The sequence below is a fragment of the Nelumbo nucifera genome, chromosome 1 (genome assembly GCF_055504915.1).
Source record: "Nelumbo nucifera cultivar China Antique chromosome 1, China Antique-T2T, whole genome shotgun sequence".
Lineage (NCBI taxonomy): Eukaryota > Viridiplantae > Streptophyta > Magnoliopsida > Proteales > Nelumbonaceae > Nelumbo > Nelumbo nucifera.
In genome coordinates this window covers 73,617,678-73,689,766 of record NC_142649.1, presented here as the reverse complement: position 1 = coordinate 73,689,766, position 72,089 = coordinate 73,617,678, and the positions used below count along the sequence as shown (strand labels likewise).

General features: G+C 37.1%; 3 protein-coding genes and 1 long non-coding RNA gene across 4 annotated transcripts; 1 reads left to right on the top strand and 3 right to left on the bottom strand.

Moving 5' to 3' along the window:
• Window positions 1-12,379: 12,379 nt before the first annotated feature.
• On the bottom strand, window positions 12,380-17,024 carry LOC148803434 (uncharacterized). The gene is made up of 2 exons (XR_016085679.1): window positions 16,515-17,024; window positions 12,380-13,264 (listed from the first exon to the last, which is right to left on the bottom strand). It is a non-coding gene; the product is annotated as an uncharacterized LOC148803434 (long non-coding RNA).
• Window positions 17,025-24,371: 7,347 nt separating this feature from the next.
• LOC148803433 (2S sulfur-rich seed storage protein 2-like) lies at window positions 24,372-24,821 on the bottom strand. The gene has a single exon (XM_088895759.1). It carries the CDS (start codon window positions 24,819-24,821, stop codon window positions 24,372-24,374), a length of 450 nt encoding a protein of 149 aa, XP_088751885.1.
• Window positions 24,822-39,415: 14,594 nt separating this feature from the next.
• LOC148803432 (2S seed storage albumin protein-like) lies at window positions 39,416-42,632 on the bottom strand. The gene is made up of 2 exons (XM_088895746.1): window positions 42,224-42,632; window positions 39,416-39,558 (listed from the first exon to the last, which is right to left on the bottom strand). Exons 1-2 carry the CDS (start codon window positions 42,630-42,632, stop codon window positions 39,416-39,418), a joined length of 552 nt encoding a protein of 183 aa, XP_088751872.1.
• A 26,180-nt stretch (window positions 42,633-68,812) lies between these two features.
• On the top strand, window positions 68,813-69,454 carry LOC148803431 (uncharacterized). The gene has a single exon (XM_088895743.1). It carries the CDS (start codon window positions 68,813-68,815, stop codon window positions 69,452-69,454), a length of 642 nt encoding a protein of 213 aa, XP_088751869.1.
• The last annotated feature ends 2,635 nt before the right edge of the window (window positions 69,455-72,089 follow it).

Below are 72,089 nucleotides of genomic sequence, written 5' to 3'. Positions count from 1 at the left end.
ATTGTGGTACCGTGCCGGTGGTGGGGACGAATTAGTAGAAGGAGATGATGATGATGAAGCTGAGACAGTTGGTGATGGTTCACAGTGGGAGGGAACCGAAGGGAGAGGGGATGGCAATGCAAAAGTGGATGACGGTTGCGGCTATAATGTCTTAAAGATCGAGACATTTGGCTAGATTGTTATTAAAACATAAACCCTAATGGATGACTATGATTCAGTTGATGATGTTGTGGGAATACTAGGAAATATTTCATCAAATACAACATTCCGAGCAATAAAAATTCTGCCACTTGGGACATGGAGACATTTGTAGCCTTTGTGCATGTTGTTGTAGCCAATAAATATGCAATGGGAAAAATAGAATATGAGCTTGTTCTTGTTGTAAGGTTGAAGCAATGGGTAACAAGCACTTTCAAAAGAACGGAGCATGGAGTAGTTGGGAACCCTATGAAATAGTTTCTCATGGGGCGATAAACCATGTAGAATTGGAGTTGGAAGTTGATTAATTAAAAATACTATAGTTTCAACAGCCTTAGTCTAGAAGGATAGGAGAGATTCAAGCTGGCCATTAGAGATAAACTAATTCAATAACGTTCCTATGCTTCTGCTCAATGGAACCATTTTGTTTATGTGTGTGAGGGCATGCTAGTTGATGAATAATGCCTTGAGAGTCCAAGTAGCGTGAGAGATTCTTGTACTCTCTTCCCCAATTAGATTGAAAGCAACGGATTTTGGTGTTAAAGAGAACTTCAACATGTCTCTTAAATTTAAGAAAAATATCAAACACTTCCGATTTTCATGTCATAGGGTATATATCCAAGAAAATTTTGAAAAATTATCCATAAATAAAACATAATAAAAATGACCACTATTTGATTTAAATGGGGGTGGACCCTAAACATCAAAATAAATTAAATCCAAAGGACCCTTTGACTATAAAGAAGAAGATGATAACGATAGTCTATGACTCTTACCCATTTGACACAACTCACAAACTAACTGGCTAAACTTATCGAAAGTATAGGGGAGACCATAATGAGAGAGATCTTGTTGCATAGTGCGAAATGCTGCATGACCAAGATGCGGATGCCAGCCATTAATAGGTGTCCATTCACCAACAAGAGCTTCTGGGATTGAAGATACTGAAGCCAAAGATGGGAAGCAATACGTGCCATCTCTACTAACCCCTAGTAGAACTATTCTCCTTAAATAATCCTTCACAAAACAACAATCACAATGGAATTCAAAAAACACATCATTATCACGTGTAAAATGACTAATTGATAATAAATTCTTGCAAGTAGATGGTATGTGAGAGATATCCTTTAATGTAAAACTTTGCTGATTAAATAAAAGAGAAGATAAACCAATATGATGTATGCACAAACCTTGCCCATTACCAACTTTGACTTGATCCAGTCCCATGTACTCAGATTGATTTTGTAAATTATCCAACTCTGGAGTCATAGGATGAGTAGCACCCAAATCCAAATACTAAAGGGATGAGAGATTCATCATATGGATGGCCAAACCCTGCAGGAAGGTTGGGTGAAATTTCAAAAATTTTTCTCTCTCCCATCTGGGAATTACATTTCCATTTTAGAAAACTACATTTTCAAGGATCAATCTTGAACCAAATCGGACCAGATCTAAAACTAAAAGGGAGGAGAGGGATATACTTGATACGAAGTAGCAGTAACTTCCAATGAAGGTGTTCATGCCCAAGGAGATAATCAAAAACCCGCTTCCACTGAAGATGACACAGTGTGTGGCAAAACAGGATCATCATGATGACTTTTCAGCAAGAATGGAGTAGAGGGCTGGTGAACACGACTTCAGGTTGCTTCTTCTACCAATAAGCAATATCAAGAACAATTCTTGTTCACTCCCATAACTGGAGATCGAACTGGGTAGGGGTGGCAAGAACAAGGAAGAACTCTATAGATTGTTGTCTTGTATCTGGTGTGTTTTTCATGTCCACCCTACTCTCTTATTTATAACTTTAAAGAGACAACCTCCTAATCTGATTAGGAGTTTTCTAATCCAAATCTTTTTTTGGATCTGGACTCTTTAAGTGATAAGGATAATCCCTTATCTTATCTGCAATTCAAAATCAGTTTAATCCTAATCAAATTAGGAGTTTCCTGATCCAAATGATTATTTGGATCTGGACTCTTTAAGTGGATACGACTTATCTGAAGGGATGAGAGATCCATCAAATGGATAGCCGAACCCTGCAGGTAGGTGGGGCGAAATTTCAACATTTTCTCTCTCTCCCATCTGAGAATCACATTCCCTATTTTAGAAAACTGCATTTTCAAAGATCAATCTTGAACCCTAAGCCAAACCAGATATGAAACCAAAAAGGTAGGAGAGGGATATACCTGACACAGAGTAGTAGTAACTCCCAATGAAGGTGTTCACGCCCAAGGAAATCTCCAAAGACTGCTCCCACTGAAGATGACACAGTGTAGGGTGGAGTAGAATCAGTAGGGTGGTCCTTCAGCAAGAACCTGATTCTTCACCAAGAATCTGATGGAGGGCAAATGAGCACGACTTCATATCAGTTTTTCTCTAAAAACTGATATCAAGAACCTTTCTTTCGCTCCTACAGGTGGAGATCGAACTGGCTATGGCGGCAACAGTAGGAGAAGGCAAAGAGCAAAAGATGACGTCAGTCCAATTAGTGTTGTCTTCTCTCTTTTATCAGTAATCTGATTGGGGGAATTGGGGTTCGCCCTCTTCCTCTGTTTATAGCCTTAAAGAGAAGTTCACCTAATCCCATTAGGAGTTTCCTAATCCAAATCTTGTATTTGGATCTGGACTCTCTTTAAGAGATAAGGATAATCCCTTATCTTATCTGCAGATAAAGATCAACCCTCCTAATCTTATTATGAATTTCCTAATCCAAATCTTTATTTGGATCTGGACTCTGAGTGGATAGGGATAACTCCTTATCCTATCTGTTGATCTAAATCCCAGAACCGCCCCTCTTTAAATAATCATATTAAACCAGTTCGAATTGGGCTTTAAGCCCATTAAGTCCATGTGCTCACTTATCCTCCAAACTGCTGCCCAGTTGGGTATCCTTGTATGGCGTGGGACCCAAACATTGATCTACACATCAGCCACATGGTTTCAGCCCAGCCTTTGTTACAAGGCCTGACCGAATTCACTGTAGGTGACAGTGAACCCTTGAGCCCATCACCATGGGCTCTTAATGGGTCCAACATTTACACTAAATGGTCCCTGGGTCAAGCCACCTTATAAAAACCCAAGGACTATGGGCAGATGCAAGATTAGCCCATTAGGTATTACCCTCAATGGTCTTACACTTAGCCTCTCAGCCCATAATGATCAAACACTGCCCGACAAGAAAGGACCTCTCCCTCAACTACAAGGTACAGTGCTGCACTCTCTACTCACATATATCCCGACAAGAGATATATATGTATATCTCTATATAAATATATTTTGCAAAATAAATTTCAATGGTTGAAATCGGTTGCCGACAGCTTTCGTTTCCATAAGAGAGAGTGCAACCCTGATCATTCACTTTGTCCGACAAAGTGGGCTGATCCTGTCACTATGATCAACCACTCAGATGAATTCTCGGACTATCCCAACATACCCAGGTTTTGACCCCCTCTAAGGATCTCACTGATTGGCATATCAAAGACAACCCAATCCGACACCTAGTGTAGTATCATAATCGAGTCTAGGGGTCAGGTGTAACATTCCAGTTTTGCCCATCTACCTCCAAGGTCCAAGGCAATACTGGAATTCTGGTCCGGTTCAGGGTTTCAAGAAAACCCACACTGCATGTACCTCAGGTCTCAACCTGGTAGTTGAGACAAGCCACCCCAACCAACTTGGCGGTACATCAGTGTCAGCTTTGGCAGGATAAATCTCCTTAGATCTATCCAACGACTGTGAAGATTCTAAACTAACACGAGTCTCATATGTGTCCAATTTAAGGGTATTACACAGAAACACACCACAATAACATTAATCAAATATGTACTTTATTCATTTACATTAAATGTCATAAGGTACATCATTCTGATTGGAGCTAAGGGCATACACTGTCTAACATTAACCTCTTATCCTTATCTATTGATCCAAACCCAGATCCGCCCCTATTTAATTAATCTAATTAACCCAGTTCAAAATTGGGCTTTAGATCCATTAAGTTTATGTGCTCACTTAACCTCTTAACCTGCTGCCCAGTTGGCTCTCTTTGTGTGGGGTGGGACCCAAACATTGATCTACACATCAGCCAGATGGGTTCAGCCCAGCCTTTGTTACAAGGCCTGGCCGAATTCACTGTAAGAGACATTAAACCCCTGAGCCCATCGCCATGGGCTCTTAACAGGCCCAACATTTACCCTAAATGGTCATTGGTTCCAGCCCCCTTATAAAAACCCAAAGCCTGCGGGCAAATGCAATATTAGCCCATTAGGTATTACCCTCAATGGTCTTACACTTAACCTCTCAGCCCATAATGATCAAACATTGCCCGACAAGAGAGAGGACATCTCCTCCGACTGCAAGGAATAGTGTTGCACTCTCTACTCACATGGATCCTGGGAATTAAAACCTTTTTACAAACATTTTGAAACTATAATATATATATATATACATATCTCTATATAAATATATTTTGCAAAAAACAAATTTCAATGGTTGAAATCAACTGCCAACAGTTTAGGTTTCCATCAGAGAGAGTGCATTCCCCGATTATTCACTTTGTCTAACAAAGGGGTTGATCCTGTCACTATAATCACCCACTCATGTGAATTATTATACTGTCCCAACATACTCAGGTTTTGACCCCCTCTAAGGATCTCACTCATTGGAATATCAAAAATAGCCCAATTCGACACCTAGTGCAGTACCACAATCGAGTCTAGGGATCAGGTGTAACATTTTAGTTTTTCCCATCTATCTCCAAGGTCCAGGGCAATACTGGAATTTTGGTCCGGTTTAGGGTTTCAAGAAAACCCACACTGCATGTACCTCAGGTCTCACCCTAGCAGCTGAGACAAGCCACCCTAACCAACTTGGCGGCACATTAGTGTCAGCCTTAGCAGGATAAATCTCCCCAGATCTATCCAATGGCTGTGAAGATTCTAAACTAACACGAGTCTCATAAGTGTCCAGTTTAAGGGTATTACACAGAAACACACCACAATGACATGAATCAATTATGTACTTTATTCATTTACAATAAATGTCAAAAGATACATCAATCTGATTGGAGCTAAGGGCATAACTGTCTAACTGCTCCCACTTGCACTTAGGTCCAATCGGGTAAAAGCCGGAGTCCCAGACTTTCCACGTATTTCTCAAACACTTTCTGTGTCAGTGGCTTATTCAATGGGTCTGCCACATTCTCCGTTGATGCTACCTTTTAACATCAATCTCCCGTAGTTCCAGTGTTGTCACACAACAGTGGAATGGGTGATGTGCTGAATTCCAAATTTCATAATGAACACCTTCATTCATTATGCAACCTCACTTACGGTAATGTGTTCGTCTTGGGTTGTGGACTGTTATTCTTACTACTCAGGACCCCGTCGTGAAGATGTAACGAGATGTAGACATTCTACCATTTAGACATGATTGGTATTCGGTATCAGTATACCCTACAATCTGTAGTGAATTACCATCGAATATCAGACAAAACTTTTGTCCTTCAGAGGCATTTTAGTATGTTTTCACAGCAGTCCAATGCTCTTGTCCTAGGTTAGATTGATATTTGCTTACCACACTCACTGCTTGAGAAATGTCAGGACGTGTACACAGTATGGCATACATGATGCTCGCTACGGCTGAGGCATAGGGAATCTCTTTCATGCCCTCAATCTCTTTGGGAGTCTTGGAAGACATACCCCTGAAGAGAGTGACCCCGTGTCTGAAAAGAACATTTCATTTCTTGGAGTTCTCTATACTGTATCTTTTGACAATCTTGTCAATATAAGCAGATTGGGATAATCCTATTATCCTCTTAGATCTATCTCTATAGAGTCGAAGACCCAATATGTAGGAGGTTTCTCTAAGATCTTTCATGGAGAATTGCTATGAAAGCCACACTTTTACCTTAGTTAACATTCCTACATCATTCCCAATGAGTAGAATGTCATCTACATACAGAACCAAGAACGTAACCTTATCCCCACTGGTCTTTCTGTAAACACAGGGCTCATCCAGATTCTGCTCAAAGTCAAACTGTTTGACGGTAGAGCCAAACTGGATGTTCCAACTTCTAGAAGCTTGTTTAAGTCCATATATGGATCGGTGGAGTTTACATACTATGTGTTCCTGACCTGTAATTATGAAACCTTGTGGTTGTTGCATGAAGATATCTTCAGTAAGATCTCCATTCAGGAATGCGATTTTGACATCCATTTGCCAAATCTGGTAGTCATTGTACGCTGCTACAGCTAGTAGGATCCTAATGGATTTAAGCATGGCCATTGACGAAAAGGTTTTCTCATAATTGATTCCCTCTTTCTAAGTGTACCCTTTCGCCACAAGACGAGCCTTGTAGGTCTCAACTTTACCATCGGGGCCCTTCTTCCTCTTATAGATCCATTTGCAACCAATTGCCTTTACCCCATGGGGCGGATCTATTAGAGTCCAGATTCCATTGGTCTCTATCGAGTCCATCTCAGCTCTTATGGCATCTACCCACTTCAAGGAATCTATGCCCAACATAGCTTCTGAATAAATCACGGGATCCTCCTCATTTGTCGTGGCTTCCACCAAGTAACTTTCTTGGTTATAGCCATAATGAACTGGAGGTCTGGAAACCCGGGTAGATCTTCTAGGTTGGTTATTTTTTGGAGCTGGTGAGACATCTCCTATTACCCCTGGGCTCTCCTCATCAAGAACAATTTCCTGATGATGATTATATAGGATGAGATCTTCTTCTACGAAGTGGGCATTTTGATTGCAAAACACATTTTGCTCTTTTGGATCATAGAATAAGTAACCTACAAAGCCTTTAGGGTAACCTACAAATAGGCAACGGCTAGTCTTGGATTCCAATTTGTCAACAGTAGTTCTTTTAACATGTACCGGACAACACCAAATCTTCAACTGTCTTACACTTGGTTTCTTACCGGTTCATAGCTCATATGGAGTCTTAGGAACGAATTTGGTTGGAACCCGGTTCAACACATAAATCGCAGTCTCTAATGTGAAACCCCAAAAGAGTGTAGGTAAGTCTGAGTGGACGAGAAATGATTAGCCATATCTAATAGAGTATGATTTCTCCTTTCGGACACACCGTTTAATTATGGTATAGCAGAAGGAGCTAGTTATGATACAATCCCATTTTCCTTTAAGTTGTCTCTGAATTCGTTAGAGAGATACTTGCTGCCTCGATCTGATAGAAGGGTCTTAATTTCTTTTCCTCATTATTTCTCAACTTCTTGTCTGAATTCTTTGAACTTTTCAAAAGATTCAAACTTATGTCTCATTAGATACACGTAACCATACCGTGAGTGATCATCGGTAAAGGTTATAAAATAAACGTGCTGGTTACGTGTCCTAACATTCAGGGGACCACATACATCAGTATGTATAAGGTCAAGTGTGCTTGTAGATCATTCAGGCTTACTAGTAAATGGCCGCTTCGTCATCTTACCATGAAGGCAAGGTTCACAGATTGGAAGATCTTCGACAATTACAAAATCTAAAGAACCATCATTTACCAACCTTGTGATACGATCTATATTAATGTAGCCAAGTCGGTAATGCCACAGGCACGTGGGATTAAGTACAACTGTTCCTTCTCTGAAAACTAGTTTTACAGTTCCTATGGTTGTAACTACAACTATTGCAAAAGTCCCCAAGTAGAGTGTCCTTTCTCTATCACTCAATCTTCTGCTTATCTTGAACCCCTACAGTGAATTACACGCATTAGTTGAATCCTTGGAGTCAATACACCAGGAAGCAGAAGTGACTAATAAATTGGTCTCTATGGTAAAAGATTCGAAGTTACCTTGCTTCTTAGTCTTCAAATATTGAGGACAATTCCTCTTCTAGTGGCTAGTCTGTTTGCAGAAGTGACAGACATCTGATGCCTTATCTTTCTTTTGCTTTTTAGTTTTGCTATCCTTTTTCTGAGCCTTCCTCTTATCCTTCCACTTTTTCTTACCTAATTTGCCACTTTCAACAAGCATGGCTATCGGCTTATCCTTCTTAATCAGTTCTACAACCATCTAAAACATATTGCTAAGTTCCTGAAGGCTAACGTTTAGCTTATTCATGTTGTAATTCATGATAAATTGATTGAAGGACGGAAGTAAGGAATTGAGGACAACATCAATTTTGGTGTCATGATCTAGCCTTGACCCGAGAGCCTCCAATTCATTGGTATAACCCATCATCTTTAGACAATGGTCATGAACCTGTTGGTTCTCAGTCATCTGTGCGGTCATAAACACTTTTAAGACCTTTTGTCGAGTAGAGCGATTATGCTCTTCATACATAATCTTTAGACTATCTAATATATCCTTGGACACTTCGATCTTATCGAATTGTTGCTGTAACGGATTGTCTAAAGAGGCTATAATATAACACCGAGCAAGAGAATTTTTTTCTTCCCATTCTTGATACTCTCTTCTTCAGGCCAAAGAAACCTTGTCACTCGGACGATTTGGAGTAGGTTTCTTAGCAATTTTGTCCAATTTCTCGGACGTCAGAACCAGCATAAGGTTTTGGAACTAATCAGCATAATTAGGGACCTTGAATTTGTTATCATCCAACAGCTTGGTGAAATTTCCATTTGCCATTTCTGGTAAAGGCAAGGCAGATTTGTAAGTCCACAACCTAATTGATTCATGTCATCACATAGAAATGGCTTTTAATCTATGTTCCATTTTCATTTTAGGCATCTCTGAGATTCCCTCCAATCTCAGTGACGGAGACAGTTGTGTCTCTAGAAATGTGGGAAACCACATGGGATGCATGGAGCCAATTGTTTCGGCTGTAAAACCCCACTACCTTCTGTGAAGGATCTCATACACTCATTTTATGAGTTTTCCCTTTGGCCTCTGTCAGACAAGGTTCATAGCCATTTTAGGTTAAACCTTTCTGTCCAATAAGTGCTCACCCATCATGTTCATGAATGCCAAGGTACCGTGAGAGTTTTCCATTTTAGGACAGGCCCCTCCTACATCGATCTATGACACCCCTATCATCTTATGAAGCAATCCAACCGATTGTATTAGCAGATGGACAACCTAATTTTATGGTGCATCTCCACCCACCAATACAACCAACCTTCATACTAATGATGGAAGGCTTTTAGAAAGTTTCATCATATGAATCTCTCTATCACATGCAGTTATATTTTCATGAGGGAATGAATAATTACGCTCTACTTTAATTTATGTCAAACCAAAGTGGCTCCCATTGACTTTCACAAAGCCAGATTTAGATGGGCCCTAAATAGCTAGGGTTCTACATGGTTCCTCTTGGGGAGGAAGCTAGTGTGAAGCCCACTACACAGGGTGATCATCCAATGATCTTAATGACACCATGGCAATGATGTGCATTCAGCCATGGTGTGCAAAAAAGCCACTATCGAATCAGCATGGGCCAAGTGTTTATGGCCCGTGAACGTAGCACAACACGTACATCACATGCATGAAATCCATAATTGATCCAATCAATTAAATAACTGTAAAACCCATAAATAAAGCCCATTTAATTCCATAATATTACCAATTAATATCATCTAGGTATATGGGTTAAACTGCAAAGAGCAATTCGGCCCATATAGCATTTATGCTAAATTGGGCTAAAGTAGTTATAACAGATTAAAACTGGGTTTTACAGATATGGGTCGAATTGCATCGTGCAACTAACCATCAATCCCTTGGCCCATGAAGGAAATTTTAGAGTTGAGAACAACCCCCATCGAACCATAGATTCAATCTAACCAGTTTGGTCCAATTTGGTTCGAATGGGTTTAGGGTTTAATGTTTAATTCAAGATTCAATTCAAGAAGGTGATCTGAAATTAAACAGTTGATACATGACAATCAAGAATCAGTAAGAGGGTTGTTCGCAAGACTTGTACCCTACAAAACAAAGATTAGTTCGTAGTATGCAGTTTTCCAAAATTGCAAATCGTAGATCGCTGAACCCGAATCTACAAAATTCTCCCTTTCGCTTTCTACTTCGTCTTCGAATGAAATAAAAATAGAAAACCTAATTTTTCCGTTATTATTACATTAGATTTGAATTCCTATACATTCCGTCTAAAAATAAAAAATAAAATAAAATTAATTACAGACCAAGAATGAATAGAACAAATCAGCAAGTGCGTAGATTTCTTGCGCCAGTAAAAGAATTCGATCTCCACCATGCAAACCACACAAAATCCAAAAAAAATATATAAAACAATTCTAAATATAAATCAGATTAATAAACATTTAATTTCAAATCATTCGCCCAAAAATTGAGAACTGATTTCCTAGAAAAACGCTAACTGTACAAATTGGGTAAAACGTCTTCTGCCCATTTGCACAAATTCAAACCCTACAGGAAGGTTGGGCGAAATTTCTGATACCACTGAAGGGATGAGAGATCTATCATATGGATGGCCAAACCCTACAAGAAGGTTGGGCGAAATTTCAAAAATTTTTCTTTTTCCCATATGGGAATCGCATTCCCTATTTTAGAAAACTACATTTTCAATTATCAATCTTGAACCAAACCGGACCAGATCTGAAACCAAAAGGGAAGAGAGGGTTATACCTGATATGAAGTAGTAGTAACTCCCAATGAATGTGTTCACGCCCAAGGAGATAACCAAAACCCTCTTCCACTGAAAATGACAAAGTGTGTGGTGAAGCATGATCAATAGGACGACTCTTCAGCAAGAACCAAATTCTTCAGCAAGAATGGTGTAGAAGGCTAGTGAGCACGACTTCAAATTGCTTCTTCTCTCAAGAACAATTCTTAACACTCCCACAAGTGGAGATCGAACTGGATAGGAGCGGCAAGAATAATGAAGAACTCTACAGATTGTTGTCTTGTATCTTGTGTGTTTTTCATGTCCGCCCTGCTCTCTTATTTATTACCTTAAAGAGACAACCTCCCAATTTGATTAGGAGTTTCCAGATCCAAAACTTTATTTAGATCTAGACTCTTTAAGTGATAAGGATAATCCCTTATCTTATCTGCAATTCAAGATTACCTTAATCCTAATCAAATTAGGAGGTTATGATCTAAATTTTTATTTGGATCTGGACTCTTAAAACGGATACGATTTATCCTCTTATCCTTATCTGCTGATCTAAATTCAGATCCGCCCCTATTTAATTAATCTAATTAACCCAATTTGAAATTGAGATTTAGGCCTATTAAGTTTATGTGCTCACTTAACTTCTTAACCTATTGCCCAGTTGGCTCTCTTTGTATGGCGTGCGACCCAAACATTGATCTGCACATCAGCCACATTGGTTCAGCCCAACCTTTGTTACAAGGCTTGGCCGAATTCATTGTAGGAGACAGTAAACCCTTGAATCCATCACCATGGGCTCTTAACAAGCCCAACATTTACCCTAAATGGTCATTGGGTCTAGCCACTTTATGAAAATCCAAGGACTGCGGACAAATGCAAGATTAGCCCATTAGGTATTACCCTCAATGGTCTTACATTTAATCTCTAAGCCCATAATGATCAAACACTACCCAACAAGAGAGAGGATATATCCTTCAGCTGCAAGGAAAAGTGTTGCACTCTCTACTCACATGGATCACGAGAATTAAAACATTTTTACAAACATTTTGAAACCATAATATATATATATGTATATAAATATATTTTGCAAAAAAACAAATTTCAATGGTTGAAATCAACTGCTGATAGTTTAGGTTTCCATAAGAGAGTGCAGTTCCCAATCATTCACTTTGTCAAACAAAAAGGCTGATCCGATCATTATAATCATCCACTCAGGTGAATTATCAGACTGTCTCAACATACCCAAGTTTTGACCTATTTTAAAGATCTCACTGATTGGAATATCAAAAACAGCCAAATCTGACACATAGTGCAGTACAACAATCGAGTCTAGGGGTTAGGTGTAACATTTTTAATTTTTCCCATCTATCTCCAAAGTCCAGGGCAATACTGAAATTTTGGTCCGATTTAAGGTTTCAAGAAAACCCACCTTGCATCTATCTTAAGTCTCACCCTGGCAACTGAGACATGCCACTCCAACCAATTTGGTGGCACATTAGTGTCAGCTTTGACAGGATAAATCTCCTTAGATCTATCCAACAGCTATGAAGATTCTAAACTAACACAAATCTCATATGTGTCCAATTTAAGGGTATTACATAGAAATACACCACAATGACATGAATCAATTATGTATTTTATTCATTTACAATAAATGCCAAAAGATACATCAATCTTATTGGGGTTAAGGGCATAATTATCTAACAAATACCATGTTCAATCAAACGGGTGAGCAAATTGGACGACATTGAAGTGTACTATGTCTTACGTTGTTGCAAATTGGACAAATAATTATAGAATTCTTACCTCCACAACCACCTCTGTACTATGTCTTACGTTGTTGCAAATTGTACTAAAAGTTGCCACGTCCATGGCCACAACTACGACCACCTCCATTAAACATAGGGTAAAGCTTTTGCTGTTGTTGTTTATTCTCTTGAGAGTTGTTATTTCCTTTACCTTGGACTCCAACAATATTGGCATTAGAAAATTTAGAGAATCGGGCCTGATCTTCGAGCCAAGATTCATGATTAAGGAGACGAGTACCTCTAAGATGCTGAGATTTACTGCATCTGGACGATTGGTGAGGTCAGTCACTACTGATTTTTACTCGCTTCCCAAACTAGCAAGAATGTAGAGAACAAGTTCAAACTTCGAAACCGGTTCTAAAATATTGTAGAGGCTATCAGCAATTGACTTGGCGTGTTGGACGTACTCTTCAGTTGGAGCACCCTTGACTGAAAGTGTTGAATAACTCTAAGCCAGGGCACTTCAGACTTCGGCTGAGGATGTCAGATCCACGATCTGTCTCAATTGCACTCTTCATAGAAAATAATTTTCTGCATTCAACTTGATCGGCAGGTAGTGCATCACGTTCTTTATGGAGTTCTGTATGGAGGGTACATAACTTCTAGTAGCTGATGATCAGTTGAGTTCGCCACCTTGTGCATTTGAGGACATGGGGCAGTGCTATTGTTATCTGAACTAGTCTGACATGGCTCTGATAAATTTGAACAAGAGAAATTGAAGATAAACTGAGGTTTATGAGAAGATAAAAATAATTTTGAAGCCGCTGATAATCTACCAAACTTGAGCTCAACTAATACTATTTATAGAAAGTATAAGAATTAGAGTCATAGTAACTTACAAAGAGAGTTACAGATAAACAAGAAAGCTACTGGGATGGACTACAGAGGGATGAATTTATTAAGAGGAGCTTTTATCTTGCTCTATCACGTATATTATGAGTAATCACCATACATTTAAATATTGTTTCTCCGAAGAACAGAGCAACTCCTTTTTGGTTCTAAAGTGTTCGTGGTACAATGCAAGCAAAAAATTTTCAAAAGACCTATTTTAACCCATGTGTGATTTATGTGGATAGACGTACTCATTTTAATGTACTTTGTTACAATTTTATCATATTTTAATTAACTAGATTGAAAATTTGAAATCGTTGGTTGTTTGCAAGAAATTAAAGACAGAGAGATGAAATCATAAAAACTGCACCCACGTTTTATTATAAAAACCCCAGCGGCCAGATCAAAACACAGGCAAACTCTTTTTTCTCGCCTACTAAACAAACAGCAAATTAACCAAACCCACACACGATTGTGTGTGTAAGAGCCTTTCTATGGAAGGGAGAGGGCAGCTAGCTAGTAGGGTAAGTGCATTTATTATTATTATTCCCTCGTAGTCGTAGAGGCCACTGCTCCTTCTTCTCTAGTTGCTGCTGCTTTCGCTGAACTGACAGGTCTGTGACAAATCACAGATGGAGGGAAGCTTCTCCGCCTTCTTCATCAGTCTCTCCATCTCTTCTCCTTGTAATCTACTTTGCTGCTGCTGCTGCTGAACCGTCCACTGGATCGCCTCACACGTGCACTCGTCCCTCACGTTCTGTAGCTCTTCACAGCATCCTTGTGTATCATCCCTCTGACTTCCCCTTATGAGGTTCCCCGTCTGCCAGGACCTCATCAATTGCCGGCACTCGTTCAACTGCTGCTTCTGGATCTCTTTCCGGCACTCACCAGACTGGCTTTGGCTTTGGCTTTTGTCATCATCTTGTACGACAGTGGTAATGGTGGTCCGGTAGATGGTGGCCTCAGCCATGGCCACCAACCCCACTAGGAAGATTGCCATGACAAGGAGTCTCGCCATTCTCGTTTCTGATGGAAGCTAAGCTGTTACTTTCTTCTTTACACAAGGAGAAGGAATTAATAGGTATTGAGACAGTTGAGAGTTGGAATGAGTGGAAGCGTGGATTTCATAGTGTGTATAAGTGGGGGTATTTGTAGGTGGCTTTGATAGCTTGCATGCTTGGAATGTGGAAGAAAGGTTATGGACACGTTGATTGGTTGGATTTGGATGCAGGAGGGTACATTGTCATATGCAACGGTGTCGAGTTTTTCAGATTGTACCTCTGCATGCCGCAACTTATAAGGAATATATTAACGCGTTTATAGATCAGACTCAAAACTTTGGATGGGTGCTTAGAGTTTGGTCCCACATCGGTACACGTCGTTTGGTTCCACGTAATTAAGGGTCCCTTTTGTTCATGGGGATGGGGATAGGATTTGGAATCGGGTCATTTTGATTTGGGCTGTTCGTAAGAAGATTCAAACCGATCAAATCGATCAACTTGGTCTGATCCAACCCGAGTTGGCCCGTTTTTTTTCAGAATCGGTTGGTTTCGGGTTACAAAAAACACAAACCAATAGTTCGATTTGGTTTTCACACATGAAAACCGAAATCAAATCAACCCGAACCGACTTATATATATATATCTGATATATTTCGGTTTTACTATATATATATTTCAGTTTTAATATATATTATATTTCAAATATATATTTGTGGTATATATATATATATATATTTCAGCTTTATTTCAGAAATATACATATTATATATAAAATATCTAATATATAAAATATCAGTTTGAATCCATCAAATCATTTTTAATTTCCAAACATCCAATCTTTGCTTTCTGAGACTTGAATCCTTTACCATTCACATCGAGAGAATCATTCATAAAAACGATTCAAATCGATCTAAATCGATTCAAACCGACCAAATCATTTTTACTTAGTATTGGATCGGTTTCTATTTCATTTCTAAGTAAACCGACTAGGTCGGGTCGGTTGGAAAAACGCCAATAAACCGATCCAACCCGACCTATGAACAGACCTAATTTTGATTCCAATTATTTGAAGCCATGTGTAGTTCAACTCTCATTTTTTTATTCTTATGAATTTGTAAAATGGATTGATTGAAAAAATATTGTTAGGAGCTAAATATTTTTTCTTTTTTGTTTTGATAAATGAATTCTTATTAAACTCACAAATGCCTTATGTTATTCATCATTTTCATCGCGTTTGTTTTTGGTGTAAATAATAACCGGGGTAAACTTTATACTTCTGTTCAAATTTCCCTACATTTGTTTTAGGAGTTGTTTTACACTAGTGGAAATTTCCCACCAATAAAATCGATGAAAATCTCCATTGTCTTTTGGTGTAAAACTCTGCAACGGTCAAATAACCTCTGCTGTCTGCTCCATCATTATTTTTTCCGGGCAATCATTTCTCCGGAAAATGGTATAAAACTCTCCGATCGTTTTTTCCGATCACAGGGGGCGACGGCCTCATCTCCACTTCCCCATCTTCACTTGCGGCTTCTGCTGCTGTGTCGTTGGTATGGGGACTCACGGAAAAGCGACGATGAGAAGCACGATGGGACAGTGGGACCTCACGGAGCCGGAGACGGTGAGGGGTTTGGGGGGGTAGATGGGCTAACGGGGTGGGGTTTGGAAGCCCAGAACCAAATAATCCATTTAAAATAGAGAGTTTCCCCTCGGTAATGGAGACGAAGTGCAGGTTGTCGGTTGAGGGGAGGAGGAAGCACATAATCAACAAAGAAAATTACCCATAATGATATTTGAACATATATTCACTATGAGATGAATAAAACCCAACACCCAGCATTAACAAAAATTAATAATAGTAATTAAAATTAAAAAATAATTATAAATATTAACAGTTGCAATGAAATATCAAGTTAAATTAATCAGAAAGCTGCATACAAGTCCAACATTACATAGAAATTTGATTCCAAATAAGATGTTAAAAAGAAAGAATTCAAGCATAATATAGGAATTGCTTTGAAATATAGAACGACTATTGTACCAAACATTGCAGAAATTTCTAAGTTGCAAGAAAAAAAAAAAAATCTATCGGTTGAGTCGAGTTGCATACCTGAACCATGAGACTGCATTAGGGATATAGCAAAAAGAGAGGCTGGCATTCTAGGAGGAGAATCTGCGAGGGCAAGAGGGACGGAAACCCAACAAAGATCTGCACTTCTGTTTCTCATAGAGAGAGAGTGTGTGAAAAATGGGGAGGGGGGAACAGAGAAATAGAGCCAATAGTAGATGGAGTTTCTCGTAGAGCTATGGTTTCACTCAGAGCTCAGGAAGAGAGTGAGAGAAGCGAGGAGGGAGGAAGAGAGGAAACGTGCTTACTGGACGCTTATAGGGCTTATCACTGAGACGGGACGGAGACCGAGCAATGACCAACTGAGAAAGAACCCAAGCGGGACGGAGACGGAAAGAAACTAGGACAAAGGGTTTGATTGAAAATCAAGGTTCAAATGGATTTGGGGAGAGGGTAGGAAGGCGTGCGCGGGACCCTATTTTTTTCATTTTTTTTTGATTTTTGATATTTAGAAATAAACCTACTCACGGACTGGGTCGGGGTTTAACTCTTTATAAATAGAAAATGGTCCAGCTTTAGATTTTGAGTCTAGTCGGCCTATATAAAACTGTAAGCTCGATTTTGATAGGTACTAGTGGGACCCGTGTGATGTACAGGATTTGTTAAAGAAAGCTAAACAATAAAAAACATAAGAGTATACAATTGTTTTATATTTCTAATTTTTAAAAAAATAATTAATTATTTATATTGTATAATAATTTTAACAACTTTTTACAATACAAAAGTAACAATAATCTATTTTAGTTAAGCTTGTTCATCGAACTGATGAAACCAACCAATTCGACCTGAATTACTTAGTTTCTAATATTTCTAGTTGAAATTGGGATCAATTTCGTTGTAGCCATTTGTAAATTGACCAAAATCGAATGACTCAATCATAGATATATATTAATATTTTTATATTTTAAATAAAATCTTTTAATACAGGAAGGTGGGGAAATTCCCATATTTCTTAGTCTCAAATATTTTATATTACAAATTTAATTTTTAATAATATTAATATAATTTTTAAAATTTAAAATTAAGTTTTCAATATAATCTTTTATAACAATTGAGCAAACCGAAAATTAACCAAAACTAATACAACCCGATTTAGTTGGTTTTCACTAATGGTCAGTAGGGGTAACCAACTAACTTGACCATGTCAATTTGGTTGGCCAAATAGCCAACCTACAACCAAACTAAACCAGGCTGTGATCAACACTCCTAATTTCATCTAAATTAATATTTTAATTTCTAATAAATAAAAGTAGTTTAATATCCAATAATTATTAAAATTTTATAGTGAAAATGCACAATAATTGAAAATATATTGATAATAAAAATAAAATAATTACAATAATCACAAAAAAACTAAAAATAGTAAAAAAATATATTAAGTCAGTGAACAAATATTGTAATCTCAAATAATATTTTAATCTCTAATAAATATCAATGAATAAAGTACAACAAAAATACAGTAAATACAATAAGTATAATAAATTTAATTTAAAGGTTAAATAACAATAGTTTAATATCCAATAGTTATTAATTTTTTTTTTGTTAAATAACAAAACAAATATAGATTTATACATAATTAATGAAAATATATTTATCAAAAAATTATAAATAATTTATGAAAAACAATAAATATTAATTTTAGTATATTAAATATATAATAAATATAGATTAAGATTTTAAAATCATTATTAATCAAAATTATTTTTTTTGAAAATCATTTTTCTAGAATTATTAATTGATATAAGTGAAATTAGTTATTGAAAATATTATTTAGTTATTTAAATAATCTATAAAATTATAATTTATTCTATTATTACATAATTTCATCATTAATTTTGTAAAATTTTAACTTATTATTAATTTTAATGTTAGGTAATGATTTTTTTATTTTAAAATTTTTAATTTATTTGATAATTTCGTTACTTTAACTATTTAAAATATATTTATGTTAAATATTTTTTTACTTAAAATATTTAGCTATTAATATTTTAATAGTATATAAAATATTTAAAAATACTCATTATTTGAGTTTAAGATATTAAGTTATTGAAATATTTAAATAATATATTATTTTTTAATGTTAAGTTTCTGTTATTTGAATAACATTTAATTTGAATAATCTGAAAAATCGTAATTTATATTGTTAGTACATAATCTCGTGATGAATTTTGTAAAAATGTAAAACCATTAATAATATAAATATTATTAAATCTATTTTAATTATTTTTTGTGTTTTTAATAGATATTTTAAAGTTTATACTATTATTACATAATTTCATTATTAATTTTGTAAAAATATTAAATTATTATTAATTTGAATATTATGTTATGAATTTTTTATTTTATTGCATAATTTCGTTATTTTAACTATTTAAAATATAGTTATGTTAAATATTACATTATTTAAAATACTTAGTTATTTAAATATTTAAATAATATATAAAAATACTCATTATTTGAATTTAAGATATTTAGTTATTAAAATATTTAAATAATTAAACATTTTTCTATGTAATTATTTAGCTACTTTAAGTATTTTATTATTTGAGATATTTAGTTATTGAAATATTGAAATAATATTTTATTTTTTTAATGTTAAATTTCTATTATTTGAATAACATCTAATTTGAATAATCTGGAAAATCATAATTTATATTGTTAGTACATAATTTCGTGATGAATTTTTTAAAAATATAAACTATTAATAATATGAATATTATTAAATCTATTATAATTATTTTTTGTGCTTTTAATAATTATTTTAAAGTGTATACTACTCTTACATAATTTCATTATTAATTCTGTAAGAATATTAAATCATTACTAATTTGAATATTGTGTTATGCTTTTTTTATTTTATTGCATAATTTATTTATTTTAACTATTTAAAATATAGTTATTTTAAATATTTCGTTATTTAAAATATTTACCTATTTAAATATTTAAGTAATATATAAAATATTTAGAAATACTCATTATTTGAATTTATGATATTTAGTTATTGAAATATTGGAATAATATTTTATTTTTTTAATGTTAAATTTATATTATTTGAATAACATTTCATTTGAATAATCTGGAAAATCATAATATATATTGTTAGTACACAATTTCCTTATGAATTTTGTAAAAGTTTAAAACTATTAATAATATGAATATTATTAAATCTATTATAATTATTTTGGTGTTTTTAATAATTATTTTAAAGTTTATACTATTATTACATAATTTTGTGAAAACATTAAATTATTATTTATTTGAATATTATGTTATGATTTTTTTATTTTATTGCATAATTTCGTTATTTTAACTATTTAAAATATTTAGTTATTTAAGTATTTAAATAATATTTAAAATATTGAAAAATACTCGTTATTTGAATTTAAGATATTTAGTTATTGAAATATTTAAATGATTAAATATTTTTTGTATAATTATTTAGCTAGTTTTAATATTTTATTATTTAAGATATTTAGTTATTGAAATATTGAAATAATATTTGATTTTTTAATGTTAAATTTCTATTATTTGAATAATCTGGAAAATCGTAATTTATATTGTTTGTACATAACTTCGTGATGAATTTTGTATAAATTTAAAACTATTAATAATATGAATATTATTAAATATATTATAATTATTTTTTGTGTTTTTATTAAATAATTTAATGTTATTATATAATTTGTTAAAATATTTAAATAATTTTGAAATTTTTAATTTAAACTTTCTTTAGATAGATGTAGATAAAAAATGGCAAATGGGATAAATAGGAATTAGAGATAATTTGGAGAGAAATTATCTAGTAAATTAGAGATAAGTTAGGAGATAAATAGGAATTGGAGATTATTTAGGAGAAAGTGGGGGAGATAGTTTAGGATAAATTTTAGGAGAAGAGATGGTTGGGGAAGGAGAGCATCTCATTGGTTCTTTAAAAAAAATGACATGGATTAAAAAAATAAAAAATTCAAAAAAAGGAGAAAATTTCTTGACCACTTTGTTTTAATAAATATATATATATAGATTTTATAATATTTTAATTATGTATTTATAATATTCTATATATTATAATATATAATACTTTTTAATGTATTTATAATATTCTATATAGATTTAATAATATTTTAATGTATTTATAATAAAAAAATCAATTTAATGTATTTATAATATTCTATATAGATTTTATAATATTTTAATTTTATTATTATTTAATATGTATTATATATAATATGGTCGACCGGGCTTGGGATGGGCTTATTTGAAAAAGGTTGGGGTCGGGCACGGGTACCCAACCCATGAATAGGTATATTTGGTAAGAGAGTAGGAAGAAGTGTGCAAGTAGGGTTGTCAATGGATCAAGTCTACACAATGCAATTTAAACTTAAATTGATTATTTTATTAAATATATAATATTTTCTTAACTTTCTTATAATTTTTATCATATTTTTATCTTTGGAATGATAAATTGGGTATACAATAAATAAGATAATATTAGTAAAGAAGAAGTGATGACAACATGTGCAGCCGATAACAGGAGTTCCCCTATCGAGGTGGGTGGGGCTGAGACCACATGTACAACAAAACATCACGAGCATGTTAGTACGCAATGCAAAAGAAGAAGTGAAGACGACATGTACAACCAACAGTAGGAGTTCCCTTACCGAGGTGGGCGGGGCTAAGACCAGCCCACACCAAAGCTTCCTCTGCCACCAAGGGCTCGACGCGTTAGTGTCTAAAAGGTCGGGGAGCTCATAGCACTCGGGATCAGAATCAAAGAAGAAGACTAAGGGTTTGGCTAGAAGGTGGTTGAGGTCTCTGAAGACTTGAGAAGAAACAAACAAATGGTAACGAATGCGATCAACTGATCCAATGCCCGTCCTATGTACGGATCTATGACAACACCCATGAGGAACACAGCCGAATAATGCAGACACCTCACGCCCACACAAGACACGGATCTACACCCTCGGCCCTCCACGATTCTCCTAAGAGGCGGAGTCAGGAATGAAGCAGCTGCCACTGGATGACCAAGGGGAGATCTCTACAACCGAACCTAACGCCTTCGCACTTTTGAACGACGCTTTCTTTGACCAAGCCGAAGCCTTTGCCTGACATGCCATCCACCGCCTTATAGCGACATCGTTGCACTCTCTTCGGAAGTTGAGGTCTCCTCTTAGTCCTCATTGGACCTCGTCCATTATGGCCTTAAGAGTGGGTGGCAAATGATATAGGTGCATGTGGCAAGGCCTAGAATGATGCCACGTGGCATCGGCTGGATGCAATCCTAGCCGCCCATCACCAACCACCTTCAACCACTCCTAAGGCAAGGTCAAGTATAAATAGGGGTCCTCCTTTCTTGGTAAGGCATGTTGCTCCTCATTGCTCTCTAGGTCTCTTGCTCTCGAGTGACCTCGCTTGAGTCCTCTCCCCAGACCTCGTCCAACCCCTCTCGTACACTTAGCTAACTTGATCGTCGAAGTCTCCGCCCTTGGGATAACTCTTGGGGCCTCTGTCTTGTTCTCTTATCTTTAGGTCGAACACATCAACCCTCGGACACGTCAGCCCCTCGGGTAAGGAAGCAGATTTACCTTGTTGTTCTTAGCCCATCCTTGGTAGCAATAGATAGATAGATAGATAGAGGGAGAGGGAGAGATAGATAGATAGATAGAGGGAGAGGGAGAGATAGATAGATAGATAGATAGATAGATAGATAGATAGATAGATAGATAGATATAGAGAGAGAGAGAGACCTGGCTAAGTTCTAACAAGGTATCAATATGACCAAAGTGATAAAGTAAACCAATTTATGGTTTTTGGTCCAATTATCATTGTATTATTAAATGTGGTGGTATGCAACATGGTGCCATGCCCTATTAGATGCACAATGCATAAATCTAATGAATTATCAAAGACATTTGTAGAGCTACAAACAATCCTTCAAGTACTAAAAATCTAAAAGAAGTTTTAATTTGTACAATTTAGAAGTTAAAGGAGGATCAAGGGTTGTGATTAGCTAGATGAGAAGTAAATTAAAGGGCACATGGCAACACTTATACACTCTAAGATCAAAGGGTTGGTCCAAGTTTGGCAAAGGTCAGGTTGGTTATTCAGGCTTGGTTGTATTAAAAGAACCATTAATTAATTAATAATATGTATTTATAAATAAAATATTACCTAATGAAATTAAAAATTAACCAATTAATTAATTAATTGATAAATAATAATAAAATATAAAGTATAAGACAATAGAAATAATATTTATAAGTTAAATATTAATGAATAATTAATTAAATAATATTTAATATTTAATTAAATAAAATTATTGTTGGGCTATATGTGTGTATGTATGTATATAGAAAACTTTTACATGTTTTTCTATATTTTTGATTATCAAATTAAATTAATGTTTGAGATTTTTACAAATAGTTTATTTTTGTATGGTCCAACTCGAATGCAATATATTATCCAGCCTAAGGTGTGAGTCCATTGTGCCTAAGTAGTACTAAATTCTATTAATGGTCTATAAAAGCTCAATCTAGTATTTTCCCCTACTAGGTCTTAAATGGAATTTAGTAAAATATTATTTTTAAATCTCTACATGTATAGTATATGGCCCATTATTTGGATTTATCAATTCAACACAATTCAAATGACTTAGCTTAATGGGTTATTTTAAACATAAATAACCTTTAAATAATGATTATAAAAAATGCCCCTAAGGATTAGTTTGGAAGGAGAACAAATATAAATATATAGAGTGCAAAATCTTTATTATTTGGTACGTATTTGTATTGTACATATTTGTATTTGTACTCTTATTAAAGTGAGCCTAAATTAAGATATTGTAATTTTAATTTTGTGACAGACATTCACTATAAATCAGTATTTTGTGACAAAGTTTGAATTGTTCGTCACTATATGTCACACTTTTGTGATTTTGTGACAGACATTCGATTGTCCGTCAGTATAAATCAATTTTTTTTTGTGACCAAAAAAATTTTATGATAATTGTCCGTTATTATAAAAAAAAGATTTTGTGACGGAATTTCAATTATCCGTTGCTATAGGTTATTTATAGCGACGGATAATCACTCCGTCAGTTTTCCGTCACTAAATATTTAATTTACAGTGACGAAAATTTTAACTCATCATGATAAATGATATATAGTGACAGGCACCATTATGCATTAGAGTCACAGTAATTTACAAAGAGAATTATATAGATAAACAAGAAAGCTATTGGAATAGACTACAGAGGGATGAATTTATTAAGAGGAGCTCTTATCGTGCTCTATCACGTATGTTATGAGTAATCACCACACATTTAAATATTGTTTCTCCGAAGAACAGAGCAATTCCTTTTTGGTTCTAAATGCTCATGCAAAAAATTTTCAAAAGACGTATTTTAATAGGCTCGGAATTTACTGCTCACAAGCCCTGTGCATTGAGAATATCTCAATGTGTGGCTTATGTGGATAGAATGAGATATTTTCCATGTATGATGTGGATAGACGTGGACAGAGTTAAAGTACAAAATTTTATCATATTTTACTAGATTGAATATTTGAAATCGATGGTTGTTTGGAAGAAATTAAACACAGAGAGAGATGAAATCATAAAAACTGCACCCACGTTTTATTATAAAAACCCAAGAGACCAGATCAAAACACAGGCTATCTCTTTTTTCTCGCCTATTAAACAAGCAAGCAAATTAACCAAACCCACACACGATTGTGTGTGTAAGAGCCTTTCTGTGGAAGGGAGAGGGCAGCTAGCTAGTAGGGTAAGTGCATTTATTATTGTTATTCCCTCGTAGTCGTAGAGGCCACTGCCCCTTCTTCTCTAGTTGCTGCTGCTTTCGCTGAACTGACAGGTCTGTGACAAATCACAAATGGAGGGAAGCTTCTCCGCCTTCTTCATCAGTCTCTCCATCTCTTCTCCCTGTAATCTACTTTGCTGCTGCTGCTGCTGTTGAACCGTCCACTGGATCGCCTCACACGTGCACTCGTCCCTCACGTTCTGTAGCTCTTCACAGCACCCCTGTGTATCATCCCTCTGACTGCCCCTTATGAGGTTCCCCGTCTGCCAGGACCTCATCAATTGCCGGCACTCGTTCAACTGGTGCTTCTGGATCTCTTTCCGGCACTCACCAGACTGGCTTTGGCTTTGGCTTTGGCTTTGGCTTTTGTCATCATCTTGTACGACAGTGGTAATGGTGGTCCGGTAGATGGTGGCCTCAGCCATGGCCACCAACCCCACTAGGAAGACTGCCATGACAAGGAGTCTCGCCATTCTTGTTTCTGATGGAAGCTGCGCTGTTACTTTCTTCTTTACACAAGGAGAAGGAATTAATAGGTATTGAGACAGTTGAGACAGTGTGTATAAGTGGAGGTATTTGTAGGTGGCTTTGATAGCTTGCATGCTTGGAATGTGGAAGAAAGGTTAGGGACACGTTGATTGGTTGGATTTGGATGCAAGAGGGTACATTGTCATATGCAACGGTGTCGAGTTTTTCAGTTTGTACCTCTGCATGCCGCAGACAGAGTTGCAACTTACAAGGAATATATTAACGCGTTTATAGATCAGACTCAAAACTTTGGATGGGTGCTTAGAGTTTGGTCCAACATCGGTACACGTCGTTTGGTTCCAGGTAATTAAGGGTCGTTTTGTTCAACTCTCATTTCTTTTTATTCTTATTTATAAGATGGAATTCTAAAATGGATAAGAAAGGATAAAAATGGATTGAATGAAAAAAATATTGTTAGGAGTTAAATACTTTTTTTTTTGATAAATGAATTCTTATTAAACTCAGAAATGCCTTATGTTTCAAATGACCTCGGTATTGGGTTTTGAAACAGTAAGAAACACTACCATCTTTCTATTGTTCTAATAACTACTTTGAAGCTTTTTTCAGTTTATAATTTTCTTTTCCTCATATGCCCTATGAGAGCATTGACCGCTCAACTAATTAAGATGTAAGTCTCAGGATTGGGAATGGACCAAGTTGAGGTCAAACAATTCAAGCCCAAATTGAGCTTAATCCAATACATCTTGGGCCAGGCTTGGGCTTAATCATACCTAAAGAGATTGATGGGGTTTGAAAATTGAAATAATTGATGAATATATTTTGGGATTCTAGTAAATAAGGAAAACTTTTTGCCCTTACTATCAATAAAAAATCATATTTTCATATAATAATCAATACATGATACTTTTTTGAAAACATATCAAACAAGGGCAGTGGGCACTGCTGCTCATCTTCCTCCTCTACCTTTATATTCATGCGAATGGAACTCTTAAAGAACGATGAGAGAAAACAAGAATCCTAGTGATAAATCGCTGTGTTTTCTTACACGTACATCCAGAAAAACATTGTTTCTTCCTGGAGAAATTAACTACAGAGTAAAGTCCGTTAGTTTGACCAACATCTAGCAATATCATCGTCTCCTCTTGAAGCAACATCTAGTATTTTTCTAACTTCTTTCCATTTCACTGACTTCAAATTTTCCAAATCATTTACCAAATTTGGCTTGGGATTACCGATTTTGAGAAGCTACATATTGTTTCATATCCTGAAATGTGTTGATTAAAAACTTAAAAATAGATTAAAGGCCATACTTACAAACGGATTTCAGCCTAAACCAGTTGGAACCACTGTAACTCATAGTAGGATTCCAGCAACCTTTGCAAAACAAACGACAGCGAGTTGCCGAAAATACGATGCGAGTTTAGAGTATCTTTCACGGATAGAGATGGTTCTAACAACACCAAAGAAGGCGAAGTTGAAGGCTAAGACAAAGGCATTAAGGATCAATAGGAGGCCCTTGAAGAACACTATTGGAATAGAGTTTCCATCTATGATCTCAAACAGTAGCTGTGTGAGTGTCACAACTGCTGCAAAAGTAGTTCCAAAAATGAGCTCCTCAAATGGAATTTGAGAAGCAAATGTTTTATATGTTTGATATCTTTCCCTTCACCGGGTTTCATCAGGAAACATTCGCTTCAACGGAAAACAATATATATAGACGCTAAGCGATTAACAACCGATCAAGCATTTGTATATAGGCATAAGGAAAACTATTTTTTGTATTAAAAACAATTCTTTTCTTTTTTGCTTCAAATCAAACCGTTGGATTTTATGGTTTACAACTTGATCATGAGTTTATCACGAGTCCATTTGCTAAAGCTATTTGGATTTCTTGTGAAAGTTCCGATTGCTTGAATACAAAGAAAGAGGAAGATGAACAACAATACTCGGTGCCCTTATTTGATATATTTAAAAAAAAACCTCTCTTTCTCTTTATTATATGAAAAAATGTTATTTTTATTTATATTAGGTGCAAAAAGTTGTCCTTTTCGGCTAGAAACCCATATATTTTTATACATCGTCTTTTATTGAGATTTATAGTTTAACTTTTCTTGAGCTACATAGTCCAGCTTTAAAATGGATTAAAAATATGTACAAACTTGAGCTATCCAAAATGTCAACCTAAGCCGGGTCATGCCCAGGTTTTTTGACTCAAGCGCAATACGATTCCCGAAGTCTCTGTCCCAACTCAAGTTGGACAGACTAGGCCTCGGGTTGGGCCTACTCAATTAGCCCTACTTTTACAAGAATGCATGATCAACTAAAAATTTAAATAGTCAGATTTTGGCCAAGTTTGGGAGTGTTAAAAACAAGTGCTTATTCGAATAAGTACTTATTTTGTGTTTGACACCCAATTTTTTCAAGTGCTTAAGGACATTGGGTGGCCTATTTCTTCAATAAGCTTGTTCATTTAAAAACACAACTTTAATCCTCGTTTTAAGAGTGCCACATGTACAATGAAAGAATCGAAGAAACTTTAGCAACAGATCTCAAAGGTGTTGGTCACGCCCTTCCCCAGCCTCAGCTGTTGCCACTCATTATGAAAAATGATCATCACATTATTAATAATGTAGGTTTGAATGCAAACCAGATTTATTGTCCATTACTTTACCCACACTCTACCTGCCATGAATTGCAGCTACACATCACCATCTTGTATTGTAAGATGTGTCAGTTGCAATGTACTATGGGTAGGGCATGGCTAGAGAAACTAAGTAAGAAATCTAGCCTTGCTTGAATGGCTGAGATGCCGATGTATTTACCCTTATCACATTGTGGAATATGATCTCCTTATTTGTATCAACAGACCCAAAAGAATATGGATTAGAACACCAGATTAACGGAGTTGTTTATTCCAAGAATGGATAACTTTGGAGATGAAATAGGGACCTAAGTAATCAAGCGGTAAGGGTAGAGAGCATCACCCATGTAGTCCAAGCAATAGAGGTCGCACTCACTCATTTTTTGGAGTCACAATGGATTCTACAGTGACTAAAGTAGTTGGCCATAAAAATCTGCTTCAACCATGCTAGACCTAGATCATCATCCCCAGTTTGACAGTCAAGTTCACCTAAAAATACATACCCACATGCTCAAATCCATTAAAAACTCATCAAAACAAGAAATACAAATAGAGACACAGAGAGACCAACCAAAGAAGAATAAGAAGAAATAGAATAGAGCATTCTCCAATGAGTGCTCTTACCATGAGTTCCTTTTGCTTGGTCTTGATAGCCTCGATAGACTCTCGTTGATTCTCGATAGCCAACTGAAGGGAAGAGAGATCCATCATATGGATGGTCGGACCCTACAGGAAGGTTGCACGAAGTTTCAAAAATTTTCTCTCCCTCCCATCTGGGAATCACATTCCCTATTTTAGAAAATTGCATTTTCAAAGATTGTTCTTGAATCCAAAATCGGACCAGATCTAAAACAAAAAGGGATGAGAGAGATATACCTGATATGAAGTAGCAATAACTCCCAATGAAGGTGTTCACGCCCAAGGAGAATACCAAAACTTGTTTCCAATGAAGATGACATAGTGTGTGATGAAGCAGGATCAATAGGATGGGTCTTCAGCAAGAACCAAGATTCTTTAGCAAGAATCGAGCAAGGGCTAGTGAGCACATCTTCAAATTGTTTCTTCAGCCAAGAAACAATATCAAGAACCTTTCTTGATCAATTCCTCAAGAGGAGAGTTTGAATCTGATCGTACTCTTCCTGAGTTTGAATATGATCAAAATCTTCTCTCCTCTGAGTTTGAATTTGATCTACATCTCTTTCCTTATCCTAATCTTCTTATCTCTTTATCTCATTATCTTCCTGTTATAATCTATCTAGAACTCTCAAAGAGTTCTACTGTAATCATACTTGTTTACTCTATAAATACATAGGTTGGCCTACCATAACCACCCATTCATCTTGAACTTTCTCTACAGTGCCTTATTTTTTTTAACTTTGATAAATTAAACACAACTCACAGGGAATTGCTACCGTATGTTATGAGTAACCACCACACATTTAAATACTTTTTTCTCCGAAGAACAGAGCAACTCCTTTTTCGTTTTAAAGTCCTCATGCTATAATGCAAGCAAAAAATTTTCAAAAGACCTATTTTAATGTACTTTGTTACAATTTTATCATATTTTACTAGATTGAAAATTTGAAATCATTGGTTGTTTGCAAGAAATCAAAGAGAGATGAAATCATAAAAACAAACTGCACTCACATTTTATTATAAAATCCCAGAGCAAAACATAGGCTACCTCTTTTTTCTTGCCTACTAAACAAACAAGCAAATTAACCAACCCACACACGATTGTGTGCGTAAGAGGCTTTCTATGGAAGGGACAGGACAGCTAGTAGGGTATATACATCATCGACCAAGCTGACGACATTGAAATAATTGATGAATATATTTTGGGCTTCTATCAAATAAGGGCAACTTTTTACCCCTAATATCAATAAAAAGTAATATTTTTCATATAATAACCAAAATAGGATACTTTTTTGAAAAAAATATCAAACAAGGGCAATGGGCATTGTTGCTCCTCTTCCTCCTCTGCCTCTGTATTCATGCGAATGGAACTTTTAAAGAACGATGAGAGAAAACAAGAATCCTGGTGATAAATCGCTAGGTTTTTCTCACATGCACATTCAGAAAAATATCGTTTCTTCTCAGCGAAATTAACTACAGAGTGAAGTCTTTTAGTATGACCAACATCCAACAATGTCGTCGTCTCCTCTTGAAGCAACATGTAGTATTTTTCTAGCTTCCCTTTATTCCACCAACTTCAAATTTTCCAATCCATTTACCAATTTTGGCTTGGGATTACCTATTTTGAGAAGTTATATATTATTTCTTATTCTGAAATGTGTTTATTAAAAATTTAAAAGGGATTTAATTGCCATACTTAAAAAGGGATTTCAGCCTAAACCCAGCCAATACCACTATAACTCATAGCAGGATTCCAGCAACCTTTGCAATACAAACGATAGCGAATTGCTGGAAATATGATGTGAGTTTGGAGTATCTTTCACAGATAGAGATGGTTCTAATAGCACCAAAGAAGGTGAAGATGAAGGCTAAGACAAAGACGTTAAATATTGATAGTTGGCCCTTGAAGAACATTGTGGGAATAGGGTTTCCATTTATGATGTTAAACGACAGTTTGGTGAGTGTCACTACTGCTTCAAAAGTTTTTCCAAATATGAGCTCCTTACATGGAATTCGAGAAGCAAACATTTTATACATTTGATATCTCTCCCTTCACTGGGTTTCATCAAGAAACATTTGCTTTAACGACGAACAATATATACAAATACTAAGTGTCAACACCCAATTTTCGCTCGGTCCCCTCACCCTACCTCTTCATACCCTCCTCTTAGCCCCAGAAACTTGGAAACACAACTAGATCAACTTGAGACTTTCCAAAACCCGAAATACCCTCATTTGACCCAATCCATAGGACAAATAAGAACATTAAGATCAATGTCAATGACTTATCAGACGTCATCCCAGACTTGGAAAACTACAACTTAGTTACACATTAGATTTCATGACTAAACTACAAATATCCACTGTTCATCATGTTAACACCCTTTCTAACGGCCCTAATCTATGCAACATTCAAATTCCAACTCCTCCAAAATCAATTCCAATATATCCATGACCTTAAGATCATTAGGAAACAATCAACTAATGAATCCTAACACTACTCTACGATAATCAACCACAAAAACACCTACATTCCATTTTGATGGCCCTAAACAATTGCCAAGATTGACCATATCTTTCTTAGATCAGAACTATCTGTATGACTCCTCACCCTAATCCATGCCTACCCACCAAATTGTAGCTCAAAATTCCCCTATTTGACCCACCATCAAGCTTGTATCCTATTTCAGCAAATCTCATTAATTAAAGCTTACCATCCATCATATGAACATCATATGACCAATCAAACCTTAACGCTGTATTCGGAGACCCAAAAAACTCCAGCACATCAAATTTCACGGCCAAACACCTCAATTTGACCATTAAAAAATAAGATTCCATATCAAGCCCTCTCGTTAATTGGAAATCCATAAGCTAAGACCATGATCTGAACTAAATCAGTCAATCTACACCTCTAATCAAATATCCATCACTTCCATTAGATCCGGGACAATCAAAAATGCCTACCCACCAAATTTCCCCCATTTGACCCTTCACCAAACAAAGATTATATTTCAATAAATCTTGTTGATCAGAATTTGTCAGTCATAAATCTCAATCATCCCAACCCTATTTGTTTGATCAGACCTCACCACTATGTTTAGAGACCTAGACAACCCTAGCACACCAAATTTCATGACCAAATTCATTCGTTTGACCATTAAACTGGAAAGATACCATTTTGATGTAATAGATTAAATTGCCACATCATTCGTCCCAACCTAAAGACTCAAAAGAGTGATGGTTGATATCAGACCCATTCTTGACTCATTAGAACACTTGGACTAAGGAAAGCCTAATAGACCTAAAAGCCCCAAAACCCCAAGAAATCCCTACTTAAAACCAAGAAAAAACAAAATAACATTTAAAAGTTCATCAAATTTACATTTTCTGCCACTAACAGCTCCAAATACGAGACTGCCAATGACAGGCACACCCCCAAACTCCTATTGGATGCATAAAACCCATGAAAACTACCCCCAAATCAAAGAAAATGTTTCACCAAATAGGAAAGCTTGACTGAGCATCTATTTCTTTGAAGAATCTTCGTCTATTTGTGTGAAAAACCTCTATTGAATCCCAGACACTATAGCTGAACGAATTCAGACCCATCCACCCTTCCTTTCTCTATAAATACTGATCTAATTCGACCTCAAAAGAGGGAAAAAACTTGAGGGAGGAAACCTGAGGGAGGCCCCTAGAGATAGAGAAAGAGAGAAGGGAGATTCCTTCTAGCCCATATACTACCTCCTGTTCACCCAAAATTCGGAGGTACACTAAACCTCAGATTCCAAACTCGCCTCCTCCATTTTCAAGTAGAAGTTGTTGCAACTAGAAGCACTCCCTAGCTCAAGAATCTATTTAAACTTCATTTTATCTCATCCCTATCTGTTGGAAAACTTTTGACAAGGAACATACGAAATGTTAGTCTTTTTTTAGTTTTTCTAGGTTGCTTGAAGCCCTGAGACATTGGAGAAGCATTGTTCTCAATTTCTTCTAGAATGAGTATAGAGGTAGAGAGGCGAGAGTCGTAGGGAAATTAGTACCTAAGACCTGATAACATCACCTAAAAATCGATCTTAAGAGAAGTTAAAAGCATGTTCCTATAGATTTAAGAAATTTCTACAACAATTTTTATTTTTCTTTGAAAGAAATTGAGCTTGAATAACTCCTATAGTGAGCTGCTATAGCATCCTGGAGAAAGGGGTGCCTAATACCTTCCCTCTCCCAATCCTTGGGACCTGAAATCTCTCGGTTGTGCGCCTTTTCCATGGAGAGTAGAGTCACTATCAAATTTTTAAAATAAAAAAATAAGGGCTCATTTCCTCTAAAAAATGGGTGACGACTCCATTTTTTTGAGTCAGACATGAGTTTTCTGGAGCTCACACTAACCAATAACAACCGATCGAGTGTTTGTATATAGGCATAAATAAAACCATTAGATTTAGGGTTTACAACTTGATCATGAATTTCTCACGAGTCCGTTTGCCAAAACTCTTCGGATTTCTAGTAAAAGTTCTGTTTGCATGAATGCAGAGGAAGAGGAAGACGAGCAACAATACCCAGTGCCCTTATTTGATATCTTTTCAGAAAGCTATCTCATTCTGGTTATTATATGAAAAATGTTACTTTTATTGATATTAGGGTAAAAAGTTGCCCTTATTGGCTAGAAACCCATATATTTTTGTACATGATCTTTTATTGAGATTTATAGTCTAACTTTTTTTTTTTAGCTACATAGTTCAACTTTAAAATGGATTGAAAATATGTACAAACTTGAGCTATCCAAAGCATTAACCAAAGTTGGATCATGCCCAAGTTTTCTGACTCAAGCGCAATACAAAGCCCGAAGTCTCAATCTCAACTCAAGTTCGATAGAGTAAGCCTCGGGTTGGGCCTGCTTAACTAGCCCTACTTTTACAAGAATGCATGTCCAACTAACAATTTAAATAGTTAGATTAAGGCCAAGTTTGGGAGTGCTTATTTTAAAAATAAGTGTTTAAACACAAGTGCTAATTCGAATAAGTACTTATTTGTGTTTGACACCCAACTTTTTCAAGTGCTTATTTTAAAAACTAAGTACTTATTTCATAATTGGCATTTGGTGGTCTATTTCTTCAATAATCTTGTTCGTTTAAAAAGACAACTTTAACCCTCATTTTAAGAGTCCCACATGTACAATGAAAGAATCGAAGAAACTTCGATAGCAGATCTCAAAGGTGTTGGTCACACCCTTCGCTAGCCTCAGTTGTGGCCACTCATTAAGAAATATGATCTTCACACTATTGATAATGTAGGTTTGAATGCAGACTGGATTTGTTGTCCATTACTCTACCCACACTCTACCTGCCATGAATTGCAGCCACACATCACCATCTTGTATTGTGAGATGTGTCGGGCTGCAATGTACTACGAATAGGGCGTGGGTAGAGAAATGTGTAGGAAATCTGGCCTTGTTTGAATGGCTGAGATGTTGATGTATTTACCCTTATCACATTGTAGAACAATGATCCTTATTTGTATCAACAGACCCCACAGAAGATGAATTAGAACACCAAATTGACAAAGTTATTTATTCCAAGAATGGCTAACTTTGGAGATGAAATAGGGACCTGAGCAATGAAGCGGTAAGAGTAGAGAGCATCTCCCATGCAGTCCAAGCAATAGAGGTTGCACTCACTCTTTTTGGGGTCACAATGGATTCTATAGTGACTAAAGTAGTTGGCCTTCAACCATGTTGGACCAAGATCATCGTCCCCAGTTTGATAGTCAAGGTCACCTAAAAATGCATACCCACATTCTCAAATCCATTAAAAACTCACAAAAAAAAAAGAATTACAAATAGAGACACAGAGAGACCAACCAACAAAGAATAAGAAGAAATAGAATAGAGCATTCTCTAGTGATCAGTGCTTTCAGCATGAGTTTCTTTTGCTTGGTCTTGACAACCTCGATAGACTGTCATTGATTCTCGATAGCCAGCTTATCCAATTATTTATTAAAAGACTAAAATGATAATTGGAAGAAGAAAGCACACACACAACCGATCGGCTTACTATTGAATTTATAGAGAGAATTAAAGTACATGTGTAGTAGGATTCTAAGACCAAGTTTATCTAGGAGATTGATACAAATGAAAATTTTCAGAAGCCAAAGGTCTCTTTTTCCATTGATACCTTATGATATTCATATACAAACGGTGGAGTTCCTTTCTCCCCAAAACTTTCTAAAAACAAAGGTCTTCCTAATCCAAAAGGAAAAGCAAAACAAAAGGACTTCCTAACTGTATAGGTAACATACAGATCTGGGACTCACGCGAGTCTTATCTTTGTCCAATACTCCCCCTTAAGGTGGTGCATGAGGATTGCAAATGCCCAGCTTGGGAAGGAAAAAATCAAACTATTTTTGTCCAAGAGCCTTTGTGAAAATGTCGGCAACTTGTTCACCGGTACGTACATAGGAAGGCGCAATGGTGTTGTCTTGGAGCTTATTGTGAATGAAATGACAATCAACTTCAATATGTTTGGTTCGCTCATGGAAGACAGGGTTCGCAGCAATGTGCAGAGCAGCTTGATTGCCACAAAACAAGCGTATAGGTTGAGGATGAGATATACCCAAAGACGATAGCAGACCTTTCAACCACTTCAACTCACAACTAGTAGTAGCCATTGACCGGTATTCAGCCTCGGCAGAGAACCAGGAGACAGTATGTTGTTTCTTAGTCTTCCAGGAGATGGGGGAATGTCCTAACATGACAAAGTACCCAGTAAGAGAGCGACGAGTTAGAGGGCAACTCGCCCAATCAGAATCACAATAGGCATACAATTGCAGATCACTATCAGAATACAAAAATATTCCGTGACCAAGACGTCCTTTCAGATAACGAACCACACATAATGCCGCATCCCAATGATCAACAGGAGGACACTACATAAATTAAGCCAGGACATGGATGCAATAACTAAGCTCCAGCCGTGTAATGGTTAAATAAATCAAACGGCCCACAAGACATCGATATCGTTCAGGGTCATCCAGGAGTGCTCCATCAGCAAGGGCAAGTTTATGATTCTGAGTAATAGAAAGGGAGCAGGTTTGGACCCTAATAAGCCAGTTTCTGTAATAATATCAAGTGCATATTTTCGTTGACAAAGAAAATATCCCCGATGATCCGCGAGTCACTTCAATGCCCAAAAAATATTTAAGAACACCCAAGTCCTTCATGTGAAAACACTGGTTCATATACTGTTTAAATTTGTGTATGAACTCTGGGTTATTCCCACCAACGATTAAGTCAACATAAACCTGGACGTGCAAGACAAGCCCATTCTTGCAATATGTAAATAAGGAATAATCGAAATAGGATTGTTCAAACCCAAAAGTTTTCAAGGCAGCACCTAACTTAGAGAACCAATTCCGGGGGGCTTGCCGTAGACCATACAAAGATTTTCGGAGTTTGCATACCTTTTCAGTCCCGGAGGCCGAAAAACCTGGAGGAGGTTTCATATAGACCTCCTCATGGAGATCACCGTGCAGAAAAGCATTGTGGGCATCCATCTGATGCAATTCCCAATGTTGGGCTGCAGCAACTGCTAAGAAGGTTCGAACTGTGACCATTTTAGCCACAGGGGCAAAGGTCACGTTGTAATCAAAACCTTCAACTTGAGTGTTGCCCAGGACTACCAACCTTGCTTTAAATCTTTCAATGGATCCATCAGAGTTGTACTTGATTTTGTAGACCCATTTACGCCCGATTGCCTTTTTTCCAAATGGGAGGTCTTCCAAGGTCCATGTCCCATTGTCTTCCAAAGCCTGTATCTCTTGGCGCATAGCCTCGCGCCACCGAGCATCAGTCATTGCCTAAGAGAAACGAGTAGGTTCTCGGCCTACAGTAACAGCTGCCAAGAAATGTCTGTGTTTCACAAAAAAATTATCATACGTCACATAATGAGTTATGGGATAAGGAGTTCCTGAGTACTGAGATGGTGCAGGAGAAACAATGGAGGGGGTCTAAGCGACGAGCAGAGTGTATGACAAAGTCCTTTAAATAGCTGGGGGTCCGCTTTTCTCGATGTTCATGGCCTAATAACTCCGTGGTGGGCTGAGGAGTAGCTAGAGTTTCATTATTTTTGCAATCTGTATAGCTCCTTGTCTCATCAAGTGGACCTGCCTCCTCATCATTACCCATGTTCTGATGTCCTTCTTCATCGATCGTGTCGCTCCCTCTGACTTCTATATGAGGTGACTCAAATACCATGTCAGGAGGAGTGGTCGCAGAGTTCGGTGGTTGGACAGTCCAAGGCAACCCAACATTTTCTTTGGCTATGGGAGGACTGTTTACTGAGGGTTGATGTTCCAAAGTGGCAAAGGGAAACTCGGCCTCACTAAACACCACGTCTCGTGAGACGAAATAATAACTAGACTCAAGATCGTATAATTTCCATCCCTTTTTCCCAAAAGGGTACCCAACAAAGACACATTTCCTACTCCTAGCGACAAATTTGTCACTGTCCCGAGTATGTGAAAATCACAAGCAACCAAAAACTCTGAGATGTTTATAAGAAGGACTTTGTCCAAATAGCATCTCGTAAGGTGTTTTACCACCAAGAAGGGTCGAAGGTGTCCAGTTAATCAAGTACCCTGCGGTCAAAACACACTCACCCCAGAAATTGATCGGAAGATGTGCTTGAAACCTGAATGCTCTAGCCACATTCAAAATATGACGATGCTTTCTTTCCACACGACCATTTTGTTGTGGTGTTCCAACATAGGAAGTTTGAAATAAAATTCCTTGCTCGTCAAAATATGATTTCAAGGATTTAAACTTTGTTCCATTATCACTTCTCACCACCTTAACCTTCTTATTAAATTGTCGTTCAATCATTGCATAGAAATTTTTGAGTGTTCGACCAACTTCACTTTTTTAGCTAGCAAATAAATCCAAACCGCTCGAGAATAATCATCAACAATTGTCAAAAAATATACAACACCACAAAATGTAAGTACTCTATAAGCACCCCATAAGTCACAATGAATCAATGCAAAACAATCAGTCACTTTATTGCCACTTTGAATAAAAACATCTCTAGTTTGCTTTGCCTTCAAACAAACATCACAGGTTTTGTTCTTACTATTACTAATATTAAGAAGCAAACTAACCGTTTGATAAGAAGGGTGTCCCAATCTCTGATGCCACAAATCGCATGATCCAATTCCATCTGTCTTGTAAGCACGAACCGGCGCCACACCCTTGAAGACATAGACCCCATCAAGCTATTCAACCGCACCAATTAGAGTCCTCGAGATGCGGTCCTATATCACACACAACTTATTAGTAAACGTCACAATACAATCTGTGTCACGAAGTAACCGACCTACTAACAATAAATTACAATTGAGTTTTGTGACATATAATACGTGCAGCAATTTAAAATTATTTCCAAGTTCAACAGTGCCTTCTTTCACGGCCTCGGTGTGCGCACCGTTGGGTAACCTAACTGGACAAAGTGTAACATCATAGGTGTCGATGAGCACATTTATATTCCCTGTCATGTGATGCGACGCCCCAAAGTCAATAATCCATTCAGTGGAGTAATTCTTACCAAAGAGTTTTTCATTAGTCCTGGTTTTGTAAGCATTAAGCATGCTTACAAGAGTCTGTCATTGCTCGTCATTAAGCCCGCTCAGTCCGGTCCAGTCTCCGTCAGTCACAGCTGCATTAGCAGCCACCTCATGCCTCGCTGATGACGAGCAGCATGAGCTTTTGCCATACCTCAGCCACGTCCGCCAGAGGGTCTACCCCCTTTTCCTCGTCCTGCTCCACGCCCGGTCGATGTACCGCGGGGTCTGTCTCCCCATCATTCAGGGTATCCAATTAATTGGAAGCAATTCTTTGTCGAGCTCTCACCGTTCCTGTCGTTGTTGGCAGCCATGGTGACCGATCAGCAAGAATTGTCAGCAGTAATATTGAGTTTGATTCCAAGAAGACGATGAACGATCCTAATGAGGCTCACGAAGAAATCAGAGTACATCAATATCGGTGTCGTCGATCTTTACCATCTGTATTCTTGAAAACTGGTACAGAGGAATGTCATGGCGCAAGAACAAGCAGATCACCACCATAGTCTTTGATTATCCTCTGAAGAAGACGCCAAACTCATCCAGACTCTTCCGTTTGCAGCATCGAACTTTTGAAGAGTCTGCTCTGAACTGCCAGAATAAGGCGGAATACCTGAATCGTCGATTGGCAGGAACGAGCTTAGTTTATCGTAGTCAATGAGCTTCGGCTGCTGCTGCTGTTGAATATAGTGACTCGCACACTATTCTGATCCTCCTTCAAAAGTAAGAGAACCAGGATAAGTGAATAAGGAGAGACCCAAGAGATGGAGATAATAAGTTGTGGTCGGATCAAGATCTGCAGCAATGACCGTCGATTGCGCAGCAATGATGATCTCGAAGATGGAGAAGACGACATGGATTAGAGGTAAAAACCCATCGGCCATGGAAGTTATGGTGTTGTTTCACTAACCAAAGTCAACCACCATCTCTTGCCGCCTGTGATAGCTGTGAAATTGTCTGGTTACTTTGTGTCTGGATCGATTCGTGAGGAGAGAAAGATTCTTACCCAACTCCAAGACTGCTCACAAATTATTCACTGCTATGGCGACACCGTCACCTTTGAGGATGGTTTTCCTATTTACAATATGTTGCTTGAGTACACTTCTGGAGGCAGTTTACACGATCGGATAGTGCGTTCCGGTGGAGGGGGTTGCCGGAATCGGAGGTTAGGCGCTACACTCGCTCAATCCTCAGAGGCCTTAGTCATATTCACAAGTGTGGCTTTGTTCATGGCGACCTCAAACATGAGAACCTTCTGCTCGTGCCCAGCAGCTTGTCTTCTAATAAGGGGCGGAGTTTTGTCAAGATTGCCGATTTCGGGCTCTCTAAGAGGGTTGGAGAAGATATGCTCTATAGGAAGGATGGGATGATGTTGAGGACCACACCTCTTTATGCAGAACTTGAATCGATTAACTTTTGTTTGTATGAGCCTTGCTCTGATACCATGAAAATTTTCGGAAGCCAAATATCTCTTTTTCCATTGATACCTTATGATATTTATATACAAACGATGGAGTTCCTTGCTCCCCAAAACTTTCTAAAAACAAAGGTCTTCCTAATCCAAAAAGAAAAGCAAAGCAAAAAGACTTCCTAACTGTACAGATAACATACAGATCTGGGACTCTCGTGAGTCTATCCGGGACTCTTGCGAGTCTTATCTTCATCTAATAACAAATACAATTGTTATCAGTTCTTATCACACTTATCACTTGCAGGGTTCGAGTGGAACTCTGCCTTAGAGTCTTCCATCGTAATACTTGTAGAGTTCGAGTTGGACTCTTCCTTGGAGTCTTCTATAGTAATATTTATAGAAGGGGTAGAACGCAAACCTGAAAAGCAAAAGCAACCCATGTTAGAAAGGCAAAATAGATTGAGAGAGTATAGACCCTAAAGCAACTTTAGCCTTGATTTATTCTTTACCAAGAATTGCGTAGTGTTAACGGTCAAGCTCTAAAAGCTCTACCTTTTGGAGAAGATTCAGAATAGAAGCCGCTGTGTTTTTGGAGTCCGATAAGGGGAGAGAGGCACAAGCCAACAACAAGAAGAGAAGGCTGCGAAGGATTAAAAGAGGGTTTGATGGATCAAGGGAGAATATATGAGGAGGTACCTAAGTGATATTCCCTCGAAGAATAAAACTAAAATAATAATAATAATAATAATAATAATAATAATAAAGGTTAAATTAAAAAGACCCCTTGTACTATGGGGTCAATGAGAAAGACCCCCTATACTTTAATTTGCGACAAAGACCCTTCTTAACTTTTACCATATCACAAATACCCCTTAGTTGTTAAGTCAGATAACGGAATGTGCTAAATTACCAAAATAACCCCCTATACTTTATTTTCTTTTCATTTCCCCACCGGTGCCGATCACCACTTACTCTCAACATTCACCACCGGTAATCCACATGAATTGCAGAATAGGACGACCTTGCTAGCATAACAAAAAAGATCACTGATCAGGTGGACTTCCAAGACAAAAGCCACCAATTGAAGAGGATTGAACAAATCGATCGTCACCGTGGTCATTGGAATCCATGGTGATTTGGTTGGTGATGTTTTCTCACTGTTCAAATAAATAAGGGTAGTTTGAGGATTTAAAAAATTTTAAACAACTAAATCAATTTTTTCTTCAAAGTTAACTGACAGAACACTAACGGAGGGGTCTAGTGGCTAAAGTTCAATGGAATCTTTATCGCAAATTAAAGTACAGGGGATATTTGTCACTGACCCATAGCACAGGGGGTCCTAAAAAAAAAGAAGTCGGTTGAAGATGAGAAAAAAAACGAAAATAGAAGATACCTTAACCTGAGAAGATGATAGAGAAGAATCTATGGAAGAGTCAATCCCTATACTTTTAGTTGATCAAAGGGCATAAATGGCACATTGAAATTTAACAAGAGTATTTTGGAATCAAAATTTTGAATAATTGTATATTGTATAAATACATAAAAAAATTAGAATTTTGGGCTTTGAAATAAGCATTTATTTCGAATTTGTTTCCCAAATGCGAATAAGTGCTTATTGGTCTAATCCCAACCCAAAATAAGTGCTACTCATTTATTTTGAAGCACTCGCAAACTTGTCCAACGACTGACTTTTTAACGTCTTGGTCGTGCCCTCCGGTCCCTCCAAACAGTTTCTGAATTGTTCCAGTACCTATTCTAAATTGTGATTTATTTGTTAATTTCTCTACGTATGAAATAATATATTGACACAAATTACTTTATCGTTTGAATGAGGTGGGATGTTCCTTTGGAGCTCTACTAGATCAACATTATCAAACTGATGAAAGTGTTACCTAGAGTCATGACACCATTGCTATAGTTATAGATTAATTATAAATAGTTTATTACAATTATTAGGTAAACTGTGTTATAGGTTTACTATAAATAGTTTATTATAGTTATTAGGTGAATGGTTTGGGAAATTAAATTCCAAGCAGAAGAGATGGGATCATGGGAGAGCGTCATTTAGGCTACGTTTGGCTGAGGTGAACTCGTGCAAATTAATGCATGAAAATTCGAATAAAAATTAAAGAACGTAAAATTCCGGCTTAAGGTTAAGGTTTTACTTTATTCTAATTCTCGCTTAGTTCTGATTTGGGTTTTATTTTATTTTGTTCCAAGTCATATATCAAATAAATTATATATTTTAGGTTTTACTTTGTTCTGGTTCAGGTTTAATTTCAGGTCTTATTTAGATAAAACTAACTGAAACCAAAATAGAATAAACCAGAATTTGCACCCAATTAATGAAACCAAAATAGAATAAACCAGAGTTTGCACCCAATTAATAAAACTGCTCCAGCCCCCATGGATCTAATACTGAAACGATTCAAGAGAATTTAGACCAACATCATTGCCCCTCCTCCTAACGCTTGTACAATTTGAATGCGGCAGAGGTGACGCCGACCCCCTTGATTCCAACTTCATTGCCAAGTTGAAGAGCAAATCTAAAACAGGGGATGCATGGATCCAGGGAGCTACAAATCTAACACGCTCCCTTGCCTGATTAAAAGATACGATGGAAAAAAATCCCTAATGCTATGTTTTGGTTTTAAGGAAGGAAAAGGTAGGGAAAGGAAGGGAAAGGTATACAGGTTTCCCTACCTTTTCTTTCCTTAATACAGGGTAAAGTAAAGAAAATGTAGATCTTGGTTTTTAAGCTAGTGGTTGATAAATTAAACACAACTCACAGGGGATTGTTACCGTATGTTATGAATAACCACCACACATTTAAAATTTTAATGTACTTTGTTTGCAAGAAATCGGAGGCCAGATCAAAACACAGGCTACCTCTTTTTTCTCGCCTACTAAGCAAACAAACAAACTAACCAAACCCACACACGATTGTGTGTGTAAGAGCCTTTCTGTGGAAGGGAGAGGGCAGCTAGCTAGTAGGGTAAGTGCATTTATTATTGTTATTCCCTCGTAGTCGTAGAGGCCACTGCCCCTTCTTCTCTAGTTGCTGCTGCTTTCGTTGAACTGACAGGTCTGTGACAAGTCACAGATGGAGGGAAGCTTCTCCGCTTTCTTCATCAGTCTCTCCATCTCTTTTCCCTGTAATCTACTTTGCTGCTGCTGCTGCTGTTGAACCGTCCACTGGATCGCCTCACACGTGCACTCGTCCCTCACGTTCTGTAGCTCTTCACAGCACCCCTGTGTATCATCCCTCTGACTGCCCCTTATGAGGTTCCCCGTCTGCCAGGACCTCATCAATTCCCGGCACTCGTTCAACTGGTGCTTCTGGATCTCTTTCCGGCACTCACCAGACTGGCTTTGGCTTTGGCTTTTGTCATCATCTTGTACGACAGTGGTAATGGTGGTCCGGTAGATGGTGGCCTCAGCCATGGCCACCAACCCCACTAGGAAGATTGCCATGACAAGGAGTCTCGCCATTCTCGTTTCTGATGGAAGCTGCGCTGTTACTTTCTTCCTTACACAAGGAGAAGGAATTAATAGGTATTGAGACAGTTGAGAGTTGGAATGAGTGGAAGCGTGGATTTCATAGTGTGTATAAGTGGGGGTATTTGTAGGTGGCTTTGATAGCTTGCATGCTTGGAATGTGGAAGAAAGGTTATGGACACGTTGATTGGTTGGATTTGGAAGCAAGAGGGTACATTGTCATATGCAACGGTGTCGAGTTTTTCAGTTTGTACCTCTGCATGCCGCAGACTGAATTGCAACTTACAAGGAATATATTAACGCGTTTATAGATCAGACTCAAAACTTTGGATGAACCAAGTACATTATTCCGATTCTAACTTCGATATTATACTTTGTCTTCTTTTGTATAGTAGATATTATATGCGTGATAGTGCTAATTGCTAAATACAATTGCATTCCTTTGTGAAGTCAACATACCATCTCAGCCGACCCTCTTATTCATCTATGTGATGTTTCGATCGATGAATGAGATTATATTCGTCAAAATGAACTAGTTTGCCACACATCCTATTTATCTCTAATAATAATGTCTACTAAAGTGAGAATTACTAGTTCGACCTCCGGATTGTTTTTTCTTTCTTTTTCTTTGGTAATACAAGGGAAAAGAAACTAACACCAACGGAGATGGGTATCACCAACGGTGTCAAGAAAGACAATAAAACTAAGATCCCACAAGCTTTCGTTCACGGACTCTTCCTCACCAACCACTCCTCTATTAGCCAACCAATCCGTCCCTCCATTGCCTTCACCAGGGGTGTTCACAGTTGGGTTGGATCGATTTAAGACATTTTGTTTAACTGATTCGACCTAGTCGGGTTGCTAAAGCATCAAACCAAAACCAACTGACCATAAAGCAAAACTAACCCAAACATAAAGGGTCGGTTTGGGTCGATTTATCAGCTTAATCAATTGGTTTATCAATGTGATTCCGTCCAATGCATTACAGAATTAGAGATGGGGATGTGGAGAGTAATAATGCTTTCCAGAACTAGAAGTCTCAATTGAAGTTTGATTTTTGGCCCTTTATACACCATGATTAAGGCTGCTTTTGCCATTTGGCATTCATAGATACTCAAAAGACCAATGGGTTTATGATGCAATCTGAAATTTGAATGATTCAGCTATCCAATCTGCTATTGATCAGAATGCTGGATATGGATAATGGATTTAACTACCCCTAAACCTAGAGAGGCTACCCTAGCTAGCGTCTACTTTGTCCTCCTCTTTAGTGCACAACCCCTAGTTGTCCATTTCAGACTTAAGAGTTGAGGGCATGAAGCTTTACAAAAGAATGTTGGAGATGCTACAGTAACCTCAGCTGCTTATTAACAAGCAGTCTAGCAAAACCTCTCCCAAAATGGCTGCTGCTACTTCTGCTTATTAAATATTAACTAGTAACTAGCAAAGCAAAATGGCTCCTAATAAAGATTGAACTTGTAACTGAACATCATTTCAGCCATAAACTAAACTGAACATCGCTAATAAAGTTTAAATTTGTAACTGAACATCATATCAACCCTAAACTAGACTAAACTGAACATCACTAATCAAGCCATCTTTCTAATAAAGCTTCTAATAATGCTTAAACCTGTAAGTGAACATCATTTCAGCCATAAATTGAATTGAACATCACTAATAAAGCTTAAACCTATAATTGAACATCACTACCTTTTGGACTTAAAATCAAGTAAGGTGTAAAAGAAGCAGTCATAAATAGATCATCGTTTCAGCCATCCAATGACAAAATTTAAATGAAAAATTAATGACAATTTTTTCACTAATCACTAATTAATCCAAAATTTCTTGCAGCTATTCAAAGACTAAGTGGCTTGATGGACTTTGGAACTTCATGTTTGAAGAAGAAATGCTGCCAATGACTTAACTGTCAAGAAACAAATAAGAAAAATTTGTTTTACATTGTCATATTACTAGGAAAATGAAATTTTAAATTGTAGAAAAAATAATTACACTTGTAAAGATTATTAAGTCTTACCAAAACATCATTCATCATCACTTATTTAATTTGATATAGTTAAACAATGTGAACTTGTTCTATTGTTCCTGAGAATTCTAAAAACAAAGAAACAAATATTAGTATGTAACCCAAAATATTATATAAGTTATAAATAATATCATGAAATAAGGTTTATTCACAAGATCACAAATATTACCTAATTTGATCTCATCATATTTTTCCACTTTATACATAGCTTCTCAAACATCAATTGGGATTGGTTTGGACCGTAACCAATCTTGGCCACATATAAGAGCATCCACCATTTTTGGAGATAGTGAACTCTTAAATATTGGATAAAGTAAACGCGTAGTTGTGTTGAATACCAATTCAGAAGCAACTGTAGAAATTGGCATGGCCAAAACATCCCTTGCTAATATTTGGGGTGGTAAATGGGTAGGTTGGGTTGGATTGGGTAAGGGTTGAAAACCAACCCACCCATCTTGATCCACCAACCCACCATGACCCATCATCAATTCTTGGTAAAGGGTCATAACCCACCCTAACCCTAACCCAGCCATATTGACCCACTTGACCCATTCATATTGACCCTTATCCACCCTCACCCATATTGCCCACCTACCCTTACCTATAAATACAAAATCGGGTTGGGTCGACTCGTAAAACCAAAAACAAACAACGCCAAGAAAAAATATCTATCAATGATACCATGTGGTAGAAGTGGGTCGGGTCGACCCGTATACTCGATAACAACAATGTCAAGAAAATAATCTCTATCAAGGATATCATGTGGAAGAAATAGGTGGGGTTGACTCATATACCAGAAAAGCAACATTTTGAGATAATGACCTCTACCAAGGATTCCATGCAGTAGAAACAGGCCGGGTCGACCCGAATACCCGAAAATGCAAAAAATATGCAGAAAAATACCAAAAACTTTGCAGAAAATGCAAAAAAGGTAGTAATATTGCAAAAAAATCATTAAATAAATACAAAAAAAAACAGAAAATTACAAAAAATGCAGAAAATACCAAAAATTGAAAAACTTTTGTAGAAAAAATGTAGGACGTACTAGAAAATTGCAGAAATGCATGAAAACACCAGAAAATGTAGAAATTAATTAGAAGAATTGCAGAAAATTCACAACAAATATAAAAATAACAAAAAATTGCAAACATTATGAGAAAAATACCAAACTACTGCAGAAAATGCAGAGAAATAACAGAAATTGCAAAATTTATGGAGACAAATACCAGAAAATTGCATAAAATAGCAGAAAATATAGAAAAATACCAAAAAATTGTAGAAATGTAGAAAAATAGTAGAAAATTGCAAAAATTATGCAAAATATACCAGAAAATTTCAGAAAATACCACAAAATAGTAGAAAATTGCAGAAAAATACCAAAAAATAGAAGAAAATGCAGAAAAATTGCAAAAAATGCAGAAAATACAAGAAAACTGCAGAAAATTGCAGAAAATTAGTAGAAATTGTAGAAAATACCATGAAATTTCAGAAAATGCAGAAAAATACCAAACAATTGCAGAAAATACAGAAAATACCAGAAATTAGTAAAAAATACCAAAAAATAGCAGAAAATTACAGAAAATACCAAGAAATTGTAGAAAATGCGTAAAACACCAGGAAATATCAGAAAATTGCAGAAAATGCAGAATAATACCAGAGAATAGAAGACAATTTGCAGAAAATGCAGAAAATATCCGAAAATACCAGAAAATTGCAGAAAAATAGATTAAATTTTAGAAAATACCAAGAAATTACAGAAAATTGCAGAAAATGCAGAAAAAATACCAAACAATTACAGAAAATACAAGAAATTTGCTGACAAGTACCAGAAAATATAAGAAAATTGCAGAAAAATAGCAGAAATTGCAGAAAATTAGCAGAAAATAGCTGGAAATTGCAGATAATGCAAAAAATGCAGAAAAATAACAGAAAATATCAGAAAATACCAAGAAGTTGCAGAAAATGCAAAGAATACCAGAAAATTACAGAAAATAGCAGAAATTGCAAAAAAAATACCAGGAAATTGCAGAAAATACCAGAAAATACCAAAAAATAGGAGAAAATAGCAGAAATGTAGAAAAATAGCAAAGAATACCAGAAAATTGAAAACATTATGCAGACAAATAGCAAAAAATGCAAAAAAAAATACCAAAACATTTCAGAAAAATAGCAAAAAATTATAGAAAATGCAAAAAAAAAATTGTAAATAAATTTAAAACTTTTGCAGAAAAAAAATCAGAAAAAATGCATAATATAATGTTTTAAGAACCTTCTAATAGTATGAAAATTTAGCATGGTAAAGATGAATACATCATAATTGATAAACTAAGTAAGCAAAGAAATAAGTAATGTTTGAAAGAAAAACCATATAAGATATTACAAATTTCTGTTTAGTTAGAATTAAATGGAAGAGATAGCTCACCAAGGAGCTGTTCTAAGGAGTGCAAAATGATCGGTTTGATAAGGACTTCTTCTATCAAATATCACTCTCTTTGTTGTCGCCATATTAGGGAGATGCTGCAAAAAACCACAATTGTCAAATAGTTGTAAGTTAAAATAAATATAAATGGCATTCAAATAATCAAACTATAAAGATAAATTGATAAATATATAAATGGCACTACCTTTCTAGTCAGATTGAAGGGATATGCTTCCAAATTTGGAGATATCAACCTCTAAATCAATGTTTACATCATCCTTTTCTGCTTTATCTACATTTACAAAAGGAAAAAGTAAAAAAAAAAAAAAAAGAAATAGAGGAAGAAAATGTAATGTGTGATATTTACCTTCAAACCCAAATAAACAATCCCGAGTGCATATCAATGTAATGTGTAATATTTACCTTCAATAGTCTTCCCCGTCCTCTAAATGCTACTTCAGAAGCTACAGTCGAAATTGGAATGCTCAAAATATCACGAGCCATTATAGACAACTTAGGAAATCATTTTTCACATGACTTTCAATATGCTATGATATCTAGTTCAGTTTGTCTCTCAACATATGGCTCCTTCAAATACAAGTCAAGTTGCGACAAACTTTCATTTGTAGAAAAGACTTAATTTTCATAAGCATCATAATCCTACATATAATTAAAAATGCAAACAAATATATTATCATCATTTTTCATATGACTTGTTATCATTTATTAAGACAAAAATATAAAATAATACTCACCTTCCCAAAGCCATATTCATTGTAACATGTTGCGTTGCTACCCTCAGTTGAACTTGTGGAAGCACTTAGATCAATGGATGAATAATGATTCATGTATTCTTTAAATAATGCATACAATGTGTCTCGAACATGAACACTTTTATCTTTCCCATCCTCACCATATAACCTTGTGGTGTAACCGGTTCCGGTCACGTATCATTTTTTCGTGATGTGTCAATTTTTTGGCTAAGTACCTCGTCATCTTGTCTGCTCCCATGTGGTCGGTGACCCAGAGGCTGAAGTGGAGCTCCCTGGTGGTAAGCTGCCTGGGGGTGAGCTACCTTGATGCTGCTTGGTGGTGAGCTACCTTGATGAGCTACTTGGAGGTGAGCTACCTTGATGAGCTGTCTGGAGGTGATATGCTCATCTTTATAAGCGGTGGGAGCTGAGGGACCTGCGAGAACTAAATCAGAGAACCCGGGGGTGTTTTCCCAGCGAAGTCACTCCGATGGCTAAGTTAGCACTTAGTGGAGAGCTGAGAATGATATTAGAGAATGAGAGAGCTAGAGAGCCAAGGTTACCCATCCCTTTTTCGCCTTCCTTTGCCCCTGGGGGGTGAGGTCTTTATATACTGGAGTCCTCGTGGGTTAGGTGGAGCAGTTCCTGGATTTCCACTATGATGGGACCTGCTTTCGTGTTAGGTGGGGATAAAGCCACCAACTAGTAAGGTTCCCCATTTTCGCCTGACTCGGGGAGTGGGTGAGGTAATATAGTCGTTACAAGTCACAATCCCATAATATGTGGGGTAGGGTGGTGTGTTCCTTGAGGTTGTCAGGTTGGTGCCTATGTCAGGCCGCCAGGTCGGTGCCTGGGCCAGGCCGCCAGCTCGTGCCAGGGCCAGGCTGCCAGCTCGCGCTTGTGCCAAGCCACGCCTGGTGGGACACCATCAACTTAGCAAAGGCAAGTTGTTGCCAAAGTGGTCTTGGGTGTCACCTAGTTGTTCTGAGGTGCCAGGCTACATGATGGTGAGCTGCCTGTGTGTTGCATGGTGGCGAGCTGTGTGTGAGGGCTACATGATGGCGAGCTGCCTAGTGGCGAGCTGCCTGTGAAGGCTGCATGATGGCGTGCTGCCTAGTGGCAAACTGCCTGTGGCGAGCTCGACCTGTCTAGCTGTCAAGGGGTTGCACTTAGTTGGCATGAGGTGCCAGGTGTCACAATGTCATTGGAGGGCCAAATCCGCCCTCATCATTTGCCCCCCACTCCCAAGCTGAAAGTAACTCGGCGAAGGGAGTAGATTTCTCCTTTTGGCCCGTAATTCGACGAGCTCATAAGCGTTGATTCAATTTCTTAGGTTCTGGGAGCTGCTTGGAAGGAATCTACCCATAAGGTGCTGAAGTCTCTGCCAGTTCGGTACTTTAGCCCTTAGGCTCTTGGAGCGACTCAGTCCACTCTTGTTGACTTTGTCCATGCCGACGAGGCGGCTGGCTCTTGTGTAGTAGTGTTGCCCATGCCGTAGAGGCGACTGGGTCTTAAGCAGCAGTGTTACCCATGCCGTAGAGGTGACTGGGTCTTAAACAGTATTGTGGCCCTTAGGCTTCGGGGAGCGACTCGTAGTCCATTCCTGAACTTTGCCCATGCTGTAGAGGCGACTGGGTCTTAAGCAGCAGTGTTGCCCATGTCGTAGAGGCGACTGGGTCTTAAGCAGTAGTGTTGCCCATGCCGTAGAGGCGACTGGGTCTTTCAGCAGTATTATGACCCTTAGGCTTCGGGGAGCGATTCGTAGTCCACTCCTAAATTTTGCCCATGCCGAAGAGACGACTGGGTCTTTCAGCAATATTGTGGCCCTTATGCTTTGGGGAGTCGTAGTCCATTCCTGCACTTTACCCATGTCGTAGATGCGACTGTGTCTTTCAGCAGTATTGTGGCCCTTAGGCTTAGCACTCGTAGTCCATTCCTAAATTTTGCCCATACCGAAGAGGCAACTGGGTCTTTTAGCAGTATTGTGGCCCTTAGGCTTTGGGGAGCGACTCGTAGTCCACTCCTGAACTTTTCCCATGTCGTAGAGGCGATTGGGTCTTTCAGCAGTATTGTGGCCCTTAGGCTTCGGGGAGCAACTCGTAGTCCACTCCTGAACTTTGCCCATGTCATAGAGGTGACTGGGTCTTTCAGTAGTATTGTGGCCCTTAGGCTTCGGGGAGTGACTCGTAGTCCACTCCTGAATTTTGCCCATGCCGAAGAGGTGACTGGGTCTTTCAGCAATATTGTGGCCCTTAGGCTTCGGGGAGTGACTCGTAGTCCACTCCTGAACTTTGCCCATGCCGTAGAGGTGACTGGGTCTTTCAGCAGTATTGTGGCCCTTAGGCTTCGGGGAGCGACTCGTAGTCCACTCCTGAATTTTGCCCATGCCGAAGAGACGACTGGGTCTTTCAGCAGTATTGTAGTGCCGAGGTCTCTGCCTGTGAGGTGCTGAGCCACCTGGGTACCGAGCTGCCTGTGAGGCGCTGGGCTGACTAGGTGCCGAGCTGGATTGATGAGTTTCGTTGCTCTTTAGAGACCTAGAAGGAACTAAGTGTCAAAGGACCCGGGGTGGCTAACCCGGTGAGGTCACTCCGATGGCTAAGTTAGTACTCTCATAGTAGAACTTACACTTCACTTTTGGTTTCTCACCATCATCAATAAAATTTTCAAACCCCTCCCCATACATTTGAAAAACCTCTTTTTCCACTAGTAGAACTTGAGACTTCTGACATTTTCAACAAAATCTAGAAAAAAAGCATTTAAACATATAATTTAAGTGTATGACAAAGAGAAAAAAAGTACATATTTCATATTGTAAGTGTATGAGAAATAAGAGAATACAAAAATAGCATTCATTATATGTAGCCATGAGCAAAATTAGGTTCATAGAATAAAGACATTAAGTTGAAGTTGACAATTAAATCAGTTTGTGGCATAAGTGAAAATTTTCATGGATAGTGCTGATAGATGGAGTTAAACTCCCTATCCCAATAAGATATAAGCATGGGATGAGTTAGAAGAAGAAATACTTTCGAAAGATATAAGAGAGTTTTATTTAAGGGAAGGGGGGAGAGGTTGAGAGATTTTAGGACGATTTTTAGGTAATTGGGAAGTAAGTACTACTATGAGCAAGGAGAGCCTTGTTGATGCGGCTCAATGAAAGAATAAAGAAGGATGACATCGTTGTGGCCTTCTTGGTGCTGTTATGAAAAACTAATATGCCAAACTTGGTGCTGTTATAGCATTGTCCCTACTGCTAGATGCATCGTTGTCGCCTTGGCAACATTAGAGTGGAGGGAAAAATTCTCCAAGTAAAGCATAAGCTTCATCCAAAACTCTCTGCTAAATGACATGCTAAGATAGTGTTATCATAGTGAAGCACTCACATGCACCAAAAGAAAAAGAGAGAGAACAAATCCCATTGAGGATGACAACTCTAGTAGGATGATAACTATCAAAAGATGAGGGTTTCCTTGTAAAGAAAATCCAAATTCCTTGGATGTCAGTCAAGGCAATTCTAATAATTTAAGAGATGTATCCCTAAGGGATTATCTCTGGACAAGAGAAGCGGTTATATGAAATTAGGGACAAGGTCGACTCCAATAAGCATAGCGTCAAGATAATAACATATCCGAAGTTCCGAATTCCCATTTCTTGTAACCTTTCCGGACTTCAAAATTTAAATTACTCATTGAATAAAAGATTAAATCTATACTATTTATACTGTGTTAATTTTAACTTTTAAATTGGAAGAAAAAAAATACTTTTCAAATTTAAAATTTTATAAAACTAGACAAAATAGCAACACAAGCTAGTGTATAGAGCTTATATGAATTAGTCGATCGAACTCGTGGACAGGCTGAATCCTTTAAAATAGGGTTTATAATGCAAGGAAGCTTCCTAATTGGCGTGTTTGTCCATACTTATGATTTTGTTTTTTATTTTAAACAAATCCTAATCTCTCCCCATCTAAAGTTTTTTTTTTTTTTTTTTGCTTTTTTTTTCATGTTTCTGAAGGAAAAACCAACAAATGAAAACCTTAACAACTTTCGACCTTGGTTGCTTCAATGACGAAACTAACAGAGAGTTGCTTCAATGTCAAAACCAGCAAAGCTTTAAAGAAGACGATCAATGTCAAAAGATTTACCTATCCAAACTCTCTTGATTGCTTCAATGGCGGAACGAACAGAGAGTTGCGCTCCCCTTAGAACTACGAAAAATTTTGACGACAAGTGGCTTGAAACCGTAACAATTTTTGTCCTTGCACTCGATCTGATGACTAGAATAAAGAAAACCTTAAATTGATTAATCTTCGATGGCAGAAGTTCGTTTGACTGAGAATTGAGAAAAGCCCTGAGATGTTTATTCGATAGCCGACTTTGCAGCTTCTCTCTCGACCCTCTCCTTGACCCAAGTTACCCTAACCCTTTTTGACCCGATGGGTACCCTCGACCCAACCCACCCTAACCCTCTTTTCCTTGACCCTAATGGGTCATTTGACCCATATAACCCACTACTGAAACGGGTGGGTATGGGTGGGTTTTGAAGCGGGTGGGTTGGGTGGGTTAGAAGGGTCAAGGTCAAGATTGCCACTCCTACTTGCTATTTGAGAAAGAATAGATACTTTTGAGAATTCATTTTCCAATAAATCAAAATGTCAAATGAATCATTTGGATTTTCACAACTTTTCAACAAATATCTTGCAACCTCAAATTTACTTTCTACATTTTCTTCATTTTCTAAGTGTTTTGCAAATTGAGATGCTAAGAATTTCCATGTATCCTCTTAATTATCATGAAAATCCATCTCATTAGAAATTTTACTTGAACTTGATGCCTCATGCCCATCATTAGAATTTGAATTACATTTATGATCATGATAATGGTTATATAAACAAATAAGAGTTTCCTCTACTCTCTCGGTCATCTCTCTAACCCTCAAACTATCATAGATTTGACAAAAACAAAATTTCACATATTTTAATTTGTAATAAGGATCCAAAACAATGGCATCATATAACAAGAAATTCAGATTTTCAAGGTTTTCCCAATATTTATCAAATTTTCATTTCATGCACTCTGCCATAGAACTCAAGAAACTATCTCCATTTCTATAAAAACATACCAACCTAATTTGCAATGCCATAAGTTCATGAATAAATACATTTGATGTGACATTAAGATCCTGAAAACTACAATGTTACATTATAGAAAAGCTTTAGGAAATTCACAAAATATCTAGCATTGTCTCAATCATCATAATTATGAAGCCTAACATGCTTATTCCCTCTCTCTTTTCCTCTTCTATTTCCACCTCCACTCTCCTCATTTTTATCCTCATCACCACATTCAAAGTATAAGAGTTATCTTGGGTCATCCTTTCTTAACTGATCAAAAGTTCTTCCAAATTTTTCAGCAATTTCCAACATCAAATAGGTAGAATTTCACCTAGTCTCAACATCAAGGCATGTAAGATTCTTATTTTCTATTTTCTCATTCTCAACACACATTTTGAAAGTTTGAAGCGTAGAAGGAGATAATCTTACATATCTTATTGCATTTCGGATTTTGATAATAGACTCATGCAAGTCAAGTCTTCCAATCCTTCTTTCACTATCAAATTCACAATATGAGCAGAACATCTTAAATGTATGAATGCATGTTCTATGATGGTGACTTTCCAATCCCTAGTTCTTTTTTTTAAATATCTAATTACACCATCATTAGAACACTCCTCATTAGCCTTACCAATTGTTTCTCCCTTGTGATTAGGAATTTGACAAAACTTGAATTTTTTTTATTCAAGTTCCATTCACTATTAATCCAATGTGCAGTCAAGCACATAGAACTTAAATTTTGGATTGATGACCAAGTATATCATTGGTAAGATATATACGTTGAGTTTTCATCACTTCTTGAAGTTTTGATCTTCTCCTCAAGAAAAACTTTCATGCAAACTCTAGAAACTGTGATACGAGATGGGACTGTAAACTTAGGTTGCAAATCTCAAGAGTAGTTCTTAAATCCTTCCTCCCTCCACAATCCTAAAAGGTAATTCATCAATTATAATCATTTTAGCATGCTCCTTTCTAGCTTCCTCAACACTAAAGGTCAATGCTTTTAGATTACCGATAGTGAGACCCATCTTCTCTTCCTTCATTTTTAGACTCAAAAGACAATGTCTTTTGCCTTTTATCAACCCTATAGGGATATTTCATGCACTATTGCTGCAAATGACTCCACATGTTACTAGTGCCATGACTTTTTGTTTCATATGTGTAGTCTTTGCCACAATAATTACATGCAGCCCTAGGTTCATCCTTATCCTCAATTTTAGTGAAATGATCCCTAATTTTTTATTTTAATCTAAAACCTTTCTTTTTTGTTTGCTTAGTAGGTTGTGTCCTAGTAATTTTACGAGTAGGGGGATTTTTTATCGGATTTGTAGCCTCAAAATTTTGTTGCTTTGAGTTCATTGCCACTGGATCTTCAACTTCATCAACCCCATGCACATTTTGATCCATCTAAAAATAAAATACCATTATAAATTTATAATGAGTTTCCCAAGATGAACATCCCCAATGAAACAAGTTAAGAAAAAAACAACTAATTGGTTTAAACCAAAAAACAATATATGTTATTTTTTATCTAACATTAGTAAAACTAAAATATATTTAAAATTGAAATATATAAAAATAGATAGTTTTTTGTGCAAATTATGAAATTAATATAATTATCTATTACTATATTTCAGAAATGTATTTAAAATTGATATATATATACATATATATATATATATTTGATATATTTTAGAATATATATTTTGGAAATATATATCTGATATATTTTGGATTATATATTTCAACTTTTAACATGCATTAAAATTTACAAATATTAAATAAATAAACAAAATACTAACCTGTGAATGTAATGCTTGAGTCTTGAAAAGTTGAGACTTGAGAGAATGAGAGTTGAGAAGAGGGGAGGAAAACAACTTTGCTTGTAGTTGTAATAGTGGTGGACGAAAGAAGACTTGAGAGTGCTTGAGGTAGACTAGGCAAAGATGAACATGAACCGGTGAAGATTGGAATTTGGAAGAGTCAAAGAGAAATCAAGATTCAAAACTATAGGACTCCTATTTGGTGTAAAGCATGCCTTATAGAGTAAAACCTCTCTTTGACTCTTTCCAAAAATGCAAGAGTCTAATTTGTCCACTCTCCAAGACTCCATTGAGAGCAATTTTCTAAGTTTGGCAAGTCTAAAGGTGTAGGGATCTTGCTTGTAATACTTGCTAATCCCAAAAAGGTTTTTGAAATTGACTCATATTATGTCTTTTCCCCCCATATTCAATATTTCGTATTTGGTGCAAAGTTTCTAAATCAAAAAAGAAAAACAATCCCAAAGAAAAAACTAATTTCCATTTAGCTAATGTTTTTATTGTTTTTTTATGTTAAAGATAAGTAGCTAACTAGAAAGTAGAAACTATGATAGGGATCACCGGATTAGGGAAAGACTAGAAAGTAGCTAACTTGGTTCGGTTTATTTACCTACACAAACCAAAACCAATCGGTGGTGTTGAAAAACCGATCAAATCGAGTTGGGTCAGGTCGGTTTGGTCAATTTGAAATCAAATATGAACACCCCTAGCCTTCACAAGTATGAGAGTACATGTAATCCTTGCATGCATGCAACTCGCTAAAGACTTGCACTCGTCCAAAATGGATTAACACATCCACAGTGCTTCAGACTTCCCTTGTAGACATCTAATGACTAACAAAGAGTCTCCTTTTATTAGAATGGAAGGGAATAGGTTCTTGGAAAGAATAAAGAGGGCTAGTTTGTGGGCTTGAAGCGTTGACCATATTTCTGCTATTGTAATAGTTGTTTTGCCTATGTTGTCTTTTTCTATTTTTTACATTACTCTTGATGATTTCTAGCTATGTTGTCCATTTGGTTCATGGGGGTCTACCTTATCGATTTTAAGACTTTGTTATTGGGGTGGATTAGGTGACTGGAGCCCTTGTTATCTTTCTTCTAGGTAAATTTTAACTTTATGTAACAATATAGAGAGGTTCCTAAATAATTTTTCATTCCTACTTTTCCAAAAGGAACTAGAAGGTAGTAACTATTTTTTCAAAAAACCACCGAGATTTTAAGTGGGCCTTATCCTCTAGAGTTCTTACTTGCCAATCCAATAGATCCCAATTTGGACCAAATAGTTAAGCATATAAATCTTGGTATATTGAACTCAAAAATTGGAAAGCCACCTAATACTTAATTAGCCAAGATGTGGTCCCGTTCTTCATCTCGACCACAGAAGAAGCTTTGATTTTTTCAAGGCTTTCCTCGAAAACTATATTAAACTCAATAAGCTTGGGTCCATAGATACCCTTTCGCGAAGGACATTATAGGCTAATTTTAATTTTAGCTTTCTATCTATGCTTGGGCCTAGATCATCACATCCTCTAAGGATGTAGGCAAATGAATTGCTTTAATTTACTAAATGAATTCTTAATAAATTTTTTTTACCAATTTAATTTGATCCCACTCTTTGTTACTAACAACAATATAATTTCTAACTTTCTCTTCTTCATTTTCTAGGTCCAGAATGCTTGGGTTCACTACCTTGGATAGCGGTCTCTTACTAACCCAAGAATCTTTCCAAAATCTGCATTTTGAAACATCTCCTATCTTCCACCTTAATCCCTTTCTTAAACTCACCTCTTCTATATTGATTTTTTCCAAGACCATGAGCTTGATTTTGTAGTATTATGATAGAAAAATTGGTGGTGTTCTTTCATCTATGGAGAGCCTGAAAAAAGAAAGAGGAAAAACTTTATAGAGAAAATCAGTTTTTTTGCATCTAGAACTTAAGGTGCATGATGCTGCATTGGGGATTTTAATATGATCTTTAATATGGATATCAAAGTTGGGGGGGGGGGGATGGGGGGAAGAAGTAAAAGTAGGTCAGATCAAAGGAAATAGAGCTGCAATGTATAAGTGGGTCTTGAAGAAATTCAGAGTTCAGGCCCAAGGTTTACATGGACTAATGGGAGGGATATGTGAACCATATAAAGGCGATAAAGGTTTGAGTAGCTTGAGATGGAAAGAATGGTTCCCTGATGCAAAGGTTTTGGTTATCTCTACTTATGGTTCAGACTATTTACCTATCTACTTGGACACCAATCTAGTTAATCTTAAGATCAAAAAGCCATTTAGATTTGAGGAAATGTGGTTACACATGAGAAGTGTGCAGATGTAATCAAGGAGGTGTGGATAGATTTTAATCCTAACCAAATAAACCCTTCAATCACCAAGAAATGCTTAAGGCTGAGCAATTCTCTGAGGAAGTGGAACAATAATGAGTTTGGGAAAGTCCAAGATTGCATTGAAAGTATTAAGGGAGAGATTTTATGGGCCTATGAAGGGGGAGATTTTCTGCCATCAAAAGGTTTTAGAGATAGAGAACAAGTTGGATGTGTAGCTAAGAAGGAAGGAGATTTTATGGGCCTAGAAATCTAGGGTGAACTGGCTCCACTATGGGGATAGAAATACAAGATTCTTTCACAATTCAACTATCAGAAAAAGAGCCAATGATAGAATCCTAAAGTTGAAAGATCAGAATGGGGAATGGATGGAAGGGCAAGAGGACATAAAAAAAAAAAATCTTGAGAATCATTTCCAAAGGTTTTTGTCTCCTCCTCACCTTAGGATATTGATTTGGATTCGCAAGGGGTCAATGTAGTAATTAATGAGGAGAAAAAAGAAGAACTATAGGGAGAAGTTATAGAAGTAGAGATTAAGGAGGCCTTTTTCTAAATGGTCCCTAGGAAGGCCCTTGGACCTAGTGGTTTTCCCAATCTCTTCTTCCAAACCTTTTGGGGTATGGTAAAGGAAGATGTGTGTGGTAGAAGTGAAAACTTTCTTTACCAATGGTATTTTAAATAGAAATATGAACTTTACCTTTATAGCTTTGATCAAAAAATCAAAAATTTAGAAGATGATTCACACTTTAGGACAATAAGTTTTTTCAATATAATGTACAAAATAATTGCAAAGATCTTAGCAAACAAACTGAAACCAATCCGAAATAATATCATTTCTGAAAATCAGAGTGCTTTTATCCATGGAAGGGTCTCAAATAATATCTTGTTAGCTCATGAAGTAATGTACTTCATGACTTACACAAAAGGTAATAGGAGTGGTTTCGTGGTTGTTAAACTGGATATGAGCAAAGCATATGATAAAATAGAGTGGGAGTTCTTTAAATTAACAATGGGGAAAATGGAGTTTGGTAGCACTTGGATATCTTGGGCAATGAAATGTGTCTCTACATTCTCTTTCCAAATTTTAGTAAATGGGACTCCCTCAAAGAGGGTTTAGGTAGGGAAATCCTCTGTCTCCTTACCTTTTCTTGCTTTGTTCTAAGGTTTTATCTTCTATTCTTAATTAAAAAATTGACTAAAATGAATTATCTGGAATCAAAATCTACAAGCTGGCTCTAACAATATCTCATTTATTTTTTTTGTAGATGACAATTATATTTTCTTGAAAGCCAATATCAAAGAGGCAAGTACTTAATTGGATGCCATCATTCTTTTTGAAAGAGCCTCAAGACAATAGGTGAACTACCAAAAATCTAAAGTTTTTTCAATAACAAACTGCATGCAAAGTTTAAAAAATTAGTCTCAAATTGCTTGAAAATTAAAAAGGTTGATAATCCATCTATTTAATTGGGCTCCCATCCTCTTATAGGTCAGAAAAAGCTGCGAACCTTTGAGTACCTTGTTGAGAAAGTGGCCAATAAAGCCAATGGGTGGAGTGGTTCCTTCTATCTCAAGCTGGAAAGGAGGTTCTTCTAAAGTTAGTTCTAATAGCAATCCCAATATATTGTATGTCCTGCTTCCTCTTACCAAAGAAAATATGTAAGTCTATAGAATGTAGTCACAAAAGATTCTAGTGGGGGGATAATGAGGAGAAGAAAAGGGCAAGGTAGACCAATTAGGGACAAGTGTGTGAGAGTAAGTCTAATGGTGGATTGGGTTTTAGAGATCCGAGCTCCTTCAATTTGGCCATGCTTGCTAAGCTAACTTAGAGGCTTTGTTCTAATACAAGGAGCTAATGGCCAAGAGTTTTAAAAGTAAAATACTATCCAAATTCCCTTTTTCTCTATGCAAGTCTTAGAAGTAGGCCTTCTTGGAGTTGGCAAAGTGTTCTGGAAGGTAAGAAAATTCTGGAATGTGGTATCTTTTAGAAGGTCAGTATTGGATCACAAATAAAGGTGTGGGATGATCCATGGATTCTGGGATTAGAGAGCTACAAATTAGTGGGGCCAAGGCAGGAAAATTCTATAAATTTAGTGGTATCAGATCTGATTGATCATGAAAACAGAAGGTGGAATAGAGAGAAGATAAATGGTTTCTTGCCTCCAGTTTATGCCCAAAAAATAATAGAGTTGGACCTCCCTTCCAATCCATAGGATGACAAATTGGTGTGGGCTGAAAGTAAAAATGGGCTTTTCTCAGTAAAATCTGCTTACTTCATTGCAAAGAAATCTCAAAAGGAATTAACCAAAAGCGCTAATGACACAAATTCTAATAAACATTTTTGGAATCTGATATGGAAACTCCGAATTGAGCCAAAAATTAATCATTTCCTTTGGAGATGTTGTGTTAATGATCTAGCCATGAAATGTACTTTATTTAGAAGAGGACTAGTGGACTCAGATATCTGTGATAGATGTAGTAAGGAGGCTGAATCTATTATGCACACTCTATTGTTGTGTGACAAAGCAAGAGGCATATGGTTGGGATCAGGTTGTGGCATAATATGGGCTTCGACATACAATTCCCTATCTTCAAGGATTGGTTGAAGTGGATTTTCTCTTAGTTGGGAAAATCTCAGTTGGACCTCCTAGCAGAGATTGCTCTAGCCATTTGGGGTAACTAAAAGGATAGAAATGTTTACTATTTTGATAAGGAAGACTTAAATCCTTTGGTTGTTATTTCCTTTATTCGCAACTCAATCGTGGAGAGATCTCATCTTTGGCAATAGAGATTGGAAGGCTCTTCCAAAGTTAATCATTGCGAGGTTTTAGTTTTTTGGGTCCCATTGGATCAAGGGTATTGGAAGATCAATTCAGATTGTGGTTTTTTGGCAAATGGTCAAACTTCTTTTGGCTTCATTTTGAGAGATCACAGTAGTAGATGCTAGGGAGCTGGGATTGGTCCTATTAAAGATTCCTCACCAATAGTAGTTGAAACCAAATCTTTATTGGAAGTTGTTTCCTTTGTTTGTTAGCTAGATAAAAACAATGTTCTTTTTGAATCTGATAATACCAGATTGGTGAAGTTTTTGAATAAACAAGATGATTGTGTAGATCGAAACATTTATTTCCGTTGCAGCGACATTCAGAAGATTGTAGCCACTAGAAATTACAGCTTTTGGTTTTGTCGATGGAAAGCAAATAGTGCTGCCCATGCAACAACAAAATTTGGTTTATCTCAAGCTTTTAAGTCCAGCATATTGTACCCTTGTTGCCTCTTAGATGCTATTATGTTGGATCAAGTTTTTGTTGTTAATGTTTTTTTTTTTCTATTTATTAGGGGTAGTTTTCGCTTAGGTTGTGTTGTCTTTTCTTTTCTGTGTCTACTTGTAACCTTTATTCTTTTGTGTTTAATGAAAGTCATCTTTACCAAAAAAAAAAAGAAAAATTTTCTTCTTTTAAGTACTTTTTTTCTAACAACTTGGACCCAAAGGTTATTGTTTCTTATATAATTTTCCATCCTAGTTTTATCATATTTTCTTGATTTAGTTGGGTCAACTTCCTAATTACAAGGCCTCCATTTGCTTTATCCTTGCAAACCATAACCCAATTAGCAAGGGCAAATGATTTATTACTTTGATTTGAGTTTAAAGGAAATTTTCTTTGTAATTTATCTAACTCTTTGGTGATTTCTTTGGGCAAACCAATGTTAGCACGTGGAACTGGACCATGTTTCCTACTATTGCTTTTAGGAGAGTTATGCAGCCACCTAATGAGAGAATTTTTTTTCCACCCTTCCAATTTCTTTTTGTTCTCTCTAATAAATCTTTGAAAGTTTCCCTTATAACTCTTTTCTTGATTAGGGGGGCTCCAAGGTACTTCTCCTTACCATTGGATCTAGGGATTACAATCATTCTAGCCAAAGGCCTCTAGAATCTGTGGCACATTTTTTAAGAACATGATAGAATATTTTTGGAAGTTGGGTTTCTGCCCTAAAGCTTTAGCAAAATTTTTTAAAATACTCTTCACTAGATGGCTTGCCTAAGGTTTTGCCTGTGGAAATATAAGTCAATCATTTGCAAATTGCAAAATTGGAATTGTTTGTCCATATCTCGATGTTTTGAAACCCAATACAGCCTTAGATCTAGATGCTTGACTTGCTATTTGTTGGGTTAGATCTTCACTAGAGAGAACAAAGTGGTAAGGGGATAATGGGTCTCCCTGCCTAATGCCTCTGTTAGGTCTGAAGCTAGATGTGAGAGAGCTATTTACTAAAACCTGATAACTCACCAAAGTTACACATTCCATGATCCAATTTACCCATTTTAAATGGAATCCAAATTTTACCAAAGTTGCTCTTAAATAATCTCACTCGAGTTTGTCATAAGCCTTTTTTATATCAATTTTGAAAACAATACTACTAGTTTTTCCTCTCTTCCTTCTCATGGAGTGATAGATTTCTTGCACTATGAGCACATTGTTAGTGATTTGTCTGTCTAGGATCGGCTTTAGTCTATTTACTAATATTTTTGCAATATATATTTTTTTTAAATTACACTGCATATACTGATTGTTCTAAACTTATTTGAAGTCTTAGGGTTATCTACTTTCAGGATGAGAGCTAGAAAAGCTTTGCTCAAATTATGACTCATTTTTCCCGTCTGAAAGAAGGCCCTGATCACTCCTATTGCAACCTTAATTATGTCCCAATATTTTTTGAAAATACCCATATTTAAGACGTGGCTTTTGAATCCTCATCAAGTTCAAAGCCTTTACAATTTCTAGGTCTTGAACTTCCTTTATTAGCTCAATATTCTCTTCCTTTGAAAATTGTATGGTATTTAAAATACTTAAAATTTTATCAAGGTCTTTCATACCTTCACTTTTTATCCTTGTAGTGGTTTGTAAACATATTTTTTATTTAGTGCACCTTAGTAACCCATTTATTACGTGAATCCCTGATACCAGTGATTTGGTTCTTATGTAATTGTGTTGAAATACTTAGTGTTTTTGTCTCCACACTTAAAAGCCAAGAGTTCCTCAATTTTATGGGCCCAAAACAATTCTTTAATCTCTTTTGCAAGGCCTCTCTTTCTTGTGAATAATTACCCCATTAGGAATATCCTCCCTTTCTTTTTGGCATTTACTAATTTCCTCTATCAAATTTTGCTTTTGGATAAAAATGTTTCCAAAAGTATTTATGTTCCATTATTTTAACCTTTTTGCATTTATTTTTGAATTTTCATGTAATAGTTGTCCTCTGGACCCTTTAACTAGTTAGTATGTTCTAAGCTTCCTCTATTATTTTCTTGGTTGTGGGCTCTAGATTCCAAATATTCTCGAATCTAAAAGGTTTTGAGCCCTAGTTTACCTTATATTTTGTTTTTAAAAATACAAGGTGTGATCTGAACTCAAGAAAGGGGGGTTTATTAAGTGGGCTTGGGGGAAACTTTGTCCTCATTGATCATTTGTTAAAGCCCAATTAATTTTTTCTAGTAAGTGACCTCTTCGCCATGTGAATCTATTACCCTTTGCTTCTAGCTCTAGAAGATTGCAATCCTTTATCATTTAATTGAAATAATTTGTTTGGTGTCAACACCCGATTTTTGCTCAATCCACTGCCTGAACCTCCAATTCACCCCAAACACTAGATCAGACCCTTCTGACCTCTCTGAAACACCCCAAAACCCAGAAAACCCAAATTTCACCTTGAGAGCCCTCAGATCCACCGCTAAACTTGCCTGATACCTATGTGATGGCCCCAATCGACCCTCACTTACACCTCAACCATTAGATCAGACACAACCATCAGACCCAGGACATCCCAAAACACCTACCCATGAAATTTGAACTTAAGATTCCTTCGTTCACCCATCCATCAAAACAAAGATGTCATTTTGACTATTCTTGCACCCACAACCCATATCCATTTGATCCAAACACATCTAAACCAATCAAACTTTTCCAATCACCCCAGAATGCCAAAAAAACTCCTACATATGAAATTCCAGCCCAAAACACCACTATTTACCCTTAATCATACCAAGATTTCATTTCAAGGTTTCAGATTGACCGGATTACAAATTTGTTCGATCCAAACCTAGTTGGCTCAATATAATTTTACCAATCATCTCAAACTACCCAAAAACCCTACCTTGAGAAATTTCACCCAAAATTGCCTTTATTTTCCCCTTCATTACACAAAGATTCCATTTTGAGCCCCCAAATCAACTAAATCGAACCCTTTCCAGATATGCCTAATCTAGGCCCATTCGGGCCAATCTGACCTTGCCGATCAATCTAGAATATCCAAAAACCCCATCCCATGAAATTTCATTCAAAACTACCCCCGTTTACCTCTTCATTCAAAAAGATTCCGTTTTGACCAATCTCATTAGCCCTCTCACATCAAAACCCTTCTCAACCATTAGACCCAACTCAATTCGTCAATTTGTTGACCCAAAAACCACCCACCATTGGACTAGAACCCGAGTTCAACCCCTCGAACCCAATTTGACCCATTTTTTAAAATTGATAAAATACCCCCCTAAATTACTAAAATTACGAACATACCCCTCGCCCTAATCCAGAAACATTCGGGGGTCACTGTAGCCCATCCCCTTCCTCGCGACAGACACTTGCGGCAACCCCCAACAGGCGATACCCGAACAACGGGAGCAACTAACCTCCCTCCGGCCTCTCCTCTTCTCTCCCATCTCTTCACTCTCTTCTGTTCCTTTTCCCTCTTCTTCTGCTTCTCTTTCTTCTTCCCCTCTTGACCCCATTTTCTTTTTTTTTTCCTTTTTGTCACCGCCGCTTCAACTCTCATTTGCTCTCTCTCTCTCTCTCTCTCTCCTCAGACCATCCGAAATCCGCTCATAAACCCTTCTTCTCGACTCCAAACTGAAAAAGAGCACCGAAGGCCCCCTTCACTCCCTACTTCGAATCCTTTCCAGAACTGAATCCCCTGTTTTCTTCATCATCACAGATGCGAGATTTGCCTTATTCTATTCATAATCTTGAAAAGATCTCACGGCGAGGAGTTCTCATTTCTTCTCAGATTTCTGGCCCCTTGTCCGGCGTCTTCCTCATCAACAGAGTAGAATTAACAACGATCGTCATCTTTTCAAACCGGTATTCCTCACAGCCCTATGCCAAATTCATGTCTAAAAGATAGTCTCCTTTCCGATATGCTAGTGGTCACGCCCCTCAACCTTCGTCTTTCAAGCTCAATCGAATCCCTCCTGTTGCAGTAGCAAATTTAGGCCGAAATCCAATTCATGTGAGTTCAACTTGTTAAATCTCTCTCCCCGACTTTCCATCTTCCCGGTTTCTTTTTTTTTTATTTTTTATTTTGGCATGGAATGATAGATATTAGGATGATTATTTGGACTGGCAACGATTCTCCCTACTGAATTGATTCTGTTAAAACTCTGGAGATCTAGCCAGTCCCGTTGGATTTATGCATTTCCTTGATTTTTAGTTACCAATTTTCTTATTTAGTGTTAATCGTAATCTGCTACCTGTTTGGTTTTATTCTTTCTTTTAATCTTCTCTGAATTGTTCGAATGGGATGTTGATGAGTTTTAGATCTAAATATATTGGTCCTCTCTCTACCGTTTTATTTAATTGATACTTGTTAACTTGTTTTAAGGCCAAGATGATTTGCTTATGAAGCAGGTGTGCCATTCATGAATATGATTGTTTGAACTGAATAGCTACCTGGTTTAGCCTCTTGGAGTTGTAATGAGAGACACTGAAATGATTTTGTTTTTGGCCTCAATATACCCTAGATGGAGAAGATGACTGATTTGAATGCTCCGATGTACAGGGTTATACAGGGATATTTCCGGTAGCAATGAGGATAGGAAATGCTGAGTGAATAATGCACCAAGAAAAAATGGTAAAAAATAATAATAAAGAATAAAAATAAATTGGAAATCAGCAATAGAGTTGGTATAAAAGATGAATAAAAATAAAATAAGGTTTTTTATTTGTTCTTATGCTTTGTTTTTCTTTGACATTAGTATGTTTTGATTGGTTAAACAATTGTGCTTTTGTGATTGTGTTTGTTTGGGATACCACGTGGGCTCCACCTATTGGACTTAGGAAAGGGGTGCCTAACCCCTTCCCTCTCCCATCCGAAACCTACCCGGAGGTTCTATCACCTCCAATTCCTAATCTGATGGGTGATAATTCCATTTAGAGCCCAAGTGGCAAGTGAACCATTTTCCAACCCTCACATTTGGGTATGGTTAAAATTTCCCCATTCTTATCTTATTTCCTTCTATATGCATTGAAATCCTCAATTAGGCTCCATTGGCCATGGATCTGATTACTTGTATTTGTGATCCATTGCCACATTTGTGGCTGCTCCACTCAGTTTTGAGGAGCATACACAAAAATGGAGCTCCATTGGGTGCTCAAACCTTTTTCTATAATGGTTGCATGGAATAGATGATCATTTGTTGTTATAATATCTGGCAAAATATTATCATTGTGGAGAAGCCATAGTCCACCTACATAGCCCATTGGGTTTACAACATGATAATGGCTAAATTTAAATTTTCTAATAACTTTTTCTCCGCTAATGGGGTTAACTCAAGTTTCCAACAAAAGAAACAAATATCAGCTTGATGGAGCTTTATTAGGGCAAAAAGGTGACAATACAGCTTTAGACTTCCTATTCCTTTAACATTCCATGCCCCTATGCACACAATTTGAAATTTTGTTGGTAAAGATCCTTTTGTTAACAGTTGCAGTCGTGTTTGTTGGAAGGGTTTAAAATCCATCTTATGGATGGCTAAATCATGCTAGATGGCTGGCTAAAATTTCAAAATTTTTTCAATTCTTGTGGGAGCTGAGTTTCCGATGAATTTGAAAACTGAATTTTCTAGATTGATCCTGTACTGAAGTGGACCAAATTTGAAACTAAATCAAAAAGGAAAAGGGAAATTACACCTGATACGGATACCAAAAGCACAAATCCCAAGGTGAAAGTTCACACCCAAATCAAACATAAAACTAGCCTCCATTGAAGATGGCGTAGTGTGTAGGTGAAGCTAGTTCAGCAACACTGTTTTTAGCAAAACTGTGATCCAACTTGTTTGAATCGAATGAGGCAAGTGAGATTGATTTTCTTCAACGTTTTTCTTGTAAAAACTAGAAGAAAAACTAATAAAAAATCAATTTTTGAAATCTTAGGTGGTGATAGGGTTTCTTGGGAGACAAAGAGAAGATGAGAGAACAAGAGAGAGAGAGGTGTTATAGTCTAGTTTGCCCTCTTCTTCTTTTATCTCCTTATGGAGCACCCTCCTAATCATACTAGGAGATTATCTACATCTGATTTGGATATGGACTCTATTAAGAGATATGCCTTATCCTCTTGAGAGGATGGGTGCTCCATACCCATTACCAAACCTAGATTCGACCTAGAGCACATGACAATTACAACTTGCTTAATCTTATTAATTATGGGCCTTAGGCCCATCTACTTCAAAGGCTCATGACCTAAGGTATTGCATGGCCACTTTAGGTTTGATACTATATGGAGTGGGACCCTACAATGATCTCACATAAGCCCACATGGGTTCGACTCAACCTCTAAAAGAGGCTAGGCCGAATTCACTGCTTAGGGTAGTGAACCCTTGACCCAATCAGCATTAATCCAGTTTGGGCCCAACATTTACACATAAATGATCATTGGATTCAGACACCCTATTAAGACCCAAGGAAATGGATTGATGTAAGACAAAGCCCATCAAGTAATCAGCCCTGTGATGGTCTCTTACACTTAACCTCTTGGACCATAATGATCAAAACACTGCCCAATAGGAAAGGACATATCCCCTAGCTGCAAGGTGCAGTGCCACACTCTCTACTTAAATGGATCCCGAGATTAAAACCTTTTGCAAAGATTTTTCATAAAATAGTAGTATATAACATATAAATACACTTTGCAAAATCAGATTTCAAACACAGGTGAAATCCGCTACCGATAGTTGAGGTTTCCATCAGAGAGAGTGTAAAACTTGATTTTCACTTTGTTCGACAAAGGGGACGATCCTATTACTATAATCACCCACTTAGGTGAATTCTTAAACTGCTCTAGCATACCAGATATTTGACCCTTAATGGATCTTATTGGTTGGCATATCAAAGACAACCCAGTCAAACACCTAGTGCAGTACCATAGTCAAGTCTAGGGTTATGTATAACTTTCTAGCTTTGTCCATCTATTTCACTAGATGCCCTTCACAATAGCTTCTTCTTGATCCCTTCCAAGAAAACTCTAGCCTTAAGAGCCCAAAAGTCACCCAACGAATGAATTTATTATGGGATGAGAGAATAAGGGCCTTTTATTAACCTTACTTTTCCTTCCTTTTTGTCCTTTCTCAAAGTGAGTGGGCCCACCTCATAAGAAACAAACCCAACAAATGGTTTGGGAAATTAAATTCCCAACTAGAGAGAGATGGGAGTGTCATACTGTCATTTAGGTATTTGGCATCAGTGGAACAAAGCACCGTTTGGAAAGTGGTGCTTATTTTTTGTTTGGAAGCAAGTTTAGCATCGTGTGGTTGGAGGTGTGATCAAAGTTGTTGTCATTGAGGTTGGAGTTCGGAACTGTGAATCTTTCCTCTGAAGTTTCCTAGTCCTAACGTTTTTAGCTATTTATCCCTCAAAGGAAGAGATTGAACGGTGGATTTCTCTCTGATGGAGGAATAGGTGTAATCCGACTGTGCGAAGGCTTGAGGGGAGTAAATGGCTTCTAGTTTTTGCCTCCAAGGAAGAAGTTTGCAGTGCTTTCCACTCCCGAGCTCAAACCTTTAACGGGATGTGGTTCACCCTATCTTGCTAGACTTAGGAAGGGTGTTCAGAAAGGCAGAGAGGAGGTTATGGCAAGTGGTGGATCAGGGTATTTGGCATTCCCCTCTTTGTCTATTGTCTAGCGTTCTTCAAGGAGATAGGAGATGCAATGGGTGGCTTCATTGCTACGGACCCGGATAATCTAGCCTAGAGAAACCTTGAGGCCCTCCATCTTCTCATTTAGAGCAAGGTGGTCCGCGACATTCCCAAGTGTGTTGAGCTAGAAGTGGAAGGTATCAGGTATCTCCTGAAGGTTGCCATTGAAGACCTGGAGCCCCTAGTCTTTAGTCGAACCTTGGTATGCAAAAAATGGGAGTCAAACCTAAGATCGATTTCTTCGCCTATGTTCAATAAACCAGACCTTCCAAAACCGGATTGCGAGCAAAGAGTGTTGGAATAACAAGATTAGTTACAATAGTTGTCCCACTTGCCATGTGTACAACTCTGTTACAACAGATGTAAACCCATGCCTATATATACCGCATGTATTGTAAAATTAATATATTCAAGATTCAAGAATTCTTTCTTCTCCGTGATACTTGTCATGGTATCAGAGCCATTACCTCATCACAAGAATTCTTATTTCTTTGCTATTTCCCTCTTTTCTTCATTGCACACCTTGTCATTTTATCTCATCGTAGATACTTTTCCATCGTAGGATTGTTTTGAAATCTTGTGTCAGAGTTCCATCCCCTCTTGCTCTACTCTATTTCTTCTTGTCGATCTTGGCAGAGTTCAGATCTGCACTAGAACTGCTCCTATTTCTCCTTCTTGCCACTATTTGTTCTTTTCTTCATTAAAGATCTAGACTGTAATCACCAGATCAGAAATGGAGAATGCGGTAAGCTTTCCATACTTCTTGCATCCATCTGATAGTCCAGGAGCTATTCTTGTATCATGCCAACTCACCGGAGACAATTTCCTGATGTGGCAACGGGGCATGACTAATGCTCTGAGGGTGAAGAATAAATTCATCTTTGTTAATGGATCTTTACCATGTCCGACTTCCAATGGTCTTGATCTGAATGCTTGGATTAAGTGCAACTCCATGGTAGTTGCATGGATTTTCAATTCAATGAATAGAGAGATATACGACAATCTGACCTTCATCAAATCTACTGCTGACATTTGGAAAGAGCTCCAAGAATGGTTTTCTCAAGGTAATATTCAACATATCCATCAACTAAAGCGAGACCTTGCCCTTCTCCAACAAGGTGAATCATCGATGATAACATACTTCACCAAATTGAGGACTCTATGGGATGAACTCTGCTCTCTTGTAGAATATCCAGAGTGTACCTGTGGAGTAGCCAAAGCCTTTTCAACGGAGTGTGAAAAGGAGAAACTACATCAGTTTCTCATGGGACTCAATGAGTCCTTTAATGCTATTCAGTCCAGAATACTCGGATCTGAGCCTCTTTCCTCACTGAGTAAGGTTTACGCCCTTATCACACAAGAAGAGCGACATTAATTGGTGGTTTCTCCCCGTATACTGCAACCTGAAGTAGCATCTCTAGCAGCAGATACTTCCAAGAATGGTAATCCCCAATCAAAATTCAAATGTGACTACTAAAAATGCACAGGCCATACCAATGCCCGGTGCTATGCTCTTATAGGCTATCCTTCCAACCGGAACCGTCGCCGAGCTAACAAAGTTTCAACACAACAAGCCAATTCTTCCAACACTGATCGATTAGCCTCCTGTGCATCTATTGATGACATATTTGCTGCATCCATGGATAAAATATCTCCAATAGTAGGTCTTACCATGCACCAATATTCATAACTCATTTCCTTGTTAAGTTGAGAGTCATCTGACTTTGCTGCGAACGTCACTGCTGGTAAGCACTCCTCACCCTCTATCGATTGAATTATGGATAGTGGTGCATCTGACCACATGATATCATCTCCCTCTTTTTTCTATCATTCTAAACCTGTTCATACCCCCATTCGACTGCCAAATGGTTATGTTACCCATGCTTCTCTCCAAGGTTCTGTTGCAATTAACTCTTACATTCTTCATGATGTTCTGTTTGTGCCTATCTTTCATTGCAATCTCCTATCTGTTAGTAAAATAACTCAACAACTGAACTGTGTGGCTACCTTTTTTGCCTCTTTTTGTACTCTTTAGGACCCAAGCTCCAAAACTATGATTGGGACGGGTGAACTTTTCCACGGTCTATACCACTTCTTTTTCCACTCCATTACATCCCCAACTGCTATTACTCTCTCTATTGCCCCCATCAGTTCTGATCTTTGGCACAAAACGCTTAGGCCACGCCTTTCAAGCCCGCATGGAGTTCATCCCCAGAATATCTACTTTTAACTTAGATAAATGTTGTGATACTTGTCATAGAGCAAAACAAGCTCGTATTCCCTTTCCTATTAGTACTACCTGTTGTAATTCTCCCTTTGCTTTAATTCACTGCGATATTTGGGATGGTTATAAAACCCCCTTGCATTCTGGTGCACGGTATTTCCTTACTATTGTGGGTTTACTTGTTAAGAAAATAAATCTGAGGCTGGCACTTATCTTATGTCTTTTTGTACTATGGTTGCTCACCAATTCAACACTTCTGTTAAGCAAATACGTTTAGACAACGGGTCAAATTTCTCTCTGGACCTATTCAACAATTTTGTATGGATCAAGGTATATTACAACAGACCCCATGTGTTGCCATGGCTCAGCAAAATGGGGTAGCAGAAAGAAAGCATCATCACATATTAGAAATGGCTCGGGCCTTGCATTTCCAAGCTTCTTTACCTATTTCCTTTTTAGGGGAGTGCTTATTCACTGCAGTCCATATAATCAATTTGTTGCCCACACCCTTACTATTAAATGTTTCTCCATATGAAGTGTTATTTCATGAGCAACCATCTTATGTCCATTTGAGGGCATTCTGTTGCCTATGCTATGCTCAAGTCATTCCCTAACCCTTGGACAAATTTGCTGCCCGAGCTGAACCTTGTATATTTGTGGGTTACTCACATGGCCAAAAAGGCTATCAGATTTACAGCCTTAAAATCCGACGCATCTTCACAAGCTGAGACATTGTATTCTATGAAGATCAGTTTCCCTTTCATGATGGTCCATCACTTGTAACTAAGCCCAAATCATCAATAGTGGTTCCTCTTCCTCCGTTCCCTCTGATGATTGTGATTATCCACATACATTTGCCCCTTCTAATGAACACACACACCCATTACTATTCAGCCCACCACCATTGATGTGGCCCAACCCGCCACAGTTACTACTTCAATTCCATCCATTACTCATTCCCAACGACCCCATCACCAAACCACCATCCTTGCCGACCTCAATGACTACATTTACCAATTACCCTCTTCACTCTCACAATCCAACCATGTTACTTTAGCAGTTGAACCCAAAACCTATGCACAAGCTACCCAAGATTCCCATTGTCAACAATCTATGGTAGATGAAATTTTTTCTCTTGAAAGAAATAATACTTGGACAGTTGTACCCCTACCCCCAGGCAAGCATCCCATTGGTTCCAAATTGGTTTACAAAATTAAATACAAGGTAGATGGTTCCATTGAGTGCTTTAAAGCGTGACTTGTTACAAAAGGCTATACACAAATTGAAGGCCTTGACTACCATGACACTTTTGCTCTAGTTGCAAAATTAGCTACTGTTTGCTGCCTCCTTGCTATAGCCGCCATCAAAGGTTGGGACCTTCACCAATTAGATGTCAATAATTCCTTCCTTCATGGAGACCTCCATGAAGAGGTCTACATGATAATTCCACAAGGTTTTGATACTCTAGATTCAACATATATTTGCAAACATCAAAAATCTTTATACGGTCTTAAGCAAGCTTCCCGTATGTGATTTGCAAAATTCACTCATGCTCTTACATCTTTGGGGTTCCAACAATCTTCCAATGATTATTCCCTTTTTAATGCCTACTCCAACTCCTCATTTGTGTTGTACTTGTGTATGTGGATGATGCCATCATCATTGTTGATGACTAGGTTCGAATCACATCTCTCGAGAAGTACATTGATGAACAATTTAGCATTAAGGATCTTGGGTTGTTACGGTTCTTCTTAGGCTTTGAAGTCACTCGTTCTACATCTAGCAT

What these genes read in the sequence shown, in the direction of transcription:
- LOC148803432 (XM_088895746.1), bottom strand. Translation starts at nt 42,632, where the DNA reads ATGGCGAGACTCCTTGTCATGGCAATCTTCCTAGTGGGGTTGGTGGCC. An exon ending in CTGTGACTTGTCACAGACCT is followed by an intron (nt 39,559 to 42,223) that starts GTCAGTTCAACG and finishes TTTGCTTTTCAG; the next exon opens with GTTTGCGTTCTACCCCTTCT.
- LOC148803431 (XM_088895743.1), top strand. Translation starts at nt 68,813, where the DNA reads ATGGAGAATGCGGTAAGCTTTCCATACTTCTTGCATCCATCTGATAGT.
- LOC148803433 (XM_088895759.1), bottom strand. Translation starts at nt 24,821, where the DNA reads ATGGCGAGACTCCTTGTCATGGCAGTCTTCCTAGTGGGGTTGGTGGCC.